The 69,434-nt window shown below is 53.6% G+C and overlaps 2 protein-coding genes across 2 annotated transcripts; both read right to left on the bottom strand.

Moving 5' to 3' along the window:
- Positions 1 to 12,857: 12,857 nt before the first annotated feature.
- On the bottom strand, positions 12,858 to 29,877 carry EDEM1 (ER degradation enhancing alpha-mannosidase like protein 1). The gene is made up of 12 exons (XM_054179935.1): positions 29,416 to 29,877; positions 29,264 to 29,336; positions 25,440 to 25,543; positions 23,769 to 23,940; positions 22,741 to 22,924; positions 21,850 to 22,024; positions 21,252 to 21,372; positions 20,098 to 20,268; positions 18,946 to 19,019; positions 17,578 to 17,674; positions 16,869 to 17,054; positions 12,858 to 13,903 (listed from the first exon to the last, which is right to left on the bottom strand). The coding sequence occupies exons 1-12, from the start codon at positions 29,817 to 29,819 to the stop codon at positions 13,814 to 13,816; spliced, it is 1,851 nt and encodes a 616-aa protein (XP_054035910.1). The 5' UTR covers positions 29,820 to 29,877; the 3' UTR covers positions 12,858 to 13,813.
- A 7,097-nt stretch (positions 29,878 to 36,974) lies between these two features.
- ARL8B (ADP ribosylation factor like GTPase 8B) lies at positions 36,975 to 51,196 on the bottom strand. Its single transcript, XM_054179964.1, has 7 exons — positions 50,962 to 51,196; positions 40,876 to 40,956; positions 40,107 to 40,180; positions 39,025 to 39,118; positions 38,214 to 38,281; positions 37,920 to 37,990; positions 36,975 to 37,117 (listed from the first exon to the last, which is right to left on the bottom strand). Exons 1-7 carry the CDS (start codon positions 51,082 to 51,084, stop codon positions 37,068 to 37,070), a joined length of 561 nt encoding a protein of 186 aa, XP_054035939.1. The 5' UTR covers positions 51,085 to 51,196; the 3' UTR covers positions 36,975 to 37,067.
- Between the last annotated feature and the right edge of the window lie 18,238 nt (positions 51,197 to 69,434).

Here is a 69,434-nt window from a genome sequence, read left to right on the forward strand (position 1 = left end):
TTTCCTGGCCCTTTGTTCGTTCTGGCAAGGAAATTCTTTCAGAGCATCACTGGGGTGGGTTCTGAAGCTGCTGCTGCAGGTGATCCTCACTCCTGACAGGACATAACTGCAACATCTTAGAGGTCTTTCCCCACCAAAGCAGCTCTATGACTCTGAGTTCTCTATTGTGGGGGTGCTGAGACACTGGAAAGGGTTTGCCAGGAAGGTTGTGGATGCCTCCTCCTCCTCCCTGGGGATGTTCAAGGCTGGATGAAGCCCTGAGCAGCCTGGGAGGTGTCCCTGCCCATGGTGGGAAGGTTGGAGTAGATGAGCTCTGAGGTCCCTTCCAACCTGAGCCATTCTGTGATTCATTCTGAGATTCCCAGAGAAGCTGTGGATGCCTCATCCCTGGAAGTGATTAAGAACAGGGCTGGATGAGGCTTTGAGCAGCCTGGGCTGGTGGGAGAAGTCCCTGCCCATGGCAGGGGGTTGGAAGCAGATGATCTTTAAGGTCCCTTCCAACTCAACCCATTCTAAGAGCCTGTGAACACTGACTGGAGCACTGTGAACTGCTGGAGAGAGTCCAAAAGAAGCATAGAAGGCCTGAGGCTGGAAGGGACCTTAGAGATGCTCTTTTACAGTGAGGGTGGGGAGACTCTGGCACAGGCTGCCCAGGGAGGCTGTGGATGCCCTGCCTGGAGGTGTTCAAGGCCAGGCTGGATGTGGCTGGTGGGAGCTGTCCCATGGCAGGGGGCTGGAACTGGATGAGCTTTGAAGTCCCTTCCAGCCCCAACCACTCCATGATTCTCTGACTGTTTCTAACAGCAGCAGCTTTGCTTTTTCCACCTCCTTTCCCTCCCAGATCCAAGACAAACAGGTCTCAGAGGTTGCTGCCTGCTGCCCTTCAGCATCATTGTTGAGGAAAATTATTATTCTAAGGGAGCTGATGATATGATTATTTTGTCCAACTTTCCAGTTCAGCTCAGAGATCAACCTAGGTGAACTAATTTCATCTCCCTCCTGATTAAATGCTTCACATTAATATAACCCTGAGAAGGCAAGATCAAGAAGCCTGGTGGGTTGTGGTTTGGGGGGTGGGGGGAGGGGGGTTTCTTTCCTTCCCTGGAATAATTGGATCTTGAGAACAATTTTGTCTCTCCTTGGCTTCCTCCAGATTTGTTATTTCCTAGAAGAGCTGTCCCAGCCTGCCTGTTACCAGCTGTCCCAGCAGGCAAAACAACCTCCGACTCTGCTGAGCACATCCCCGTCTGCCTCTCCAGAGTAAACAGACCAGAAAAGCAACAAGGAGCTGAGTTTGGAGAGCTGAAGTGATTCCCAGCACCACCACCCAGCAGGCCCAGGGCATGGAGTTGGTTTGCTTGGAACAGACCTCCAAGATCCTCCGGTCCAGCCAGCAACCCAACCCCACCACGGCCACCAAACCATGCCCCCAGGTGCCACGGGCACAGGGTTCTGGAACATCCCCCAGGCATGGGGACTCCACCACCCCCCTGGGCAGCCTCTGCCAGGCCCTGACCACTCTGGCAGCAAAGAAATTATTCCTAATGTCCAGCCTAAACCTCCCCTGGTGCAGCTTGAAGCCTTCTCTTGTGCTGTCATGAGTTACCTGGGAGAAGAGGCCAACACCAGCCCTGCTCCAGCCTCCTTTCAGGACTCCACCACCCCCTGGCAGCCTGTTCCAATCCCTGGCCACTCTTGCAGCAAAGATTGGGTTTTTTCCCCTACCCTCCAGGTCTGGGCTCCTCAGTTCAAAAAGGACAGGGACTTGGTGGGAAGGGTAGAGCAAAGGGCTGCAAAGATCCTGAGGGGGCTGCAGCAGCTCTGTGATGAGGAGAGGCTGAGAGAATTTGTGCTCCTTAGTCTGACTGGGAGGGATCTTACCAATGCTGATCATTACTCTCAGGGTGAGGGGGATGGAAGCAGCCTTCTTTCAGGGGTGCCCAGGGAGAGGACAAGGGGGAACAGGCACAGCTTGAACAGGAGAGCTTCCAGCTGAACATGAGGAGGAACTTCTGTAATTTAAGGGTGGCAGAGCTCTGGAGCAGGCTGCCCAGGCTGATGGTGGAGTCTCCACCTCTGGAGACATCCCAAAGCCACCTGGATGTGTCCCTGTGTGACCTTCTCTAGGTGACCCTGCCTTGGCAGGGGGGTTGGGCTCAGTGCTCTCCAGAGGGCCCTTCCAAGCCCAACCATCCAGCGGTGGCAGCTGCAGCTCGCAGGAGCTCCTCTTGGGAAGCACTCTGAGAAATTCCCACTGTGATTTACAGCTCTGCAGATCTTATCTCCCAGACCTGAAGCTATGGCTGTGTAGAAGGTAATTGCACTGATTCCTATCAGGAAATATCACTGAGGTCCTGGGGGGAACTGCTTTGTTTCACATGCAGGCATCCCACAGAGCAAGCCCAGCTGATGACAAGGAGCCAGCACTGGTCCCTGGCAGCCCAGCAGGCAGCTGGGTGCTGAGCTGCATCCGAAGCAGGGAGAGCAGCAGCACAGGGAGGGGATTCTGCCCCTCTGCTCTGTGAGACTCCACCTGCAGTACTGTGTCCCTGTTGCTTGCTCCTTGACAACTAAACCAGCATGTGTCAGAAATGCATCACCCACACTGAGCTCCAAGCCTGGGACTGCCTCTCCCTGCTCAGCTCCCAACAGCTCTCCTGATTTCATAGCACCATAGGATGGCTCAGGTTGGAAAGGAGCTCAGAGCTCATCTCCTCCAACCTCCCCACCACGGGCAGGGACATGTCTCAGCCAGGCTCAGCTGCTCAGGGCCTCATCCAGCCTGGCCTGCAACACCCCGAGGCAGGAGGCAGCCACAGCCTCCCTGGGCAGCCTGTGCCAGAGTCTATCAACCACCTGCTGAAGAACTTCCTCCTCAGCTCCACTCTAACCCTGCTCTGCCTCAGCTCCAAACCACTCCCCCTTGGCCTGGCTTCAGACACCTGCAGGAAAAGTTCCTCTGCAGCCTTCCTGCAGGATCCCCTCAGCTATTGGAAGGCAGCTCTAAGGTCCCCCTGGGGTCATCTCCTCTCCAGGCTGCACACCCCCAGCTCCCTCTGCCTGTGCTCAGAGCAGAGCTGCTCCTTTGTGGCCTCCTCTGGACTCACTCCAGCAGCTCTGTGTCCTTCTGATCCTGGGAACACCACACCTAGAGGCAGGATTGGAGGTGAGGTCCCAGCAGAGCCAATGATCAGAATCCCCTCTCTGGTGATTTCCAGGTCCATTGCTGAGCCCTGCAGGATCCAGAGCTTTTGGAGGGGGTCCCTCCACTGACCTGCTCATGTTTCCATGGAGCTCACCCCAAAATGCAGCCAACCCAGAGGCAAATGTTGCTCTGTTTCAGTGCAATCTGCCCTGATCTGTTCCTATTTAATTTACCTTTCATTTTTCCCTGTTATTACAAGGCAAAGCAACTTTCATAACCATCCCTTCATTATCATTGGAGCTATCCCTCCAGGAAATTACATTGGAGAAGCTGAGAAGCAAAGATAAATTACACCTTGTAATTAGAGTGGCAAGCTCACAGCTACTACAGCCTGGAAGTTGCAAGAGGGAAGCTTGGAACCAGACATAGCTTAGTGCTGCCTGTAGCCAAGGCAAGGAAGATCAGACCCACAGCAGCTTGCCCAGCAGCACAGTGCCCAGGGGGGGTTGGAAGCTCTCCACACCAGGAGACTCCACAACCTCTCTGGGCAGCCTGCTCCAGGCCTCCAGCACCCTCCCAACAAACAACTTTCTCCTCCTGCTCAGATGGAACCTCCTGGGTGCCAGTCTGTGCCCCTTGCCCCTTGTGCTGTCCCTGGGCACCACTGAGCAGAGCCTGGCCCCAGCCTCTTGCCCCCCACAGCTCCTTCAGCTCTTGCTGAGCATTGCTCAGCTGCCCTCTGGGGCTGCTCTTCTGCAGGCTCTCAGCCCCAGGGCTCTCAGCCTTTGCTGCTCCCAGAGCTGCTCCAGGCCCCTCAGCATCCTTGCAGCCTCCCCAGACTCTCTCCAGCAGTTCCCTGTCCCTCTGGACCTGGGGAGCCCAGAGCTGGCCGCAGTGCTCTGGATGTGGCAGAGCAGAGCAGCTCAGCAGAGTCTTAAACCAGAGCAGGGCAGATTTAGATCTATGAGGGTGGTGAGGCACTGGGATGAGTTGCCCAGAGGTGGTGTGGATGCCTCATCCCTGGAAGGATTTAAGACCACACTGCTACAGCCTAATACCCAGCTGGCACAGCCTGACACCCAACCTGGCACAGCCTGACACCCAACCTGGCACAGCCTAAAATCAAACTGGTCTATCCCTAATATCCAACCAGCACAGCCTGATACCCAACCTGGCACAGCCCTAATATCCAACTGACACAGCCTAACATCCAGCCTGGCACAGCCTAACATCCAAACTGGTCTATCCCTAATATCCAACCTGGCACAGCCTGATACCCAACCTGGCACAGCCTAATACCCACCCTGATACAACCTACTATCCAGCAGGCACAGCCCTAATATCCAGCTGGCACAGCCTGACATCCAAACTGGCACAGCCCAACACCCAACAGGCACAACCTAATATCCAACTGGCACAGCCTAAAATCCAACTGGTCTATCCCTAATATCCAACTGGCACAGCCTAAAATCCAACTGGTCTATCCTAATATCCAACTGGCACAGCCTAAAATCCAACTGGTCTATCCTAATATCCAACTGGCACAGCCTAAAATCCAACTGGTCTATCCTAATATCCAACTGGCACAGCCTAAAATCCAACTGGTCTATCCCTAATATCCAACTGGCACAGCCTAGCATCCAGCCTGGCACAGCCTAACATCCAAACTGGTTTATGCCTAATATCCAACTGGCACAGCCTAACATCCAAACTGGTTTATCCCTAATATCCAACTGGCACAGCCTAACATCCAAACAAGTCTATCCTAATACCCAACTGGCACAGCCTAGCATCCAGCCTGGCACAGCCTAACATCCAAACTGGTCTATGCCTAATATCCAACTGGCACAGCCTAAAATCCAACTGGTTTATCCCTAATATCCAACTGGCACAGCCTAACATCCAAACAAGTCTATCCTAATACCCAGCTGGCACAGCCTGATCCCCAGCCTGGTTTATCCTGACATCCAAGCCAGTTTTGAGTGTCTCAGAGTGGATTCCTTCTCTCTTTTTCCCCCCTCCCCTCTCTTGCAGCACTCCAAAGAGCCTGGAACAAATTGATTCTTGCTGCTCCTGCATTCCTCATGCAGGCAGAGTTGTCCCTAATTAGGTAATATTAGATTTCTTGGCTCAGAACGAAGCCTCTCATTATTGATGGGACAAAAGCAGACAAAGGAACCCAGCAAGGTTTAATAATGCAGGGGGGGGGGCTGGGGGGGGGGAGGAATATCAAAGGCAGCAAAGGTTTTAATTCTTAATCAGGAGCTCCCTGGCTTTCAGCAGGCTGCATTCAACAGTTGGGGTAGATACTTATTTATTGAATACATTTTGTTGTGGTGGTTAGGGTTGCTTTTTATTACCTAATTAATTAAAGCCTGACCAATAAGCTAGATGAGTCTGATGGAATTGCACCCCCTGTATTAACAGCAAGGCTAATTAATCCCCAGCCTGAGACGGCCCTGCCTCGCTTCAAGAGGGATCTTGCTGCTGCTAAAGCTGAAGAGGCAAGGGAAGGGATGGGGCTCAGCACCTTTTTGTGTCCCCCCACCCCCCCAAAATGTGGCTTGGGGGCAAGTTGGGAGGCAAAGGCAAAGCTGCAGCTCTGCCAGGGAGGCTGTGAGAGGGGATGGGACACCCCTGTGGCACCACAGCTCAGCTCTTGGGGAGGGGCTTCCTACAAGGACTTGTTGGAGAGGGGTTTGGGGCAAGGGCTGGGAGTGAGAGGATGAGAGGCAAAGGCTCTGAGCTGGGAGAGGGGAGATTGAGACTGGAGAGGAGGAAGAAATTCATGGAATTGAGGGTGGGGAGACTCTGGCACAGGCTGCCCAGGGAGGCTGTGGCTGTCCTCCCCCCGGAGGTGTTCAGGGCCAGGCTGGATGAGGCCCTGAGCAAGCTGGGCTGGTGGGAGGGGTCCCTGCCTATGGCAAGGGCTTGGAGCTGGATGAGCTTTGAGGTCCCTTCCAACCCAAGCCATCCTGTGACTCTAAGCTCATCCAATCCAACCCTCAACCCAACACCACCATGGCCAATTAAACCATGCCCCAAAGTGCCATGGCCACACCTTCCTTGGACACCTCCAGGGACCATGATCATTGTCATCTCCACTCACTCCACTCACTGCCTGAACTTCACTGCAGCTCAAAGTTAACACAGACCTCCTCCTTTTCTCCTTGTGCTACCTTTCCAGGCAGCACCAGATGCTAGGACTTCAGGATGTTTTAAGGAAAGGCATCTGGGGAGCTGAGGAATCATTAACCCCCCCCAGGAGCTGGGAAGTCATTAACCCACCCCAGGAGCTGGGAAGTCATTAACCTTACCAAAGCACCCCCCATTAGGAGCTGAAGCTGCAGAGCCCCACCACTCACTCTCTGGATATTGGCAATTAAAGAGGATTTGGAAGGGCTCAGACTGCTGCAGTCCTGCTGCAGTGCCTGGGGCCAGTCCTGATGCCTGAGGAGAACTTCAAGGTTCAGCTCTGAGCCCTCCTGCACAGCTGGCACCACTCCCTGCAGCTTTTCTAGTCACCAGCTCAAGCTGGTTGAGGCTGGAGATATCTCAGGGGAGTTGTGGTCCAGCCCTTTGCTCAAGCAGGGTCACCAAGAGCTGGGGGGGAGCCAGGACCATGCCCAGATGGATTCTGAGTGTCCCCATGTGTGGAGACTCCACAACCTGTGGTCACCTGCCCCAGTGCTCAAAGAGGGGGGAAAGGAAAGGGGGAAAGAGGGGAAGGAAGAAAAGGGGGAAAGAGGGGAAGGAAGGAAAAGGGAAAAGGGGGACAGAAAAGGCATTTGGGAAGAGGGAAAGGTGGGAAGGGGGCAGGGGGAGAAAGGTATCAAGGGGGTAAAAAAAGGAAGGGATCCAGGGGGGAAAAAAAGGAAGGGATCCAGGGGCGGGGGGAAAGGAAGGGATCCAGGGGGGGGGAAAAGATGGAAAAGGAAAGGGAGTGAAGGGAAGGGGGAAAGGAAGAGAGGGAAGAGAGGGAAGGGATGGAAGGAGAACAAAAGAGAAAGAAAGAGAGAGAAAGGGAAAACAAGAGGTTAGGCAAAAACCTCCTCCAAATCTTTTGGCTCTAACCCTTCTCTCGCTGAGCTCTGGCTCCGTCACTCTCCCTCTCTCCCCAGAGGAGCAGCAAGCAGCACATGGCACTGACCAGCAGCCTGTTGAGGTCCATAAAGCACAGAGCTGGGCTCTGCAGTGCTCCATCAGTGCTGCTCCCACCAGCTGTAGCTGTGGAGTGAAAGCCGAGGAGGAGGCTTCAGCTGCAAAGCAGAACTCTGCAGCTACCCCAGGATTTGGGGCTCTGGGTTTGTTTGCCCCTTAGGCAGCATCCAGGAGCACGGAGATGTTTGTTCTCTTAAAGAGGCTTCTTTAAAACCTCCTTTTGGAGTTAATTTTTTTTTCCTCCTGAAGGCTGCTTTAAAGAAAAAAAAAATAAGTAAAATCTTCTACCATGAAAGGAAGGGGGAGGGAGGGGAGGGGAGTTGGGTGTTTCAGGTGGAGTTACCAAACCCAGGGCTCCTTGGCAGAGCATGAAAGGCTGGGCCACGATGTGCTGGAGATGATGGAGTTGTGGGACTCCTCCAGAGCTGTTCCTGCTCAGGATTCCTCATTCCACCCAAATGAGCAGGATAAAAAGTTAGCAGCGTGCAGCTTGCCGTTGTTGGGAGAGCCTCTGGGCTTTGCAGGCTGAGGAAATCAAATCACTCACAAATATTAATAAAGGGAAATCTGGTTGCCTTTTATTGCTTCCCTCTTTGGGGCTTCCCCCTCCCTTGTCCTTTGAAATTTCATTTCCAGAGCCACTGTTGCTGCACTTTGTGATCAGCCTCCAGGAACCTGCCACAACCTCACAGAGGCACAGGAGCCACCTGGTAGGAAGAGGCCTCCGAGGTCATCCAGCCCAGCCTTCCACCCATCCATCCAAGGAAGGCATTGGCACCACCTCTGCTCTGCCCAAGGCCATGGGAGGTTACTCCCAGCCACACCAGTTGCTCCTCATGGGCACGGGAACACCATTCTCCTTCCCCCAGCTGACCAACAGGCATGGCCTGGGAATGGTCACAGAATCCTAGAATGGCTCAGGGTGGAAGGGACCTCAGAGCTCATCCCCTCCAACCTCCCCACGTGGGCAGGGACACCTCTCACCTGGACTGAAGGCTTCATCCAGCCTGGCCTTGAACACCCCCAGGGAGGAGGCAGCCACAATCTCCCTGGGCAACCTGTTCCAGAGTCTCACCAGCACTCAGTTCTGGGCTCCTCACTCCAAGGAGGACATTGAGGGGCTGGAGCAGGGCCAGAAAAAGGCAGCAAAGCTGGGGAAGGGTCTGGAGAGAAGCAGCTGAGGGAGCTGGGGATGTTCAGCCTGAAGAAGAGGAGGCTGAGGAGAGATCTCATTGCTCTCTGCAGCTCCCCGAGAGGAGGCTGGGGTAGGGTGGAGGTTGGCATCTTCTCCCTAGTATTGGTGATAGAAGGAGAGGAAATGGGCAGGTTGCACCAGGAAGGGTTTAGGGTGGACATGAGAAACAATTCCTTCCCCAGAAGGGGTGCCAAGCCCTGGCCCAGGCTGCCCAGGGAGTCCCCATCCCTGCAGGGGTTTCAAAGCCCTGGAGATGTGGTGCTGAGGGCCGTGGTTCAGCGGTGCAGTGCTGGGCTCAGGCTTGGACTCGGTGAGCCTTAAAGGTCATTTCTAACCGAAACAGTTCCACGATTCTCCTCCCGAGCACGGAGGCTCCACAGAGCCAGAAGCCCTCCAGCACCTCACCTGCCGAGCACCGCCGCTGCCTCGGCTGCGGTGCCACAGCCAGAGCCCTGCCAACTGCAGCGCAAGAGTGGTCCCTGGTGGAAGCAAAGCAGACTACAGCACCAAGCACGCAGCAACCCGGGCCAAAGATCTCCGGGCACAGCTCCCAGAAGTCACTTTTTAGCCGTAACCCTGGGGTGGCCTGATGGATTGTGCCCCAACATCTCCATTTCTCACACACTTTGGGCTGCAGCTCTTTTAGCACCTAAGGCCTCCTGGGCTCCCCAGTTCCAGAGGGACAGGGAACTGCTGGAGAGAGTCCAGGGGAGGCTGCAGAGATGCTGAGGGGCCTGGAGCAGCTCTGGGAGCAGCAAAGGCTGAGAGCCCTGGGGCTGAGAGCCTGCAGAAGAGCAGCCCCAGAGGGCAGCTGAGCAATGCTCAGCAAGAGCTAAAGGAGCTGTGGGGGGCAAGAGGCTGGGGCCAGGCTCTGCTCATGGTGCCCAGGGACAGCACAAGGAGCAATGGGCAGAGACTGTGCCAGCAGCAGCAAATGTGCAGCCAAGGTGAAAACATCAGCTCTCAAGTTCTTTCCCCCAAAATCAGGATTTCAGCTCACTTCCACCTACTGCAGAGCTGACATTTATGTCTGCAACCAGCAAGAGGAGCAGGAAATGGGCCAAGAAAGAAGTCATCACCTACAAAGTCAGAAGAGCTTTAAAAGCACTGCAAAAATCCACTCCTGAGCAGCAGCCATGCCCTGGGCAGCTGGAGCTGGGGGAAGACAGGCAAGAGAGAAGCACCAGAGGTGGGAGGCTGCTGTGTGGAGTCCCACAGGAGGGGGTGCAGAAGCTGCTGAGGGGGGTGAGTGGAGGCAGCCTGCAGAGCTGAAAGCATCCAACTGGCTTTTAGGTATTGCTGAGGAAAAAAATACAGCCAAGGGGCTGCCTCTGTACTGCCCCAGGGGTGGTGGGAAATGCTCTGGGAGGGTGGCTGCAGCAGGGGCAGGAGAGCAGCTGGCAGGGCAGAGGTAAACTCCTCTGGGCAGCTGCACTGTGCCAAGATGCTGCTGCTGGGGCAGAGAGTCAGTGGTCTGAGTCCATCATGGAGCTGACCATGGACCCAAGAGCCAAGCCACTGAAGAGCATCTAGAGGAGGGCCACGACCTGAGGGCTGGAGAATGCCTTCTCCAAGAGACAGGTCCAAAGAGTTGGGGTTGTTCAGCCTGGAGAAGGCTCTGGGGAGACCCTAGAGCAGCCTTCCAGCATTTGAAGGGGGCTACAGGAGAGCTGGTGCTGGACTTTGCACAAAAGCATGGAGTGACAGGATGAGAGGTGATGGATTCAGACTGGAAGGAGCTTGACTTGGATTAGACACTGGGAAGAAGGGTGGTGAGGCCCTGGAACAGGCTGCCCAGAGACACTGTGGAGGCTCCAAGCTTGGAAGTGCTGAAAGCCAGGTTGGAGGGGGTCTAGCAGTAGGTGTCCCTGCCCATGGCAGGAGGTGGGAACCAGATGATCCTTAAGCACTTGAGGCGTTTTCCTTTACTCACCCCTGCCCCCAGCCCCCAGCTCACAGCATGGTTTGGCTTGGAAGGGACCTTAAAAAGCTCAACCCCATGCCATGGGCAGGGACCCCTTGCACCAGCCCAGGCTGGGAGCTCTACTCACCTGCTGCCTTCCTGCCTGGTGAATGGCACAGATCAGGCACAGCCAGAGTCAGCTTTCCCCCACGCTGGGGAGACCACCTGCAAGCTTCCTGCCAGCTCCCCAGGACCACCCCCCAGAAGAACAGCCAGGAACAAGGATTTATTTCTTTTCCTTTATTTTGAATGCAGATCTGTAAAAACTTTCAGCTCAGCTTGGAAAATGTAGGACACTTCATCAAAGAGCTTTTGGTCCTTGGCAAAGATTTCCCAGCTCCAATTCAATACCTTATGGGGGGGGGGGGAGGGGCAGAACCAAACCAACCAACCAACCCACCCCAACCCCACAAAATACTGAAGCAGAGACTGCATTTTTCATCAGGACAACCAAACCAATCCTGGCTGTTATTGCACATCAGACCAAGAAACACAAAAGGCTTTTGTTTGTTTGCAGCAAAGTCTCCTGTCATTGCAGACTGAAAACACAACTAAATGCATCCAAGCAGGTAGGGAAACAAAGAGGGAGTCAAAAGGGCTCCTGCCAAGATGACCAAACCTCTCAGCACCTAGCCAGCAGCAGCCTCCATGTAGGCAAAACCCCATCCCTGGGGCAGCAGGGACTCTCAGGTCACCCTGGCAACACCAATGGGTTCTAACAAGGAGCTGCCCAGGTGCTGTTTGGGACTGGAACGAAGAGCCCAAGTCACTGAGGGATGAAAGGCTGTGAATGCTGCACCCAGGTGTGGTTTCCCCAGCAGCAGAAGGACACAGAGCTGCTGGAGAGTCCAGAGGAGGCCACAAAGATGCTCCAAGGGCTGGAGCAGCTCTGCTCTGAGCACAGGCTGAGGGAGCTGGGGCTGTGCAGCCTGGAGAAGGGAAGGCTCCAGGAGAACCTCAGAGCTGCCTTCCAATAGCTGAAGGGATCCTGAGGTTGTCTGGAGCCAGGCCAAGGGGGAATGGTTTGAAGCTGAGGCAGAGCAGGGTTAGACTGGAGCTGAGGAAGAAGTTCTTCAGTAGGAGGTTGTGAGGCTCTGGAACAGGCTGCCCAGGAAGGCTGTGGCTGCCTCCTGCCTGGGGATGTTCAAGGCCAGGCTAGGTGAGGCCTTGAGCAGCTGGAGGTTGGAGTAGGTGAGATCTGAGGTCCCTTCCAACCTGAGCCATTCTATGGTTAGTTCCCATCCTACAGCCACCTCTCAACTACTCCTGGGCTACACAAGAGGGAAAAGCAGTGGCAAAAGATTTGTACAACTTCCTCCTAGCTGTGGCATCCTCTGAGGAAGATGCTGAAACAGCTTCCTGTGCATTAACACTCAGCTGGAAGCCTTACCAGGGTGCTTCAGAAGGCACAGAACACTGGGAGGAGGCAGCTGCAAGGGATGCAACAGACAGACAGAAGCTAAACTGCCAGTCAGGGAAGAATCCTTCCCAGGTGTAACCCTAAAGACACCTTGGGATCCACTATGCTGTGGTTTTCATTGGCCAGTGGCCTCCACTCCACCAAGCACTTCTCACTTTGGGTCTCCAAAGAGAAGATGTGGCCCAGCAGCAGCATTTTCCCCTCCTGCTTCTCCCTGTGTGTACAAAGTACAGCACACAGGCAGCATTTACTGCTTGCCTTGAACCTTGACCCTCTCCCAGCACCTCTTTGGGATCCCAACTCCTGTTTGGCTTTCAAAACAGGCAGCTCTAAACCATTCCAGTAAGAGGTTTGCAAAGGCAGGTTTGGAGGGGTTGGCAGTGCCAGGCTGCTTTAAACATCCAGGCAAGGGACTCTGCTGGGAAATCTTCACACCCTTTGCTCTCCCAGAGGTAAGACTAAGAAGACAGGATTGATTGATTTGGGTTTTGCCTCAAAACTAGATCAAACTACCATGGAACAGAAGAGTCTACACTGAAGTCCCTGAGATGCATCAATGCACTTGGAAGAGTCAAACAATAACCTCTTCAAACACTAACTTCATATTTATTAGGAATGGGGGTTTGGGGGGGAGCTGCAATGTTGTGGTTTACCAAAACCCCCAAGGCTGCTAAGAAGGCCAAAACACAGCAGGTCAGGGTTGCCTTTAAGCCTTAATTACCCAAAATAATAATAACACTAATTAGTAATTAACCCAGCAGTCCACTCAGCTACTGCCAAAAGTATGGAAGGAAGAGGGAGCCACTGAAAACAAAAACACTGCTTAGAATAAAACTGGTTTGGCCTCAGTTTGTTTTCAGCCTCCCCCCCCCACCAACCCCTACCCAGAGGATGAATCCAGCCCAGAAAAGTCCTTTGGGATGGGCACAAAAGTTGAGATCCTTCCAATACTTCAACACAAAACAACCCCAAACCAAACAACAAAGCTCATCTCATTTGCAAGCTGCTTTGGGATCCACTGGACTCTGGAGCCAACTGATCAGAAGTACTTCATCCACCTTCCCAAGCAAGCTCAGCTTTTCCTGCTAGTGAAGAGAATTTAAGGCACCACCAGATGAATGCTGTCAGGAATGCAAACCAGTTTGTTCTTCATGCACTGTGAAGAGCAGGTCCTCAGCAGCATCTCTCCTGAATAAGGCACTAGAGACATGGCACACAACACCACTTGGGGAACTTCTGCTCAGCTCAGCTGTAGCAAGACAGCTGCTTGGAGAGCTGAGTGGCTTCCCCCTTCCCTCCCCTTACAACAAAACCACCACAACAAGGCACCTGGTTTGGTTTCTTACTGCTTTCTGTAGCTCCCAGGCTCTGGTGAGCCTGCAGCTGAGGGCTGTCATGACTACACTGAGAGCTTTTGATACCATCAGGAGTTCTCTTTGCAAGAGACTTCCTCTAGAGAAAGAGAGGTTTTGTTTCAGCAAAACCCATTGCCAGTGGGTTCCTACCTGAGTTGTACTTAAGGTTTGTGTATTGCTGGTCAGAACAATTCAATGATTCAGCTTGGTGTAAGAAATTGCACTTTCCCAGTTCCTTCCCAGATCCCAAGACCATTCCCAATTAAATACTAGGTGCCCTTTCCTAAAGGGACCTTTGTAAGACAGCTACAAAGAGGTAGCTCAGTGGCACCTGCCAATTTCCTGCTCTTTGAGCTCTGCTCAGCCTTCACCTTTCGTAGCAAGTCTTGAGGGATCTCCGTTTGGCTGGCAGGTGAGGTCACCACAGCCCAGGAGAGAACTTGATCTTCCTGAAAGCTAACAAGCATGGAGGGTACCCAAGAGACTCAGCCCTTGCAGGTGTGTAGCTGAGGAAGGTCTCCAGCCCCGTGCCAGGCTCCTGCTGGCATGGGAGACAGGTTGCTGTGCAGCCCCCTCAGATCAAGCCCACCATCCGATCGATCTGCCTCATGTAGTTACTCTTCAGGGGCAGCAGGTACCTCCTCTCATCAGGAACCCTGTTGCACTGGGAACAGAGGGAGAGGCTCTGTCAGAGCAGGAACACAAAGCCAGGCAATCCCAGCCCCTCCTAAGGCTCTGTCAGAGCTGGAACACAAAGCCAGGCAATCCCAATCCCTCCTAAGGCTCTGTCAGAGCTGGAACACAAAGCCAGGCAATCCCAACCCCTCCTAAGGCTCTGTCAGAGCTGGAACACAAAGCCAGGCAATCCCAACCCCTCCTAAGGCTCTGTCAGAGCTGGAACACAAAGCCAGGCAATCCCAATCCCTCCTAAGGCTCTGTCAGAGCTGGAACACAAAGCCAGGCAATCCCAATCCCTCCTAAGGCTCTGTCAGAGCTGGAACACAAAGCCAGGCAATCCCAACCCCTCCTAAGGCTCTGTCAGAGCTGGAACACAAAGCCAGGCAATCCCAACCCCTCCTAAGGCTCTGTGAGAGCTGGAACACAAAGCCAGGCAATCCCAACCCCTCCTAAGGCTCTGTCAGAGCTGGAACACAAAGCCAGGCAATCCCAACCCCTTCCTAACCCCACAGCATCCCCCCAGGACAGGGAGCTGTACCCACCACCCACTTCAGTCCCACAAAGGCTTGCAGTAGTAGGGTGAGAGGGAATGGATTGAAGCTGGGAGAGGAGAGATTGAGACTGGAGATGAGGAAGAAATTCTCAAGAGTGAGGGTGGGGAGAGTCTGGCACAGGCTGCCCTGGGAGCAGCAGTGGATGTCCCCTCCCTGGAGGTGTTCAAGGCCAGGCTGGCTGAGGCCTTGAGCAGCCTGGGCTGGTGGGAGGTGTCCCTGCCCATGGCAGGGGGTTGGCACTGGATTCACAGATTGGATGGAGTTGGAAGAGACCCTCAAAGGACATCTTATCCAACCTCCCTGCAGTCAGCAGGGACACCTCCAACCAGAGCAGGCCACCCAGAGCCCTGTCAAACCTGATCCTGAATGTCTCCAGGGATGGGGCCTCAACCTCACCTCTGGGCAACCTGTCCCAGGGTTTCACCACCCTCACTGTGCAGAGCTCCCTCCTGATGTCCAACCTAAATCTGCCCTGCTCCAGTTGCAAACCATGATGCTCTCCAAGGTCCATCCAACCCAAACTGTTCTCTGAATCAATTCTATGAATCCAGTCCCAGCTCTCCCTCCCTCTCTGCAAACTCAGAGCACAAAGCACACAAATGAACAGCAGAAGTGTTTTCCTCAGAGCAGGCTGCAAAGCTTCCAAACACACAGCAGCCTGCTGCAGCTTGTTACTCAACTGAGATTTCCTTCACTATGACAACTGTGAATGGGGAAAATAATGCTCTTGCCTTTTTTTCTTCCTGGAGGACTTGAAGGAGGAGGAAAGGAACTCTGCTAGAAACTATTCAGAGGCTTAAAAGAGAGTTCTGTGCTATAAACTTAACTGGGTTGGGTGGTGATAGGCAGAGGATTGACAGCCTGGGAATCAGGGGGAGGGAATCAGAGGATATCTTTGGTTGAAAGAGAGCTTCAAGATCATCAAGAGAAGCAGAGCCAGCAGGTTGAGGGAGGTGATTCTCCCCTTCTACTCTGCTCTGGTGAGACCCCACCTGGAGCACCGGGTCCAGTTCTGGAGCCTCTGTGCCAGGAAGGATCTGGAGGTGCTGGAAGGTGTCCAGAGAAGGCCACAAGGATGAGCAGAGGGCTGGAGCTGCTCTGCTCTGAGGACAGACTGAAGGAGTTGGGATTGTGCAGGCTGGAGAGGAGAAGGTTCTGAGGAGACCTCATTGTGGCCTTCCAGATCTGCAGGGGGCTCCAGGAAAACTGGGGAGGGACTTTTGAGGGTGTCAGGGAGGGATAGGACTGGGGGAAATGGAGCAGAACTAGAAGTGGGGAGATTGAGATTGGATGTGAGGAAGAAGTTGTTCCCCAGGAGGGTGGTGAGAGCCTGGCACAGGCTGCCCAGGGAGGTGGTGGAAGCCTCATCCTTGGAGGTGTTTGCAGCCAGGCTGGAGGTGGCTGTGAGCAACCTGCTGCAGTGTGAGGTGTCCCTGGCCATGGCAGGGGGTTGGCACTGGCTGAGCCTTGAGCTCCCTTCCAGCCCTGCCAGCTCTGGGATTCTATGATACTCCAACTCCCCCCCAGCACTGCAAGCTCACCACTAAACCATGTCCCCCCCTCAGCTGATGCCCAGCTGCACAGGGTCACCTGCAAATGCCTCACAACCATGCTGAGTCCAAACAGCCTTTAAGTGCCCCTCTGCTTTTTCCTGTCTGTTGGGGCAAGACTGCAACATTTGAAGGGGAAAGGGGAAAAGGAATTTAAAGAAAGAAAGAAACGAAGAAACTGATTGCTGCAAAATGCCTCCAAAAGCAGCCAAGGCTTCACCACCAGCAGCCTCCCATGATCCCAATCCTTCCACAGAATCAACCAGGTTGAAAAAGACCTCAGAGATCATCAGGTCTAACCTATTACCTAATACCTAACACCTCCTGACCTCCTCCAATGGCCAATCTCTCTTGCTGGGAAGAATTTCTTCCTCACCTCCAGCCTAAACCTCCCCTGGCACAGCTTGAGACTGTGTCCTCTTGTTCTGGTGCTGGCTGCCTGGGAGAAGAGACCAACCCCCACCTGGCTACTTGTTTCAAGCAGTTGTAGACAGCAAGAAGGTCTCCCCTGAGCCTCCTCTTCTCCAGGCTAAGCAACCCCAGCTCCCTCATCCTCTCCTCACAGGGCTGTGCTCCAGACCTCTCCCCAGCCTCGTTGCCCTTCTCTGGACACATTCAAGTGCCTCATTCCACTGCTCCAAGTGTTTTCCACAAGCTCCCTTGTGGAAGAGCAAAGCTATTGAGGAACCACCACAGGAGCTACTCAGCTTTGGCCTTCTTGGAGGCAGCTCTGCCGAGCCCCGAAGCAACACTCCCAAAGGGCTCTTTCTGTTTTGTGTTGTCCTGCTGCCTAAGCCAAATTCCACCCAGGTCCCCTCCACCCCAGCAGCCTGGTGCATTCCCTTACATTAGAGCTGAAGTTGAGGGTCTTGAAGTCGCTGGGCCTGGTCTTTGCTGTGCTGTCCTCTGCTGCAGGGAGGATGTCTTGCCAGAGGGAGTGGCGGAAGCGCTCGTCCACGGACACGACGTGCCCCTCGGTGGTGAACACGTACTTGTTGCCAGACTTGTGCAGTGGGTTCTCTTCATCAAACAACTGGACAGAGAGATGGGAGAGATGCTTCTGCTATCTGTGCAAACAGCCCAGCAGCACCAAGTCCCAAGCCATCTGTCCAAGGGATCGGATGGGGTGGATTGGAAGGGCTGCGGTGAGTAGGTGGAGAGAGGTTCTCCTCCCCCTCTGCTCTGCCCTGCTGAGGCCTTAGCTGGAAAATGGTGTCCAGCTCTGGGCCCCTCAGGTCAAGAAGGGCCTCAAGGAAATGTCTGAAGGTGCTCCAGCCCTTGGATCATCTTTGTGGCCTCCTCTGGACTCACTCCAGCAGTTCTGTGTCCTTCTGCTGGGGACAGCAGAACTGGAGGCAGGACTGGAGGTGAGGCCTCAGCAGAGCCGAGCAAAGGAGCAGAATCCTCTCTCTCGCCCTGCTGCCCAGCACACCATCTGCACATCCTCTGATACACTCTGGGACCCAAACCCTTCCCTTGCTCAGAGCAGAGTTCCTGCTGCCAGTGTGCAGTTTGTGCATGCCCAGAGCTCCCTGGCAGGAAGGCCAGGTACCTACCAGGTACAGGTACTTGCAGGTCTCGCTGAGGAAGAAGCTCTCCATCCGATCCTCCTTCGTCTTCTCTACCACGTGGTGCAGCGTGGCATAGCCACACCTGCAAGAGCAGAGAGGAGCTTGGGGTTAGCTCCCACACAGTCTCATCTCAAAGCACTCCCCAGGTACTCCTCAACTTCAGACAGTTCCAGCTCCCCCAGGGGTGAAGTTAAAATGCAACAAGTGGGTTTGGGTTTCTGGTGCTCAGTGGCATTCTGGTGTGCAATCACTGACCCTGTGGTGCACACAACCACCTGGCCTGGCAAAGCCCTTCAAGACCATCAAATCCAACCACTCAGTCTGCCAAGGCTGGGGCCAAACCCTGGCCCACAGCACCACATCTCTGCCTCTCTGAAACACCTCCACCACCTCCTTGGGCAGCCTGTTCCAGGCTTTGAGAACCCTTCCAGTGAAGAAGGTTCTTGTGATATCCAACCTGAGCCTCTCCTGGGGCAACTGGAGGCCATTTCCTCTCATCCTATCACTTGTTCCTTAGAAGAGACCAACCCCCACTTGACTCCAGCCTCCTTTCAGGGAGTTGCAGAGAGCCAGAAGGTCTCCCCTCAGCCTCCTCCAGGCTGAACACCCCCAGCTCCCTCAGCTGCTCCTCCCCAGCCCTGTTCTCCAGACCCTTATCTATTGCATCATGTGAATTTATATCTCAAGGCAGGAGGAAACTCCAGCACAGGTCATTTGCCCACAGTAAGCAGATGAGCAACTCAGGTCTGGGAGCCTGGTGTCATGCAAAGGTTTCCTGCTGAGCTATCTACTCTTCCCTCCATCAACACTAAGGAGATGAGGAATCTCTTTCACTGTGAGGGATGATCTCCCCACTTAACTCTTTCCAGCTCTCCTATGGTTAGTACAAACCCATCTACAAAAGCAGGAAACATCAACAATTGAACCAAAGTTCTCCATCTACCCTCTGCAAGAAGTTCACAGCCTCAGGACTCACTCTGCCTTGAGGTCAAAGCTGCTGTGCAACAGCATCTTAGAGGCCACCCCTCCAGTCTTAAACACTAGAAACCATGAGGTTAGAAACAGCCTTGCAGGATCCAGGGGGTGGGGGAGGAACCCAAACCTTCTAATTTGACCTGGTTGTAGCATTCTGAAAGCTCTCTCTAAACCTCTGAAGGTATGAAGCTGTCACTGGAGCAGAACACTTCAGTTCTAGATGTGAAACAAATAATTGCTCCATAACTAACTCAGCACTGGGGGCTTTCCTGGAGGGTTTGCTGGGTGAGCTACATTTGGGAGCTTGGATCCTAGACAGTGTTTCTATGCCAAATGCAATACAGCACTGAGAGAAGACAAAGAACATCAAAGACTGACTTGGCTTTTGTGTACTTTTCCAGACTCTGCAGAATATCCATCCCCACATGCAAGTAGAATGGGTTCTTTGTGGCCTAAAGAAAGAAAAGAGAGACAAGAGTCAGAGTCAGCAAGTTCTAAAGGACACAACAAACCACAGAATGGTCTGGTTTGGAAGAGACCTCCAAAGCTCATCCAGTCCAACCCCCCTGCACCCAGCAGGGACATCCTCCACCAGAGCAGGTTGCTCAGAGCCTTCTCCAGCCTGACCCTGAAGATCTCCAGAGATGGAGCCTCAAGCACCTCCCTGGGCAGCCTGCTGCAGTGTTCCAGCAGCCTCCTGCTGCAGAGCTTGTTCCTCACATCCAATCTCAATCTGCTCTGCTCTCATTTCAAACCATTGCCCCTGGTCCTGTCCCTGCAGGCCTTTGGGAGCAGTCCCTCTGCAGCCTGCTTGTAGCCCCTTCAGGTCCTGGCAGGCTACTATTAGGTCTCCCTGAAGCCTTCTTTTCTCCAGGCTGAACACCCCCAGCTCCCTCAGCCTGTCCTTGTAGCAGAGCTGCTCCAGCCCCCTGAGCATTTTCATGGCCCTCCTCTGGACTCTCTCCACCAGGTCCAGGTCCTTCCTGTGTGGAGGGCTCCATAGCTGGACACAGCCCTGCAGGTGAGGTCTCAGCAGAGCAGAGGGGCAGGATCCCCTCTCTCCACCTCAGGCCACGCTGCTTTGGATGCAGCCCCAAGGCCTATCAGCACCAGTTCCTTAAAGTTATCTTCATAGGAGCCTGACTTAGATTCCTCCATGCAGGTTCCCACACTGAGTGTAAATCCTAACAAAACCTGGAGTAAATCCCTACTCTTTGACAGCCAGGAAGCTCTTGGAGTTCAGAGGATCTCCTGCCAGCTGGGGGCTGTGCCCAGACAACAGAGCAAGGAAAGCTCTTACATTTCCTTCCAGAGTCACCAACCTCTGCCCTCTAAAACTCTGCCAGCTTATTCTGGGAAGGTTCCTCAGTCTCACTTTGGCCTTTTCAAGCAAACAACATCCCCTAGTGCCTGAGCAGCAGAGGCCTGCAGGGGAGCCCTGGCAGCTCGTGAGGCACATCCCTGGTGGGCCAGGGGTAGAAAAAGGCACCTCCTGAACAAAGCCACTGCAAGCTGAGCCAAGCCAAGTACCTGATAAAGAAGATATGTGGATTCCACCAGCTCTGGCCTCAGGGGGTAGAAGGGAACATCTGGGGCTTGCAGCTGCCAGTTGTACCTCTCAGGGAGAGCTCCGTAGCGCTTCCAGATGGCGTAATAAAAAGCATGGAGACAAATGGCATCTTCCACGTCTCCTATCAACACCTGGGCACAACAACAGCCACCAACAGCCATGCTCAGTCCTGCCAGCCACCAAACTGCTTTCTGCTCTCCACAAGAAAAGGCCCTGTCATAGAACACTCCCCTCACCAGGCAAGACTGAAGAAGAACCAAAGCCCAAAGGTGATGGATTCACAGAATCACAGAACGGGTTGGGATGGAAGGGACCTTCAAGATCACCTACTTGCAGCCCACCTGCCATAGGCAGGGAGACTGCCACTAGAACAGCTTGCTCAAGGCCTCATCCCACCTGGCCTTAAACACCTCCAGGGAAGGGGCATCCACAAGATCATTGGAACAGGTTGCCCAGGGAGGTGGTGGAAGCCTCACCTCTGGAGACACTCATGGTCAGGCAGGATGGGGATCTGAGCAGCCTGATCTAGTTGGAGGTGTCCCTGCTGACTGCAGGGGGGTGGCACTGCATGACCTCTAGAGAGACGACAGAGAACCTCTGTTCCTTCCAACCAAGTGCATTCTATGATACTGTGATCATCAAGTCCAACCACAAACCCAGCACTGCCAGCTTACCACTGAACCATGGCCCTCAGCACCACATCTCCAGGGCTTTGGAACCCCTCCAGGGATGGGGACTCTGCCCTGGGCAGCCTGGGCCACGGCTTGACAACCCTTTTGAGGAAGAAATTGTTCCTTATGTCCAACCTAAACCTCCCATGGTGCAACTTGAGGCTGTTTACTCTCATCCTATCACTTGTTCCTTGGGAAAAGAGACCAACCTCCACCTGACTCCAAAGTCCTTTTAGGGAGTTGTAATGAGGTCTCCCTTCAGCCTCCTCTTCTCCAGGCTGAACACCCCCAGCTCCCTCAGCTGCTCCTCCCCATCCCTGTTCTCCAGACCCTTCCCCAGCTTCTTTGCCCTCCTCTGAACCCACTGCAGGCCCCTGATGTCCTTCCTGGGGCGAGGAGCCTAAGAGTGACCCCAGTACCCAAGGTGTGCTGCAGTTGTGTACCTGGAGTCCAGGGAAAAAGGCTTGCAGGGAGTCAATCCAGGTGTTCATCAGCTGGCCTGTGAACATGTTGACGTTGACATAGAGAGGAGGGTCACCTTCGCCTTCGTTGCAAGCTTCTCGACTGCCAAGGAACAAGAAGGATGTGGTGGTGTCAGTGTTCCCTGGCTCACAACCAGAGGCACCTCTCATCTCACAGCACTGCCACCAGCACAGGCAGGGAGCCACAGGCATCTCAAGCCAGGATCAGAAGAACCAAAACTGGACAGAGATTTGTTGCCAGTGAGGGTGGGGAGACGCTGGAGCAGGTTGTGGCTGCCTCCTCCTGGGAGGTGCTCAAGGCCAGGCTGGATGAGGCCTTGAGCAAGCTGGGCTGGGGGGAGGTGTCCCTGCCCATGAACTGGATGATCTTTAAGGTCCCTTCCAACCCAAACCATTCTGTGAAGCTATGAATGAAATAAGATTTTGTTTGGATTTTAAAGGGAAAGAGAAAAACCTGAACACAACTTCTGCAGGAGAGCACAACACAAAGCACCCTCAGACCTTCTCCTGCTGGAGTGCTCACTGCTTGAGGCACTGCTACTCATCTAAACCAGCTTACCCTCTTCTCAAGTGGCTCTGAATGTTCCTGTAAGCATCATTGAACATCTCCAAGTCCTCCCTTTCTCCAAAGAGGATGTAGGACTTCAGCAGGTACTCGTAGAACGAATCCGACCCCGCTCCCAAGCCACTCTGCTTTCCCACCCAGTGGCCAGTTTGGATATTCACAACATTTCCTTTCAGAACAGACAAAAAAAGCCAAAACAAAACCCCAAAGTTTAGTCAGAAGTCACCAAGCAGCTCAGAGGAAAACAGCCAAGAAGAACAACTCAGACATGTTACACCTTTAAGAAGTCTCAGGGTGGAATGAGCAAAGGTTGCCACCAAAACCCAAGTGTTGGAGTGCAGGCACCCAAGGAGCTGTTTCAGGTCAAGGTTTAGTCATCTGAATTTTGTTAATGGGGATCAAAATGCAAGAACTCCAGTTTCATTACCCAGCTGCATGAAGAATTGGTCTTTGGAACCCTGGACCCCAAGAAGTCTTTTTAATACTTCATTTGCTTTAGGGAATTACCAAGACAAGCACAGGAACTTCATAAAGAAGTTGTCTTTGGAACCCTGGGCCCCAAGAGGTCACTCAGAGACTTCATTTTTGCTAGGGGATGATAAAGACAAATGCAAGAACTTCAGTTTCATTTCCCAGTTTCATGAAGAGTTTGTCTTTGGAACCCTGGGCCCAAAAGAAGCCACTCAGACCTCTCATTCTTGGTAAGAAATGACAAAGTGCCACCTGGCCACCAGACCCCAGGAGCACACACCAGCCACAGGGGAAGCAGGCTGACAAGGTTGATGACACTTGGAAGAAGCCTATGGCACAGTGACATTCTGCTCCAGGAGACTGAGGCAGCTTGAAACCTGGAGCCACTCAGTAGAGCATCCCCTCAGAGAATACCTAGCAGTCCAGTGTTGTTGCTCCTGAGACTCCAGAGTGCTTTGACAGCTCTCCTGGCCACCCATTCAAAGGTGGAATCCCCAAGCAGCCTGCTGAGGATGCCAAACTCCACCAGCAAGGAACCAGCTCCTGCAGTGCACGTCTCATTGTGGCTGTCTGGAGGTACCCCCTTCTTCAGGTTGACCTGTGAAGAAGGCAAGAAGACAGACAGGCTGCAGCTCAGGCAGGTGTGCTCCCAGCTGCACTCCTGTATTTCTCATGAAGTCTTTTAAGTCATTTTAGCAGGTTTTGGGGGTTTGGTTATGGGTTTGTGGGGGTTTTTTTGCAGTGTGGAGTGTGCAATGTGGATGCAGCTAGAAAGCTATGGTTACAAAGCCAGTATTTCACTGCCTGGTCTAAAAGCTGTCCTGAAATTCATCTTCCAACTTTCTAACATGAGATTCAAGGTGGGAAATGCTGATTTTGCTACCCTTCTGCTTGCCAATCCTTCCAAATTCCACTCCACCTTGTCAGCATTTCCACTAAACACTCAGGCTCCTCCAGGGGTGATGCAAGTGCTGCTGCTCCTCACTTAGCACTCTTCAAACCCAGAGTTTCCTCACTCAAATGCTCCTCAGCTTCCCCACACAACAAACTGCTGAAGGAAGTTCCACCACCCTCAGCTGCTCCCCCAGACTGAACAGAAGTTCATGGGTTTGGATGATTTTTCACCAAGGAGAAGGGGTGATGGCTTCAGACTGGGAAGAAACTGGATTTAGATTAGGCCTTGGGAAGAAATTCTTCCCCAGGAGGGTGGTGAGGCACTGGAACAGGCTGTCCAGAGACACTGTGGAGGCTCCAAGTGTTGAAAGCCAGGCTGGATGAGGCCTTGAGCAAGCTGCTCTGGTAGGAGGTGTCCCTGCCCATGGCAGAGGGTTGGAACTGGATGATTTTTAAGGTCCTTTCCAACCCATTCTGTGGTGTGCACATTCTGGCACAGAATTCCAGCTGCAGGAGAGGTGGATCCCTCATCCCCCCTGCTCACTTACCCGAGGATATGGAATGCCAGTCTTGGTGTTCTCAAAGGCTGGCAGCAGTCTCACTGCCAGGTCGTGAGCCATGTGCAAGAGCTCATTGTCATAATCCTTAATGGTCATGTCTCCAAAGGGCTGTCTGCTGTCTGTGATTATGATGTGGGCAGAAAGGAGGCTTCCCAAAACCCTAGGGGAAAAGGGAAAGATCTTCAGTGTCACAGAACAGAATCAGAGGATGGTTTGGACTGAAAGGGACCTTTAAAGCTCATCTGAAGTTCTTCAGTTCCACCACTCTCCTGCTTAACAAAAGCATCACTTTGTCCACCTTACAGGCACTGCAGCTCTGCTTGTAGCCCTACCAGTAATGAAAGCATCCAGGAGTCACACTGCTTGTCCCACTCAGTAATCCCCAAAGCCCCAGTTCTGCATAACTCAGAAACATAGAATTGTTTGGGCTGGAAAAAACCCCAAAGATCATCTCAAAGGGCTCTGAGATCATCTCACAGGGCTCTGAGATCACCTCCCTAGAGGTGTTCAAGGCCAGGCTGGAAGAGGCACTGAACAACCTAGTCTAGTGAAAGGTGTCCCAATGGCAGGGGGGTCAGAACTGGATGATCTTCCAGGTCCTTTCCAACCCAAACCACTCCATGAAACTCTGAACCACCAAGTCCAACCATGTTTACCTAACCCAGTTTCTCCTTACAACTTCCCAGGTCTATTTGTGGGTGAAAACCTCCCTGCCCCTGCAAAAGGGTGTCAAGGGTGGGACATAAACTTCAGTGCTGAGAAAAAACCAAGCCTAGAGAAGCGAAACAGCAACTGAATAAAGACCAAGACCTTCAGAAATGGAACTATTTCAAATCAAACTATCTGCAACTCAGCTGCAGGATGGGCAGGGCTTGTCATCTGAAATGAAAGTGAAAGTATATCCAAAAGGAAAGCAAAAGGGGGGAAAACTTGGCCAGCAGTGTGCAAGCCAAAGGCAGGGACCTCAGACATCATCAAACATGCCTGCCATGGGCAGGGACACCTCTCAACCAGACTCAGCTGCTCAAGGCCTCATCCAGCCTGGCTTTGAACACCCCCAGGGAGAAGGCAGCCACAGCCTCCCTGGGCAGCCTGTGCCAGACTCTCATCACCCTTACACTGAACAACTTCTTCCTCAGCTTCAAACCATTCCCCCTTGGCCTGTCTCCAGACACCCTCAGGAAAAGCCTCTCTGCAGCCTTCCTGCAGGATCCCTTCAGGTACTGGCAGGCAGCTCTGAGGTGCCCCTGGAGTCTTCTCCTCTCCAGGCTGAACACCCCCAGCTCCCTCAGGCTGTCCTCGTATCAGAGCTGCTCCAGCCCTTGGATCACCTCTGTGGCCTCCTCTGGACTCCCTCCAGCAGCTCTGTGTCCTTCTCCTGCTGGGGACCCCAGAACTGGAGCAGTATTTGAGGTGACTTCTTAACAGAGCAGAGTAAATTCTAATTTCCATTAAAACCCCAAAAAGTTAAAACCCAACTTACTCATGGAACAATTCTGGAATGAAGTCTGGCAGGCCAGGACTTCATTTTGGTTCTCCTATTACATACAGACCAAGCCTCTAACCTGCTTTAACAATGGCAGCTTGGACCTAGATGACCCTTAAGGTCCCTCCCAACCCCAAGCATGCTATGAATCCATGGATCCAAGAGTGACCTACCTGATTGTTGCCTCAAAAACTTGGACTGTTGAGTCTTTATCAAAGGAAACTGTGTCAATCACCAGCCTCACTGCCTTCTGGAATTCTGAGGAGTTCCCCATTACCTTGTACAGAAAAACAAAGTTGTTTAGTTCAATTGTTGCTACACAAGAGGGTTGGAGAGGTTCACATCTGCAACCACCACCAACATCTTGGAATCACAGAATTATCAGGGTTGGAAGGGACCTCAAGGCTCAGCCAGTTCCAACCCCCTGCCCTGGGCAGGGACACCTCACACCACAGCAGGCTGCTCACAGCCACCTCCAGCCTGGCTGCAAACACCTCCAGGCAGGAGGCTTCCACCACCTCCCTGGGCAGCCTGTGCCAGGCTCTCACCACCCTCCTGGGGAAAACTTCTGCCTAACAGCCAATCTCAATCTCCCCATTTCTAGTTTTGCTCCATCCCCCCCAGTCCTATCATTCCCTGACAACCTAAAAAACTACAGGCAGAGTACTTTGAGTTCAGGCTAAAAATACACTTTCCAGGAAGTTCTCATCCCACTGGGATGAGAAACTGCATTTTCTAGAGGGCAGCTAAAGAGGACACCCACAAAGAGATCCTTTCAGCTCTTTCACCAACCTGTGCACTCGTGGACACTTCCACCCCCAGGCTCACAGAGTCACAAAATGGGTTGGGTTGGAAGGGACCTCCAAAGCTCATCCAGTCCAACCCCCCTAGCAGGGATATCCTCATCTGGATCAGGTTGCTCAGAGCCTTCTCTTGCAGCCTGGTCTATTCTATTCTATTCTCCAGCCTCACCTTGAGTATCTCCAGGGATGGAGCCTCAAGCACCTCCCTGGGCAGCCTGCTGCAGCGTTCCAGCAGCCTCCTGGTGCAGAACTTGTTCCTCACAGCCAATCTCAGTCTGCTCTGCTCTCCTTTCAAACCATTGTCCCTGGTCCTGTCCCTGCAGGCCTTTGGGAACAGACCCTCTGCAGCCTACTTGTAGCACCCTTCAGGCACTGGAAGGCTGCTCTAGGGTCTCCCTGGAGCCCTCTCTTCTCCAGGCTGAACACCCCCAGCTCCCTCAGCCTGTCCTCATAGCAGAGGTTCTCCAGTCCTCTGATCACCTTTGTGGCCTCCTCTGGACCCTCTCCATCAGGTCCATGTCCTTCCTGTGTTGAGGGCTCCAGAGCTGGACACAGTACTCAGCTGAGGTCTCAGCAGAGCAGAGGGGCAGAATCACCTCTCTTGACCTGCTGGCCACACTGGTTTTGATGGAGAAAAAGAGGCTGAGGGGAGACCTCATTCTCTGCAACTCCCTGAAAGGAGGTTGGAGCCAGGTGGAGGTTGGTGTCTTCTCCCAAGGAAGAGAAGGGGCAGGATGAAAAGGACCAGCCTCAAGGTGTGCAAGGATAGGTTTAGGAACAATTTCTTCCCCAGAAGGGTCGTTAAGCCCTGGCACAGCCTGCCCAGGTTGACTCATCACCCCTGGAGGCATTTCAAAGCCATGGAGGTGTGGTGCTGAGGGACATGGCTTAGCAGTGCATTTGCAGTGTTGGGTTAATGGTTGGACTTGATGACCTCAGAGGTCTTCTCCTGCCTCAAAGATTCCATGAGTCTTCAAGTCTGTGATGAGCAAGGACAGGAAGGCAGCTGCTGAGCCATGCAGCACAGCTCCCCAGCTGCTGTTTCACTTCAAACCAAGATTTTCCTCAGTTCCTGCTTTCAGTTCTGCTGAAGGCTGCCAGGTTCAGCTGGACAGCCAACATCTCCTCACCACAGAGCTGTGATTCCATCACAGCAACCTGAAGCATCTCACAGCACAGCCCTTGATGTCCTCTTGCACGAGAGGAGAGAAATGCACCACAAATCCACCGCATCAACCAGCCCTGACGCTCCAGGAGGCCAAGGGTCTGCCTGGCTGCACAAATGAGACCAAGGAAAGCTGAAGGGGTCTCCAAAAACCAAAAGGAAATGAAGCAAAGGGGATCATGAACACAAAGCACCATAGTGCTGGTGCTACTAACAGAAAACTGAGCTGCTGCTCACATGAGCCTCAAAGGATGCTCTGTTGGATGAGGTGAGCAGCAGCTTGACAGCTCCTTCCCCTCCTTCCTTTCAGCACTCTTCATATAGATCTCTGTGCTGGTCAGGCTCTCTTTGCCAAGCAAAACAACCAGAGCTCTCACAGTCACCCTGAACAAGACAAGCTCTCCTCCTAAGCTATCTGTCAGCAACTCAAGCAGGTCCCAGATCAAATCCACCCTTCCTCAACACCAGAGTGATAGCAGTATCCTGACCCAGATCTCACCTGAGCCCAGAAGAACTTCAGCTCTTTTGGAAATCACAGAATGCTTTGGATTGGAAAGGACCTTTAAGGGTCCTCTAGTCCAGCTTCTGAGCCTCTGATGGTATGTCTTCAAGCTCTCTTAGCCCTTATCAAGTTCTCTAAACCCTGCAGGTTTAACTCATGATCCAGCCCCACCTTCTCCCCAGAAAGGTGCACTAACCTCTCACAAACTGTGAGGCCTTTCCCTTGATACTGTTGATTAGGGTTTTAGCTGCTCCCTCACCACACCACCTCACCTGCTCTTCAGGTGAAGGATCAATCTCTGCTTCTGTCAGCAGCTCTGCATGAAAGCTCAGCACTTTCTGCATTAACAGCTTCCACACACAAGGACTAACCAGCACTGATCCCCTGGAAGGCCCTTGGAAAACACTCTGGAGTAACTTCCCCCAGTTTGAAGCTTTCTGTTGCCATCTCTCAACCTCTCCCCAAGTTTCTGTACCAAGTGGCCCTTTGCTTCAGCTCCACAGGGTTTGAGGTTTCTGTAAACATGAAGCCTGTTCAAGAGATCAGATCTGCTGTGGTGCTAAGGTCAGTCTCAGAGCCAGGGACAGTATCAGCATTGTTCAAAAGAACATGGGAAAAAAAAAACAGCTCCATGCTGCACTACATCTTCCTTTCTCCCTTTAACTCTTTCCTTCCCAGCCTGCTCCAGCACGCTGCCTGCTGCTGAGCTGACAGCTCATGAGCACACTCCACCCTAATCCAACCATCTCCCCACCAAGACCTGCCATTTCACACCCTTCTAACCTGCTGTTCCACAGCACAGCAAGCTTTGACTCCCAGTTTCCAACAGCAGGGCTGGGAATAAACCACCTGGTGAACTGCAGCAGGTGCTGGTTTCACTGCTACAGCTGCACCAGCAGAGTGGAGCAAGAGCAACAGGAAGCAACCTCAGGTAGCAGCAGGGGAAATTTAGGTTGGACATGAGGCACAATTTCTTCCCCAGAAGGGTTCTCAAGCGCTAGCACAGGCTGCCAGGGCACTGGTGGAGTCCCCATCCCTGGAGGGGTTTCAAAGCCACGGAGATGTGGTGCTGAGGGCCATGGCTCAGTGGTGACCTGGCAGTGCTGGGTTATGGAATGGTACTGATGGTCGTCTCCTACCAAAAGGATTCTGTGATGGGACTCACGCACACTCAGGAGCATCTGGAGCTCCTCACCTCTCAAAGCCTCTCATCAGCTGCCTTTCAGGCACTGACACTGCAAAGGTTCTTCCTTCAGGGTTCAATCAGCAGCAGAAGTACCCTGCGGCAGCACACCCCAGCTACGTTCAAGTACCTTAAAGCCAATTTACAAAACTCAGTTTCCTCATGCTGACAGCAGGAGCCTCCTGACCCAACTGAAGGCAGCAGCTCCAGCGCTTCCCCAGGCAGCAATGCCCAGGCCTGCTCCAAGGCTCCTTCGGAGCACGGCCAAGGTGTGGCGAGTTCCTGAGAGCCCAAACAAGCCTTGGAGGCGTCCCCCCAGCCCCGGGACCCCACCGAGGCCTCACCGCCAGCGTGTCCAGGGCGTCGATCAGGGTCAGCGAGTAGTTCCCCAGCACGTCGTTGATGTTGAGGTTGGAGCTGCAAGAGACGAAACCGAGCCTCAGGCCGCGCCGCGCCGCGCCCGGCCCAGCCCTCCCGGCCCGGCCTGCCGACTCACGGGTCGTGGAGGTCGGGCCCCCGCCCGCGGCAGTGGAGCGGATCGAGCTCGTCCCGGGGGAAGGCGTGCTGCATGTAGCTGTCGTAGCCGAAAACGAACATCCCGCGGGCGGCATCGCGCAGCCGGGCCCGCAGCTGCGGCGGGAAGGCTCCGCTGTAGCGCCGCTCGTACTCGTCACCCCCCGCCGCCCCGCCGAGCCCGCCCGCCCGCAGCAGCGAGCCCCAGTGCGAGGAACCGGGGTTGCTGGCGGCGGGCGGGCCGGGAAGGGCGGGCGGCGGAGGGAAGGGGAAAGGGAAGCGGCGGCGCAGGCAGAGGCCGGGCGCCAACGCGGGCAGCAGGGTCAGCAGTGCCTGCAGCCCCAGCCTCAGCAGCAGCAGCCCCAGCACCAGCGACCGCCATTGCATGGTCGCGCCGCGATCATAGTTTAAAGCGGCCGCTCCGCTGCCCCGCCCGCTCGGCAGCTCCGCCGCGCCGCGACCCCTTTAACGGAGGAAGGGAAGCGCCCGCAGAGGCCGGAGCGGCGCCCGCCCCGCCGCGCTCCTATTGGCCGAGGCGACGCGGTGGGGGGGGGAAGCGGCCGACGGTCATTGGGCGAGAAGAGACGTCAGTCAGTGGCCGGGCCATCAGACGGGCGAGGCGGGGCAGGAGGGGGCGGGACAAAAGGCTCCCGGGGCTGGCGTGGCACGACCGGGGAGGAGCCCCCAGGGGAAGTGGCAGCCCCGCCCCGGCCAAGGGGTCAGGCCGCGGCCTCACCCGGGCCAAGGGGCCCGGCCTGGTTCGGGTCGAGCTTTCAGGCCAAGGGCTTAGGCCTAGGCCCGGGCTGTGCCTGCACCTGGCAACCAGGGGCTCACTGGGTATAGCCCTGAGGGGAGGCAGAGAACGCAGCCCTGCTGCTGTTCCGCCAGGGTAAAGTGAAAAACGAGAAACAGGAGGTTCAAACAGACCCACGACAATCAACCCTTCGAGTACCGTTTGTGCTCCATTCCAACTGCGGCGCCGCCTACCCCCCAGACAGCAGCAGGAGGTCCTCGCTGTGACCTGCGGCAGTGAACCAGCTCTGGGGAGCAATCCCCCAGCTGCCGGGGGAGGACTCAGCCTTCCTGCTTGCCTGGGGGAGAGGTGGGCAGGAGGGAGGGCAGTGTCCCAGGGGAAGCCATGCCACACTCCTGGGCCAGGAGAGGCAAAAACGGGAGGCAGTGCTTCCCGTGGCAGAGCAGCAGAAGCGACAACCAAAGCACTCCAGGAGCAGGATGGAAAAGGAGCAGCAGGTGCGAGTGCAGCAGCGCTGAGCTCATTACAACCACCACCTGCTGAAGAGCAAAGGACAAGCTCCAAGGCAGCAGCATAGAGAAGCTGACAGCTGCCACTTGCAAACTGCAGCTACAAAAGCAAGACCAGAGGCAGGCAGTGCTGATGAAAAACAAAACCTCTCGAAGCCAGTTAAAAAGAACAGAAATAGTAAAGGAACTGCAGCTGGGGGGAGAAATGTCTCCAAGTTGCCCCAGAAACCTTAACAGCATCATGAGTAACTGTGGCTGTAAGCATCCCTGCTTCATCACCGAGCTAAGGGCTGGTGTTCACTCCAGAGGGACATGCTTTTAGCACTCAAGTATGATTTCTTACAGAGAAATGTGACAGAAATTAGGAAAATATCTAAGCAGCAGGAGAAATAAAGATTTGTGCAGAGACAGACAAACAGACATCAATTATGTGTCTTCAGGCTGTACTTCACACTTGCAGGAGTCACATCTTGCTGTTTCCCAACCACTGCAACAGCAGAATGAATTAATCTAAGGTCACAACTCAGTGGTCCGTAAAGACCTCTGCATGCTGGCTCCTGTTGAAGCCCTCTGGTCAAACACAAGAGCCTGAGGTTACTCTTTCAATTCCCTTTCTCAGTCTGAGGCATTCATGCATCTTTTTTTTCCTCACACCAAGAAGGGGGTGGATTGACTCTAAAACTTGAGGGAGACTCCTCATTGATAAAAAGACTGAAACCTCTTTCTGCAATCAGCACAGTTAAGCAACTTACCAGTTCAGCTCACTCTGGGATCTTCTGAGAATCAAGTCCAGCTTTAAACCTCACGCATCACAACAGCTTTTGCTTCCTCTCCTCAGGTATTTTCTTTCCTTGGTGACTAATGTGGATTATGAACATCTACTCGATGTCCATAAACACAAATGAGACCAGCAAACGCTTTCAGCATCTAAGCCAAAGCCATAATCAGTAGAAATTCACTGAGTGGCTACTCGAAGTTGCCCCTAGCTGAGCACAAGGCTCGTGGTCACTCTCAGGATGAAGTTGTGTAGCTGAAGCCACTACTGGCTTCCACAGAAACCACTCTGCTAACACTCAGCATGCACTGGCCACACATCAACCAGGCATTCAACAACCCATTTTTAGCAACCAACCCAGGAAATCCAGTAACCAGCCTCAGCCAGGTCCTCAAAAGCACCACTTTATGAGTCTTTAGAGTGTGGTTTCCCTATGAGGCCAAGAAAGGATGATCATTATGGTCCCTTCCAGCCCAAACTATTCTGTGATTCTCTGAACTCCTTTGCTCCTCTCACAGAAGATCCAAGGAATTACCACTGCAGCAGAGATGTGTCTGGTTCAGCTTGAGGATAACATTGTTCCCCACAATTTGGTTGTGAGGTGGTCTTAGATACTTCTACCAGCAAGGGATGCAGTGGTTCTACCACAGAGGAATGAGCAGAAGGATGACTTTCAACACCACTTTTATTGAAGCACTTCAAAATGCTCACAATGATAGATGTTGCCTTTCACAGAACCGACCCTGCAACCTCAGCACTAAAAAGGCACTAATCCTGGCACAAAGGTCTACTTACCCACCTTCACCTTCCACTGTGAGGCAAACCAAACCACCAGGTAGTTGACCCCTCCTTTAAAAGGGGATGTGCACACACTCCCACCAGCTGAGTGCCATTCAGGTGATGTAAAAACCTCCCCCCCACACTGTGTTCCACCAAGGCACACTTTAACACTTGGCTTTAAGTCCTAAAGCCACAGGCTGCTCCTTGAAGGTTCATCACCTGGTGAGAAGAGTCATTCTGTGCTCATCTTGGGGGAACCAGAGCCCTGAAGCGCATCCCAGGTGCTCACACTCGGCCTTTGACACAACTCCTTGCTTTGCTGGTGGTGCCACCCGCTGTGCACCTTGCTCTGAGCACGATCACAGAATATTTAAGGTCACTTCAATAACCTGATTTCCACCACCACCCACCTCCTCCCACATCCAGAGCCCTCTGGAGTCAGGGGGAGTGCAGAAGCAAGCAGCAGGGAGCAGAGTGGGGCATGCAGCAGTGCTTTCAGTCACACACAAAGCAAATCAGGACATGCCACTGGACAGCCACGGGGGACTAGGGAAGGAAATCCTGACTGAAGTGAACAGCTCAGCAATCCTAAGTCATGCTTCAAGTTCTTAGAGATCCCTGCCCAACACTCCTGTATTCATTTCACCAGAGAGACTGGTTTGCTTTGCCCTCCTCCTACCCAAAAAATGAAGGTGATGCAGGTTTAGCTGTCAGCACCCAAAAAAAGAACCCTTCCCCAACCTGTTTCCAGAATGATGCAACGAAAAAACCACAGATCCATAGTAAAAACCTGCCAGAGATCAGCAAACAGCTCCATGGTTGTGCATTTCTCACAATGGCAAGGGGTGGCACAGACCTGCTCTGTGCAACTGCCAAGGCTGAGCTGGGCAGGGTGGTGGTGACCATTATGCTGCCCTGGTAACTGCACTTACAGAAACCACCATCCACACCGAGGCTGGCAGGATATGGACACTCCAAGGAGAGCTTTCCCACAGCCTGCTGCTGCAGGTGCACACACAGAGAGTTCTGCCCAGGCTAGCACAGAGATGTGCTGCACTACCATCACCAAGTGATCCTTTGGGCTTTGGAGAAGCCCAACAAGTGTTTAGAGCTGATAGGTTGGACTTGAGGACCTTGGAGGCCTTAATGATTCTATGGCTATCTCATGTCATGGGCACACCCTGCAATCCCAACACATCATGAGCTGATGAAGGTGTCTGACTTGCACGACCAAGAGTTGTCTCTGGCTCAGTCATTTGCCTTGCCACAAGACAAAATGTTCTTGGCCAAGGCCTACTGCAGATGCAGCAGAAGAGTTTCAGGATCACAGCTATGGATAAACTCAAGTACAGTAGTTTATGTTACTACAACATATCCTCAAAAGCAACTTCTGTTGAGAAGAGGCAATTTTAGCAGTTGTTTTACTGTCCAGGCTCCCAACAGAGCCTGAGCCAAGTAACCACCATCAGAGATTAGAGTGGCCCAACAGACTTCTACAAGCATAGCATAGCTATGGCCTCCAAGCTTAGCAGAGAACACTGCCAATGCCCACCTTGGGCTCTACACCTTTCTTAGGACAGAAAAAGGTTTAACCTTGGACTTAACTGTGCCAGAAGAGTGAGTAGTTTCTCCAGTCCAAGGCTGAAAGGTGGTGAGAGCAACCTCACTTCTCTGCAAAGACTTCCTACACTTCCCTTCTGTTTCAAAAGGTGCTTGGAGAGTTAATGAAGCCCTCAACCAGAACAGGGAACTCCTCTGCACTGGCTTCAAGTATTCACTTCAAAGCATCTGGAAGAACCCTGAAAGAGCTGTGAAAAACAAGGTGGAGTCATTGAGTGGAGTAATACAAAGCTGCTCTTTAAACACACCACAGGGAGTTCCTGGAGCTCCTTGCTGGTGCTGTCTAGAAGTAGAAACTCAAATACCACACTGAGCAAACAGCTGCAGCCAAGCCCAGACCACAGCTGATGCAGGTGACCAGCGTGAGAGCAGCCAAGGTGAGAAACCTGACAATACTGTGCTCAGATTCTGCATCTAGAGGCATCTTGGTTTGGTTGCTCAGCTCAGGTAGCTTGGTTGGCATGCAGGAAACCCCTCAGCTGAGGAGACTCACAGGATCTTTTGCCCCATGGTTCATTAGTCCTTCCCACCAGCTGAGTCACTTCAGATGAACATCACTGCCAAAAGGATGCTACCTGAGCAGCACTCAGGCCTACAAACTGACCTCATCCAGCACCAAGTCTGAAAGCTCACCTGGAGACAACCCCTGAGCAGAAGACATCCAATTTGTGACCATTACTTGGAAGCTGACACAGGCTCCTAAGAGTTAATTAGTGAGCCAGGGCAAATTGATGCAGCAAAGCATCTGGGAAGAGCTATCAGTGTCACCTCAGATTGACATCACTGCCAAGATGTTGTTCAAGGCCTCAGTCAACAACAGCCTCACCTTCCATGGAGGTAAGCCTCTTTGTGCTGTGATGGGCACTGGATGGTCTGGCACTGCTACACCTGACACGTGCTAGAAAGGCAAAGTTTGGGCTTGAGGACAAGAAACAGCTCGTAGAGGCATGCATTTGGCTCCTGAAAACACAGCTCCAGAAGGCTGCCCCTGCCTAAGACCCTCCAGCTGACCACTGCTTTGTCACCCACTTCTGCTCAGCCTGACTGGAGCTGAGAAAGCCCCAGGCCTGCCAGGTGATTTTTATAAGCATCTCCCTTGGACAGCTGAACCACAGAGCACAAAGCAGCTCAGGCACACCCCGAGCCTCCTTCCCCCCACCGGCACCTTCTGGGAGAGCAGCCAGACACCCCACAGCGCATTCCCCCGAGTCAAGCCACACCAAGCCAGTCAGTTAAGTGTCAATACAACCCTCAAAACATAAAGTTTATTGAATAAAGCTTGGAGAGCAGTAAACCAAACAGATGCATCCACCTAAATAAAAAAAGTTCCACATATTTACAAAGTTCAGTCATTGGATAAGTTGTTCACATGCAGAGAGTAATGCACAGGTTAACAATTGGTAGTGTTTGGATGCCATAAACGCTGGAAGCAGTGAAGTATATCAACACCAAACACATCAAGTTCAGCTATAGGCCAGTTAACTAAAACAGTGACCTGGTCCCCCCCACGAAGATTCACACATTCTAGTTTAGTTTCCTTAATTTTAGGCACAAGCAAGTTTGCTAAATAAAAGTAACTGTAGCAGTTCCTGGTGAACTAGGGACTACAGCAGCAGGTTATTATACCCTCTTCCTCTACAGCACCAGAGTATGAATGACTTGAAACCATGCTTCGAGAGAACGGAAAGGGGGCAGCCGCGGGGTAAAGGGCAGGCAGCGCGGTGCGAGAGTTGGTACGGGACAGTAAGGCCGTGGCAGGTCCAACGGAAACTGGCTGCTCAGAACCCATCTGGACTCAAAGGAGTGCTTCCAAGCAAAGACTCTGAGAGTGAGGTGCAGAATCACACACGGTGTGAGGCGAGACAAGCGGGTGTACCACGGGGCTGCAGACACTGGGAAGCTACACTGACACCACCCAGGAACGAACCGCTCCCCACGAGCCTGGCCCTGTGAACAGGCTGAGGGGGAAAGTAAAGCTACCCCAACAAAATATACTACTAATAAAGTAATAAATGACAACCTGGAGGTTCCACACACTTCCCTACGCTGCAGGAGATGGATTCATCGGCTCTCTTGTGCTTTGACACAGCAGCACGTTTCCTCTTGCCCCTCGACAGCCTTTGGCGGGTGGTTACATCGAGAAAGCAGGTCTGGAGCTGTCACCATAGCCTAGGGATTGCCATAGCACCAGGTGAAAACTGTGCCCAGCCACTTCAGGAGCAGGACAGACAGCAGACAAATCACACAGGGGCCTTGTGCTAGAGGTCAAAAGGACTGACTGGATACAAAAGAACAACCCGTCGGTAATTTAAGTGGCATGCAGCTGCTCAGAATGCGTGTTCTGGTTTCTGAGAGAGACCACGAGTATCTGGAGATAGAAAAATGGATTTGACCAAAGTCTGATGGTTCCTAGCAGTCTGTTTGCATGCTGGAATACTCCACATTTGTGTTGGCTCGACAGAACTGTCCATTCCCATCCCCTCCCCGCCCTGTCCCCAGACACAATGTTAAACAGAAGCAACAAAAATGATTCTCCACAGTTGACTCTTTCCCTAATTCATCACAGGAGTTCTTTCAAGTGACAGGAGAAGATCTCAGCTGGACATGAGTGATGCTGATCTAGGCTTTGTGCTGCCCTCCCCCCCCTGCAAACAGCTTCAGTTCCTCTGCTTACACACACCATATGCATCTGTGAGATCAATCAGTATCCCACAGCTCACTCTTCAATGTTTTCTAGCTACTGTATGTGGCATCTTCCAGCATCAAAATGCTGTCAAGCCTCTGCACCTTCAAGCCACTAAACACTAGAAATAAAACACTGGCTGAAAATCATATAAAAACCTGGCCCTGAAACACCAGAACAGAGTGGTACCAGCAGAGTTAACGTGGTAGAGAGATATTTCTTTGTTTTCCTTTAAAAAGCAACCCCCCCATACAACCCTCCCCACCACAGATGGGTGTAAAATAAATACTTGTGCTGACTTCATCATGACAACTCTAGTTGGTTGGTGACAGAATAGGAGTACAAGTCTTCAGCAGTGCACATGAGAAATGAACTGTGAAAAGGCAGATTCTGGATACAGGATTTTTTTTGGGGGGGGAGGGGGAAGAGGGGAGGGGGGAGGCAATATCTCATCATGGAGGGAAATGGACAACTGAGATTATGGCCAACTGGTACTGGAGACTCCAGGAAGACTTCAGCTTCTTCTAGATTTTGAATGCTGAATAAGCCACTGAAGCGTGATATCTAAAGAGAGGAGAGAAGAGAGGAGAGCAAGTCCCACATGCAGCTGTCCACCTGTCTAACTGCCATGGCTTTGGAGGGCCTCCCCCACAAGCAGCCCTTCTCCTAAGGATGGTCCAAGGCAAACCAACACAATAGCTTTTGGGAATGCCTGCTGTCTGTGCTTTGGTCCTGCCCAGTAATGCTTAAAAGTAGTATCTAAACCCAGACATCTTGGCTCCTGTCAACCACACTTCTAGGAGAAGACATTCCTTCAGGTGATGCTGTGGGATGGCTCACAATCAGTTTCAGAGCAATGCTGCTCTGCCTAGCCAGTCTGCCTCTCCTCACCTGATGAGAGCAAAGTTAGTTTGGCCCTTCAAGGCATTAAGCTCCTCAGTGGCTGAAGAAGGGCCTCCAAAGCAGGTGCCATGCACTAGCACCTCACCAGCCCAGTCCTTTCAGCAGCACCTTCCTTACAGCACCAGGGATGCTCAGTTGTGCTGTGACCCTTGGGTGGGACACAGGACAGGAGGGGAGGATCAGCTTCTCCTAGACACCACATGAGTGTTTAAGTGATGGTAAGGTGACCTGGGCTTCTTGGATAAGAGGCCAGGAGAATTCCCCAGGCTGTTCATTTTCCCTGGAAAGAAGTTGAGTCCACTTCTGGTACCCTCAGGCACCCTCACCAGTGCACTTACACATTGCCCTTGGACTGGTCACCAGTTTCCTGCAGCCAGCAAGCTTTGTGTTTAAGCAGCTGCAATCCCCCAGACCATCCTCTGCCAGCTCCTCACAATGCCTGCTGGGTTAGGTCAATAATTACCTATATTATCTTTCTCTTTGCAAGAAATTGAGTAGCAGCAGATTTCTCTGTCCTGAATAGCAGCAAGGTTCCTGTGGAAGAGAGAACATTTCAAACACACTTCACTTCCAACAAAGACTCAGAGAATCTAAACTCTTCCCCTTCATCCTCTCCACATTTAATTGTTTCTATGCACTGTTTCAGCTACCTCCTGTTGCTGGCTTCTCTGAGTAATGCCAGCTTCTTACCCAAGAACCCTACATAGAAGAACTCACTGATTGAGTTAAAGTCTTTCTCAGGAAGGGTTACACTTACATCTTTTCAATTAGCTGTTTCTCATCCAAAGCATTGGGAAGGTCTCTCTTATTTCCAAGTACTAGAACCTGAAATGCAGAGCAGAAGGAAACAGCTGCAGCTTTACTGAAATAAGCAAATCTCAGAAACCCCAAACCCAACCAAGCCACCCCCCAAATTTCAGGGGAGTCTGACAAGCAATCTGCACTTGACTGTTAAATCTAACAGAATGAGACATTCACTCTTAAACCAGATGAAGAAGTAAAAGTGGCCTAGCCACAGGGAAAAAGGGGTCACAGAGAAACTGTTCTGTGCAAAAAGCAAGCCTGAGAACTCATCAGTTGATAAAACTGAGAACCATCCCAGTAGAATCCCAGCTGAGATTCCCCAAACTTCCTCTGAATTATAGAATCACAGAACTGTTGGGGTTGGAAGGGACCTCAAGGCTCAGCCAGTTCCAACCCCCCTGCCATGGGCAGGGACACCTCACACTGCAGCAGGTTGCTCACAGCCACATCCAGCCTGCTGCAAACACCTCCAGGGATGAGGCTTCCACCACCTCCCTGGGCAACCTGTGCCAGGCTCTCACCACCCTCCTGAGGAAGAACTTCTTCCTAACATCCAATCCATTTCTGGTTTTGTTCCATTCCCTCTGGTTTAATCACTGAAGGATAACCATTTCAGGCACTAGGGGCAGGTAGTGCTCGTACCTCAAGTAACTGCTAAGGTTAAGCCTTACAATCACCTTCAGAGCTCAAAGCAGCTGTCAGAGTTGCTGGAGTTATGCACACCCCCTAAGGAAGTTTAACTGTGTCAGGCAAGCCTTACTTACAGGGATTCCTTGTAACTGGGGCTTATCTAGAAGGTTGTGCAGCTCATTTCGAGAGGCTTCTATTTTCTCCCGATCTGCAGCATCTACCATGTAGCTGTAAAGAGAATGGGAGGCGAGGTCAGAGAGGCTCAACTGCTTCACAAGGAGCAGCCTCTACACTGCCACTTCTGAGCACACTCAACAAGGCTTGAAAGCAGGATCTGCTGAGCAAAGACTGTGGCTCTTGATAAAAAAAGATATCTCAAAGATCAGAGGAGATGAAAGATGCTTTGAGGCAGGCAGCACTGTCACCCAGTTCAGACAGGGAGTAGTCAGTACTCCAGCTCAGACACTGCTGAGAACATAACCCAGCTGCAGCCCTCAGCTTAAGGGGAAAGCAAGGTCAGGATGGTTGGAGCAGTTACCAAGTTAAAACAAGTACTCCTGAGTCAGCACAGAATGGGTTGGGTTGGAAAGGACCTTAAAAGATCATCCAGTTCCAACCCCCTGCCATAGGCTGGGACACCTCCTACTAGAGCAGCTCGCTCAAGGCCGCATCCAACTCGGCTGTGAACGCTGCCAGGCTTGGAGCCTCCACAGCTTCTCTGGGCAATCTGTTCCAGGGCCTCAGCACCCTCATGGCAAAGAGTTTCTTCCCAATGTCTAACCTAAATCCAGCTTCTTCCAGTCTGAATCCATCACCCCTCATCCTGTCACTGCATGCCTTTGTCAAAAGTCCCTCTCCAGCTCTCCTATAGCCCCCTTCAGCCTGCTCTGAGGTCTCCCCAGAGCCTTCTGTTTTCCAGGCTCAGCAACCCCAACTCTCTCAGCCTGTCTTCACAGCAGAGGTGCTCCAGCCCTCTGATCATCTTCATGGCCCCCTCTGGCCCTGCTCTAACAGCTCCATATCTTTCTTGTGTTGGGGACTGCAGAGCTAGACCCAGCACTGCAGGTGGGGTCTCAGCAGAGAGGAGCGGAGGGGCAGAATCCCTTCCCTGCCCCTGCTGCCCACGCTGCTGAGGATCAGCCCAGGGCTCAGCTGGCATCCTGGGCAGCAGTGCAGTGAGGAAGGGCACCCACAGGTGGCAGAAGCTGACACTTACACAATGGCATTCACTCCTCTGCAGTATCGTTCCCACATGCTTCGGAACCGCGGCTGCCCTCCTATGTCCCAAATCTCCGAGGCAAAGGGAGAAAGAGTTTGAGAGTTCAGCCAGGCAGTGCTCAAACACACACAGGTAAGACAAGAAATCAAACCACACTTTCCCCCCTCTTAGGCCAGCTGCAGGATGTTTCACAGAGGTCAGAAGCAGTGCCTCACACAGCTGCTCAAAGCTTGCTGCAGCAAGGTGCAAGCCAAAGTTATCTTACACCAGATGCAAGAACAAACCTGGCTGCTAAGTTCACACACTGTGGGATGTCAGAGACTTGACACTGACTCCAGGCTTTGCTTTTGATGAAAGCCTGCCCACAGGCAATATTGATGAGGAGAAGAGGAGGATCCCTGGGCCCTAAGCATGTAAAAATTAACTCAAATTAAAGCTCTCTTACTCCCTGAACCTGGAAATCACACAGAGGGCCTCACTGAGCAAACACTAAATGCACCCTTCAGCTAACTCATTTAGCTGAGCCTCTTCAGCTTCCTGTATTCAAAATCCCCAATAGAAATTCACAGATTGGTTTGGGTTGGAAGAGAACTTGAAAATCATCCAGTTCCAACCCCCCTGCCAAGGGCAGGGATATCTTCCACCAGACCAGGATGCTCAAGGCCTCATCCAGCCTGGCCTTGAACACCTCCAGGGAGGGGGCATCCAGCTTAGAAGCTGAAAACAACCTTCCATGGGATTAAAGGGGCAGTCAGTGGTAACATACCTTTATTGTAACATTACCCTTTGTGACTTTTCTCATGTTGAAGCCCACAGTAGGAATCATATCTTCACTGAATTGACCTGACTGGAAAAAGAACAGAAGGTTGAATTTAGTGACAATCTAATGCAGCTCCTTTACAGTGTAAAACAGCAGCAGCTTTCTCCACCCAGCTGCCTTCCAGCTGAAGCTGTCAGGGCCAAGAAGCTGTAGATGTTGCATAGCTTGTGTGAAATCAGGCATTTCTTACAAGCACTTATCACAGAATGGTAGGGCTGGAAGGGACCTCCAGAGATCAAGCCCAACTGCCCTGCCAAAGTAGGGTCACCCAGGAACAAGTCTCCAGAGGAGACTCCACAACCTCTCTGGGCAGCCTGCTCCAGGCCTCCAGCACCCTCACAGCAAAGAATTATCTCCTCATGTTGAGGTGGAACCTCCTGGGTTCCAGTTTGTATCCATTGCCCCTCATCCCATCACAGAACACCCCTGAAAGGAGCTTGCCCCTTTCTTCTTGCTCCTCACCCTTCAGATATTTATAGACATCAGTAAGATCCCCTCTCAGCCTTCTCTTCTTCAGCCTAAACAGCTCCAGGGCTCTCAGCCTTTCCTCATCAGACAGATGTTCCAGACCCTGCATCATCCTCACAGCCTCTGTTGGACATTCCAGTAGATCCCTGTCCCTCCTGGACTGGGGAGCCCAGAACTCTGCACAATCCTCCAGATGTGGTTGCTCCAGGGCAGAGCAGAGGGGAAGGAGAACCTCCCTTGACCTGCTGGCCACACTCTTCTTAATGCACCCCATGAGGCCATTGGCTCCTTGGCCACAAGGGCACATTGCTGTGCCATGGATAACTCCCTGTCCACCAGGACTCCAAGGTTCTTCTCCATGGATCCCTAATCTGCACTGGGGCACATAAATAAGTTTCCAAGCCTTAAGGCAGTGAGGGGAGCAAAGGTGCTTGGGGAGAAGTGCTCTGCCTTGCTTAGCAGATGGGCAGCTGTAGGAGAAGAGCCAGACACCTCCTTCTGCTACAGCCCATCAGGGCCTCCTGGCTACCTGGCAGCTAGAAACACCCACAAGATGCTCCTCTGATGCAAGCTGCTGTGTGGTCAGCAGTTACAGCAATAAATCACTCCTGGGGAGTAAGCTTCCAACCCACAGCCATGAGTTAACTCCCTGAGGAGCTCCAGGAAGTGGAAGGACCTGACAGGGCTGCTTCCTGCTAGGCTAGAGTGTCCAGCCTGTTCAGCACTCAAAATGCAACTGGAGACTGTGTCAGGCTGCTTCCACCAGAAGCTGAGCATCTCTCTAAGCACTGGCATAACTGCTACAAAAGAGGCTCTCTGCTGGCAGATGTTTTACTGCCTGCCAGGCTTTTATCTGTACCAGCCTGAGAGCCAAGTTCACAGCTGCCTCCTGCAGCTAAGCCAGGAGTCATAACAAGTGATAGCAAGCACAGCTTCCCTGGCTGTTTGGCAGAAGGTGAATCTCAGCCACAGTGGCCATTAAGGATCTCACCACATCCATTATGGGTTTGAGCTCCAGACAGGCAACCAGATTTGGTTGGCTCAGATGCACTCAGTTGTTTAATCAGGGTCTGGTATCACAGCAGCAGAAAGGCTGCTCCCTGATGTGGCACAGAGAAGCTAGCCTGAGCTCAAAGCCTTTTAGGATCTATGAAGTAAACATCACAACACCCCACAGAGTCAGGGCCCAACAGCTCACAAGCTGAGCAGTCCCTGCTGTCCACAGCTTGCAACCAGAAGATGCCCAGCTTGTAGCATCAATGCTTTGCCCATTCACTCCTATGCCTGGAAGCCCACAGCTTGCTCCCCTTACCTCTGCCCCCAGGAAAACTCTTGTGATCTTCCACTAGCAAACTGGAGCTGCAGCCTTCACACAGCACAGCCTCCAGGACAGTGCTGATGGACATTAGAAGGCAGCTGAAAACATCCAGGTGAGAGCAGCCTCATCTGAGCTGATTTGGTCAAGTCCCTCAGCTCACCAGCACATTGTTCCTGCTGCTCACATCCAAGCTCTGTTCAGTTTGGGAAGTCAAGCCAGCAGGTCCCTGAGGAGGTGGTGATTTCTCACATTTAAGATCTGCTCTCCAGATGCAAGGCTAGACAGACTAACAGTGTTTTTAAAGGGGTGGAAAGAGTCTCCAAGTCCTTGAATCCAAGGAATGCAACAGTAAAGAGAGTGATGACCTGCAAACAGACAGCTTAAACCTCATCTGGCAGGGGCTCTGCATTCTCCTGGGGAAGAAGTTTCAGCTAAGCTCCACAGACCAGTCTCATGCAGCACTGCCTCAGAAACTACCCTGACCCTTCTGCTGACTCAGCAAGGTAGGTACACAGCCTTCCAGTGCAGAGTTGCCCACTTCAGCCAGTCTGATGAGGCAGTTGTTTAACCATGGTGCTCTCCATGTCTGAGGCAGCTCAGTGCAGTACATAGAGCAGACACTGCCAATCTTGCCTCTGAAGGGTCAGCTTGCTGTGGCTGCTCCAGACCCACTGCATTCCTGCCTCTGCAGTCACACCCTACACCCACATCTCCTAACCAAACATCTCCCAAGCACTCCCTGAACCTCCACCTCTTGGTGCTACTTCATGTTACCCTAAATGCCACCAGCTGCTCCCAGACTCTTCACCTTCTCTCAGCACTCTTTCAGGACAGGCTCCTTCAGCTGGGAGCAGCACCCCATGTGCCACATGCTCAGTGCACTGTTGAAGGGATTGCTGTGATCCACCACAAAGAAGCTCTCACAGAACCCTCAGAAGAGCACTTTTTACCACTTTCCAAGCGCTCTCTACCCACCCTACACATCCAGTTGGCACAAAAACTTGCCCTGACTTGCTTAGAAACTGTAAGCTGTCTCAGTGTGGGTGCTCCTGTGGTCACTGTACCCCACAAAAGCTACCAGCAGACACCTCACAATGAGAATATGGTTAAAGTGATTTTGCTGGCAGGCAGTGATCTCCTTTGCCAGCTTCTGCTATTGAATCCAACTCTCTTGGCCCAGAAAGGGTTTTCTTAGCCCAGAACTCAGAGGGCTTTTGTTTACTACCTCTACAGGGGGAGGGGAGGAAAGCAGGAACTCAGCTGCATCTTGGGAGCATTGCTATGTAAAAGCCACTCACACCAAACAAGAAGAACATGATTTTAGGAGTAGGCATTTGTGTTTGAATCAGACATCCCTGTCCCCCTTGGAGCAGATGACTCAGCCCTATCACTGTGTGTTCACAATCCCATGCTTTCTCCTCTTAAAGCAGAGACCAGCTTTAAAACAAGCTTGATAAGCACAGAAATGTTTTCAGTCCCTGCTCTGGAAGCTCTTGGCTGTTGTCACACACAGAAGCATTGCTCAAACACTCAAAGACAGGCAGAGTAGCTGCTTACAAACCTAGCAGGAGCATCTGTTTGCAGCACCAGGCAGCTGCTGTGCTTAGAAGGCCAGCCCTGTGTACCAGAAGTGGCTCTGAATGAAGCCACCACACCATGCAGACCATACAGCATGAACACAAACTGGGGGCTGAAGGTCACAAACAAAGCAATCTAGCCCCTGTGTGAAAGGCAAGAGAGAGGGAGACTAAACAGACCCAACTTCAGAGAGCACACAGAGGGAACCTGCAGCATGAGCCTTTAAGCCTCCTGGTGTGAGAGACCTTCCCTCTTCCAATACTCCAAGGTCCTGCAGAACCCAAGCACACAACTTCAGCGCCCCAGGAACCCACTGACCTGCCTGAGCACTTGTTGGATAAGGATCATTCAGAGCAGCAAAACTGCCCCCAGACTGAGCTAGGTCCCTGCACTGCATTCCAGTGCAGGGCCAACACCTCCCCACTTGGATGGCTCTGCTTCAGCTCACCTCACATCTCCTGCTAGCACCAACTCTTGCACAGCCCAGCATCACAGAATCCCAGACTGCTTTGGGTCAGAAGGGACCTTTATAGGGCATCTACTTCAACCCCTGCAGTCAGCAGGGATATCTGCAACCAGAGCAGGTTGCTCAGAGCCCCCTGAGCTGGAATGGTTCCAGGGATGGGACATCTCCCACCTCTCTGGGCAACCAGGGATAGGGGCTCACCACATAACTTCCTCCTCTCCAGTCTAAATCTCCCTCTTTCAGTTTAAAACCATCATCCTTTGTCCTGTCACAACAGGAACAGACTTCTGAGCAGGGTCTATCTTTCTTACAGCCCCCTTCAAGTGCTGAAAGGCCACAAGAAGGTCTCCACAGAGCCTTCTCTTCTCCACACTGAACAATCCCAGCTCTGTCCTTGTAGGAGAGGTGCTCCAGCCCTTGGATCATTTTTATGACCCTCTTCCTGGATCCATCCAACAGGCTAATATCCTTCTTGTGTTGAGGACTGCAGAGCTGGACACAGCACCCCAGATGAGGTCTGAGCAGAGGGGCAGCATCCCCTCCCTGGACCTGCTGGTCTGCAGCATTTATAACTTGCTCTCTCCATCTCCCTGCCAGATCCCAGGCTGGCCCACCAGCTAAGCCCAGCTTTGCTGTGTGCTCTGAAGCACCAGCAGATGTGCCAAAGCATGGCCACAAGCATTCCAGTTTAGTCTTCCTTAGTAGTCATCATTAAAGCAAGCTGCTTAGCAAGCATGCTATCTCCAGTTGTCCCAAGTAAAAGCAAACCCAAGCACACTCTGCCTCCTTCCTCTGCCTCTCCATAGCCACAGACTGCAGACAGGAGACTCCTAACTTGCAGGGAGCTGTGCTTAGCAGGCTGTCAGCACCAAGCCCTGAGCAGCTCCATCAAGTAATTGAGCAGAGGGCTGGAATTCCTGCTTCCTGCATCTTCCTTCAGAATTCATTTCCAGACATTAAAAGAACCATTAAGGGCAGAACTCAAACTGCAGCAGTTCAACTGGTGCTCCTTCTTCCTTCCTTCCTGCTAGGATCACAGAATGGATACACAGTATATACTGTGATACTGTGAATGCATTGGGTTGGAAGGGACCCTTGAAGGTCATCTTGTCCAACCCCCCTGTAGGGAACAGGGACACCTCCAACTAGATCAGGTTGCTCAGGGCCCCATCAAGTTTGACCTTGAATGTCTCCAGGGATGGAGCCTCAACCACATCCCTGGGCACCCTGCCCCAGTATTTCAGTCCCCTCATTGTGAAGAGCTTCCTCTTGATGTCCAAGAACCTCCTTCTAGTGTCCAAAGAGCAGCAGAGTGCTGGCCCTCTCCTGCTGGCACTGGGAAGCACACAGCAGTTTGATGCTGAATTCCATTCACAAGCTCCTCAACCACCAGCTAACAGCTACCAGATTTTGATTCCACAAGGAGAGAAAAGGTCAGGGCAGCCTTCAGCTTGCTTCTCATAAAGCTGATGTGATTCATTACTGTTCCAGGACAGATTTCTTCATACAGGCTTTGTTACCTCACAACAAGGATTTATCATCTTTGCTCATAAAACTCTTCAGCCACCTAGAAGAGATTGCAAACAAGCCTAACCCAGTAGGAGACACCACCACTGGGGTATGGATCCCAGCCAGGACACTCCCCATCCACCTTAAGCTCTGCTGTTCATCCCTCAATGTCTCTCTCTTCACACTACAAAACACATCTCTCAGAATTCTCCTTTTGAAGCTACCACTGCCCTCAGCCTCCTCTGCAGCATCCAGAGTCTCAGCCAAGAAGTGCACCACACATGGACAATTCCTCTCTCTGCTTTCTGTGGTCCTAGCTCCTTCCTGAAAGAGTTCAGTGTTTCAGCTGCTTGTGGTCCCATTCAGAAGCTTCAGCTCTAGTTTAGGAGCTGCAGCCTTTGTGATCCAAGAGGCCCCTTGAAGGCTTCCATAGCAAACCTTCTGCAAATGGTTGCTGTGAAAACCAAAGCAGTTCATTCTGACAAGAAAATGCATGTTCATGAAATGGAATATTCAAGAGGAGATGGACTGCTTATCATGGAACTGCCAGACAGCAGTGAAGTAAGAGCTAAGGAGGCATCTTTGCTGTCTGAAGGTCAGTCATGGAGGGGCTTAGGGCACTTCACACCTCTGCCAGTCATCAAAGCACCTTTCTCCAGGTGTTCTATTGCTTATAGAATCCTGTAGAGGAGCTTAAGACCACAATGGAAGCAGTATATTCTGATTTCAGTCCACCTGGGGTACAGCAAGCCTTCAGCACATGAACTGCTGTATGAGTCACCCCAGATGGGCTCTATTAGCTAATGAAGTGAGGCAATCCATTTCAAGAGGCTTCTGTGATTAAGAAACACTTCACTTAGAACTCTATCAACCTTCTCCCTTAACTACCATGTGTACAAAGTGACAACAGACTCTGTTTATGGCCTACCTGGGTGTTTGAGAAGGCACCAAAGCAGCAGCAAAGCTCTGTGGAGCAACCTTTTGCCACACTTCTGCAGCATGACTTCTCTAAGTCAAAGTTACTGCTAACAGTCATGAGGAAGGAAGTCACAGCTCCCAGCTGGTCAAAGGAATCTTCTGCTGAGAGGCACTTCAAACACTCTTTAGAAAGCAAGGCCTCATTCAAAGCTTTGCCAGATACTCCAGAGGTAAAAAGCAGACCACACAAAGTTGGACTTTGACACAAATCTTCAACAGGGACCTCCTTTATCCCATCAACACAAACAGAACTGGCTGAGCTAGGCCTGCTTAAGTGCATCAGGAAGACTCAGGGAGAGTTAAACCTGACAACTGAAAGAGGAAAAGACTAACAGGGAGAGAGAGTTAAACCTGACAACTGGATGAGGAAAGACTAACAGGGAGAGAGAGTTAAACCTGACAACTGAATGAGCAAAGTCTAACAGGGAGAGAGAGTTAAACCTGACAACTCAATTAGGACAGTCTAACTGGGAGAGAGTTAAACCTGCCAACTCAATCAGGACAGTCTAACTGGGTGAGACTTAAACCTTATCAGGAAAGCCTGGCTCCTCCTCACCCACCCTCGCAGTTCTCCTCTCCTGCCTGCTGAGGATCAGGCTGTCCAACTTCAGCATTCCAGTGCCAAACACCTGGATAAAGGATTGCCCTACTGGCCTTCGAGCAAGACTTGACACTAGGAAGCACAGCTCTTGGGTGAAGCACTTTGCAGAAGCTGAGCAAGTGTCCCCTGGTCCACCACATGTGCTGGGAGCAGTCAGTTTACTTGAGTCACGTTTCAGTTGCATCACAGGGCTGGGGAGCTGGGCTGCCTCTGGTAGCTCCCCACAGCAGCGTGGCTGGGAGTCAGCCTGATGAAAGGAAGGCTGTTAGGAGGCACCAGCTGCAAACAGCAGAAGATACTGCAGGCTCCAGTCACTAAGGGGCATTTCAAGGCCTCAGATAAGAAGCTGTGACAGCAGGATGACAGGCACTTTTTCTGAGTAAGAGCCACAGGCCATCTCCACCATGGAAATGAGAAGCAGGAAGAAATGATATCCTCCCTTGTGAGCAAGTTTACTCACACACAAGGAAAACTTATGCTTAACAGCTAATTAGAGACAGTGACTAATACAGAGCCTCAGCAAAGCAGAAGCTGCAGGAGTTGCAGCCAGCTCTTAACAAGGTTTCACTGCTCAGGCTGGTCTCAAAACCTCTTAGTCAAACTAAGTTTGCCCTGATTACAAACTAAGTGCTTGTTTACACTGGAGGAATAAACAGGACCCAAACCAGCCAGCAACCAAAAAGATCATTCTAGAACTGGACTGTCTGCTTTTCCTGGCCTTTCACTCCAGTGATAGCCTGCTGCTCTACCAAGTCTCCTGTGATACTGGCTTGGGTTTTATCTCTAGTTGCACATGCCTGACTTGATTGGCATTGATTACATTACAGATTCCTATTAGGTTAAACTCAAGAGCCTGGCAGCAGCCCTTTGTTAGGCAGAATGCAGCCTTCTAAGCCATACCAAGCTCCTGGTAGGTAATCCAGCTTTGAGAGCTGTTCTACAGGACTAGCATCTTGCTGTGTCATTCCTTTCATTTTAGCTTTATGGAATCCCAGTGCTCAACAGCTAGCTCCATCCACACCATTAAGTGGCCTGCAGAGAGCAGTTAGTTTTGCAGCACTCCTTCCCAAATGCATGCTCTGAATTCGAGTCAGTCAAGGGAGCAGCTACCAAGCGAGCTCTTGGTGAGAAGCAATCCTGTGCTGGCAGCTGAAGCTCATGCTGCTATCTCTTCCAACCAGTAACAAACCCCTCAGCAAATCTCCTCACTGATTGTTTTGGTTTATGATTTTTTTTTGTTAGAGCCAGCAGATTCCCCAACTAAAAACTTCAGCCATGTGAGTTGTTACCTCCAAACCCAAAGCAGCTAACGAGGCTGTGCCATTAAGCCTAATGATTTCCTCCTTGTTTCACTCAGTTTTGCAAGGCAATTTGAATGACACTCACTCAGATAAATTTCTGGGTGTGCTCCTAAGCTGTGTTTGAAATCTTGCAAGATTCTGCCTCCAGCTTGCTTTGCTGGGGCTTGAAGTCAGCTCCACTTAGGAGAACTTTTAGCAGCTGAGACAACTTAGATGCTGTAAAGGGAGATGCAGCTAATACAACCACCCTGCACTGCTCCACATATCTGCAGCACTGTTCCACAGTAAGCCTCCAAAGGAGATGTGCTTCTGGTACCTCAGTGCTTTGTCAAGTGTCGGCACCACAGAAGACAAGAAAAAGACCTGCAGAGTAACCTCAGTACCCCAAGCTGCAAGAGAGCACTGATCAGCATCAGTTGAGCAGCCACAGACTGAGGCTGTTCAACACTTTCAGAATCCCAGTTTGAGGCACCCAAACCCAGAGGCAGTGGCAGCCACTGCTGTGGGTGACAGAGAAGGCTTCTGGCACTCTCAGCTAGTCCAGCAACTTTCAACTAAACACAACCAGGCAGAGAAGAGCTACCTCTGGTGAGGGAGGACACATTTCACACAGCTATCATGAAGCCCCCTGTGTGTCAACCTGCTCAGCTCCACCAGAGCTTGGCTGTGTTTTGACAGCTAGTCAGTGTGACAAGGATTGTGCATAACTGCAAGAGAGTATGAGTCCTTCTCCTATCCAGCAACACATTCAACTGACAAATAAATACATCCAGAAAAACACTCAGTGACATTAAGGATGCAGCCTCAAGATACCTCAAGCAACCAAAACACTGAAGGTCTGCTCAATGCAAGGTTGAAGCCATCAGCTGTCTCACTCTGGGTACACTGCATTCAAGCCAGGCACACTGCAAAACCAGAAGGTACCCTGGTTTCCCATTTCAGCCTCTCTAAAAGGACTTCCAAATCCCAGCTGGTCTCTCTGGCTGTTTTCTGTCACCTCTGCAGAACAAGACACTGCTGAAGGCTCTTAAGCAAGCCACTCTTTATTTGGTTCAACAATGGAAAAGCTTCATGTAGGAGGATTCCCACACCCTTCCTTCATCTGCTCCAGGCAGATTGTCAGATAAGCAGGCCCAAGCTCAGCAGCCTGCTGCTGTGGGGTTTGGAACTTGTACTTCTGGGTGCATACCTTAGGAGAAAGTAGATGATTTGATACAGGCATCAGCAACCAGGATAAGTGAAAAAAATAAATCTGAGAGAAGAACCAAGAGTGGGAAACATTTAAATCATTTACTGAGGAGCACTGAGAAAAGAGTGAAATGGGAGGAAGTAGCTGAAAACGCTCTTCAAGGAATCACAGAATCGTTGGGGGTGGGAAAGACCTTTCAGGTGATCGAGCCCAACCACCATGCTAACACACGGACAAGCCTGCAGAGCACCCTGCGGAGCTGCGCTCTGCCACAGCCCTCGGCGCCCTCCCGGCTCCCATCAGCACACAAAGGTTCATGGAGCCACAGCAGCCATCGAGGATGGCTCCGCGGCCTCTCCCGGCGCCTCCGCAGCAAGGGCAGCCATGCCTGCTCCCGGGCAGCCCAGCCGAACAGCCTCACCCAGCACTTCAGCTCCACGCACCGAGACACAGCCGAGCGTGCGGGGCAGGCGGGCAGCACCCAGCCGGGGCAGACAGCAGGCCGCTCCCGGGCGCTGCCCCGGCATCGGCCCCCTCCCGCCGGGCCCGCACAGGCCGCGGCGCCCCCCAAGGCCCCACCAGGCCCCGGCGCGGCCTATCCCCGGCCCGGCGCGGCCCGCTCACCGCGATGACGTTGACGAAGGTGGTCTTGCCCGAGTACTGCAGCCCCACCAGGGTGAGCTCCATCTCCTCCTTCCAGAAGAGCGAGCGGAACCAGTCCAGCAGCCGGGAGAGTAGCGCCAGCATGGTGGCGGCGGGGAGCGGACGAGCCGGGGGCGCTGGCGAGGCTGGGCCCGGGGACTGGCTCCGACGGCGGCTGGCGGACACCGGCGCGCTCCCACACGGCCCCGCTCGCCCCCGCGCCGCGGTCATATGACGCCTCTCCACCGCGCGGCAAGAGCGGCCGCGCCTGCTGCCGTTCCGCGTTGTGCCGCCCCCTGCCGGCAGTCGTCAGAACAGCGCCCGGGGAGGACCGGCGGCGGCGGGAGGGCGGGGAGAAGGCGAGGCCACGCTGCGAGGGGCGGGGGCGTCTGCTCCAAGCCTCAGCAGCGCCACCTAGGGCCGGGAGCCTGCGGGGTGCCTGCTCGCGGCCGCCAGCAGCAGAGTGTCACGGAGTAACAGAAGCAACCAAGGTGGAAAAGACCTTCGAGATCACCAAGTCCAAGCTATCACCCAGCATCATCTGATCAACTCAGCCATGGCACCAAGTGCCTCATCCAGTCTTATGTTAAACACTTCCAGGGACGGTGACTCCACCACCTCCCTGGGCAGCACATCCCAAAGGCCAATCTCTCTATCTGGGAAGAACTTCTTCCTAACATCCAGCCTGAACCTCCCCTGGCACAGCTTGAGACTGTGTCCTCTTGTTCTGCTGCTGCTTGCCTGGGAGAAGAGACCAACCCCCACCTGGCTACAACCTCCCTTCAGGTAGTTGTAGACAGCAATAAGGTCTCCCCTGAGCCTCCTCTCCTCCAGGCTAAAATCGTACACTCACAGAATCGTTTTGCCTGGAGAAGCCCTCTGAGACCATCCTCTAACTCTGCCCAGGCTGCACACAGCCCCCTCAGCCCCACCACCTCGGGCAGGTGCTGTAGGAGGGTATCCCAGCTCTTCATGCCTGCCCAGGCACCATGCCATGGCCACATCTGATGCCCTAACTCCATATCCCGCTGCTCTCACTGGTGTTCCGCTCCTAGCCCATGGTCTTTGACCCATCCTCAGCCCCAGCCACCTGCTGAGTGCCCCCCAGAGCCACCCTGGCCACTCTGCCCCCCAGCAGAGTGGGAAGCAGGACCCCACCAAGCCTGCACAGAGGGCTGAAGCTCCAATTGGAAAGAGCATCGACTGTGGAGGCTTTTCTTGGTGCATCCTTTGGTTTGTCAGCCTCTCAGGCTGGCCACATCAGAGTTTCTGTTTCATCCCCTGAACTACAGAGCTGCATCCAAACCCTGGGCTTGCAGAGGACTAGAGAGTAAGAAGTATGACCCATAATATTCTCATGTGACAGATGCAGAGTGTTCTTGAAGCAAGTGAACTCTCTCATAAGACCTTGTGCATGCTCTTAGAGCTCCCAAAAGCTAAGGGTCATCCCCCATCCCCCCCCTCCTTGTTCTCAGTTACTCTTGCACAACTTGCCAGTCTCCAGAAGCTTCTGCCAGGGATCCATGTGTTTTCCATGGATCTTTCCCCCAGGTAATTTCACAGAATCACGGTTTGGGCTGGAAGGGAGCTCCAATAGCTCACCCAGTCCAACCCCTCTGCAGTCAGCAGGGACTTCCTCCACTAGATCAGCTTGCTCAGAGCCCTGATGAGCTTCACCTTGACTGTCTCCAGGGATGAAGCTTCAACCACCTCCCTGAGCAACCTGCTGCAGTGTTCCAGCAGCTTCATGGTGCAGAGCTTGTTCCTCACAGCCAATCTCAATCTGCTCTGCTCTGGTTTGAAGCCCTTGCTCCTTGTCCTATCACTGCAGGCCTTTGCATATAGTTTCTCCCCATGCTTCTTGTAGCCCAGGTGCTGGAAGGTCACCATTAGGTCTCCTTGGTCTCTTCTCCAGGCTGAACAACTCCAGCTCCCTCAGCCTGGCCTCGTAGCAGAGGTGCTGCTGTGAGCCTTGCTGCTGGTCAAGGTAACTGCTGCTGCTCATCTACATTCCCAGCCCAGTTCTGCACAGCAAAGCCAGCAGCAGCAGGTGGAGGTTAAAAATCTGCCAGCTTCAACCAAGAGCAGAATGAGAAAGCAAAGCACACATCTGTGTGGCTTTTAAAAGGCAAGGTGATCAGAGTGATCCAGAATTACCAGCTCTGGACATCTTCATTTACATAACAGATTCCACACCTCCTCTACAGAGCTGTCCCCCGAGAGGCACCGCTGAGGAGCTCAGCGTTTGGGTCCTCCACAAACTGTGTGGCTCCAGCTCTCCAGGTGGCTAAGTGGTGACCTTTGCAGCGTGAGGCCAAGGCAGGAGGGACCTGAGCTGAGCAAATGAAGAGGTAGCTGAAGAAGATATCATGAGGAGTCTACAGAAGAAGAGTGGAAGCAGCCCAGGCTCTCCGCCACGCTTCGTTGGCTCGCTGTGCTCCGTTAATTCAGCAGCAGCTCTCGGGGCACAGGGATCAGGCTGAGGAGGACTTCTCTCCATGAAGTTGAAGTGCAAAGGTGGAAACCTTCTGCCTCCAGACGCTGGCACACTCCACAGACATTGGGGACCCACAGCTCCAGCCACACAGCCTCTCTAAGCCCACAAGTCTCACCCAACACAGGCAAGAGGCTGATTCTCCCCAGCACTGCAATGGGAGAGGAAGGACCAGCACGAGCTGGGCTCCGTTCCCCCCTTCCCCCTGCTTATGGACATCCCAGCTCTAAGGGCAGCAGAAGAAGCAGGTTCAGTAGTTTTGTGGAGGCTGACTAGTGAAAAGAAGGAGGACAAGCAGCTCAGATGGTGCAGAGGAGCACCCAAGGAAGCAGTAAGATTGGTACCTGGAAATGCTGATGCTGTTGGGCACTGCTCATGTTTGCAGAGCAGCAAATACAGTCCCAGGCCTAAGGCAGTGCCAGCAGAAGCTAACTGGCCTTTTCCTTTCCTTTGCTTCAGAGGAGTGCTACAGCTTAGCTAGTCTGGTCCCTGCCTAACAAAGCAACACCTAGGAACTGCCTTGGAGCACCATGATGCCATCAGAGAGTCACCACATCCTTCAGGCTGGGAAAGACCTTTAACATCATCCAGTCCAAACAGTAACCCAACACTACCAAGTGTGCTGCTAAACCCTGAGCTCAGCACCACAGCTACACAGCTCTCAGACCCCTCTGGGGATGATGATTCAACCACTGCCCTGGGCACCCTGTTCCAGGCCTTGACAACCCTTTTGGGGAAGAAATTGCTCCTCCTGTCCAACCTAAACCTCCTCTGGTGCAACTTGAGACCATTTCCTCTTGTCCCATCACTTGTTATTTGCAAGAACAAACCAACACCTCCACCCCTCAGCCTTCACTTCTCCAGGCTGAACAGCCCCAGTTCCCTCAGCCCTTGTGCTCCAGACCCTTCCCCAGCTTCACTGTCCTTCTCTGGACCTGCTCCAGCCCCTCAGTGCCCTTCTTGGAGCGAGGGGCCCAAAACTGAACCCAGGATTCCAAGTGCAGCCTCCCCAGTGCCCAGCAGAGGGGCAGGATCCCAGCCCTGGTCCTGCTGGCCACCCCATGGCTGGTGTTTCTGAGTGTCTAACTCAAGGACAGAACTCATCACATCAAGTTCATATGCTCTTGGCATCCCCCTCAAATGAATGGGACTCTGCAAAACGCTTTGCACTGTGATCAGGAATGCAGCACCAAGCACTCATCTGGGTGCATAACATCTTGACTGCTCCATGCAGAGCTGTCTGCAGAAGCTCCCTGGGGATCTCTGCACTCATTAGTGCTTCAGTGCAGAGCACTCACAGCAAAGCCATTACTGAGGCTGTGGCTTGAGAGATATTTCTGGCATCCAAGACCTGCAGAAGGCCATATCAGAAGGAGAGAGCACATAAAGCCAGGGACACTTTCTGTGTCTAGATGTTTCCTGGAAACATGAAGGTGATCCAAGGGCTGGAGCACCTCCCCTACGGGGACAGGCTGGGAGAGTTGGGGCTGTTCAGCCTGGAGAAGAGAAGGCTCCAGGGAGACCTCAGAGCAGCCTTCCAGGACCTGAAAGGGCTCCAGGAGAGTTGGGGAGGGACTTTTGGCAAGGTCTGGGAGTGACAGGATGAGGAACAATGGCTTGGAGCTGGGAGAGGAGAGACTGAGACTAGGGATGAGGAAGAAATTCTTTAGAGTGAGGGTGAGGAGACACTGGCACAGGCTGCCCAGGGAGGCTGTGGCTGTGACCCTTCTCTGGAGGTGTTCAAGGCCAGGCTGGATGAGACCTTGAGCAACCTGGGCTGTTGGGAGGGGTCCCTGCCCGTGGCAGGGGGGTTGGAGCTGGATGAGCTTTCAGGTCCCTTCCAACCCAAACCTTTCTGTGATTCAATGATTCTATGAAGAGGAGAACCACTGGATTCACCCAGGGCTGTACCCTCAGATGAGGTGTTTGGATAATGACAGAAGCAGCACTCTTACTGCTCCCAAAGACAGCAGCCCCAGATTCTTTCTGTGCCCTTTCAGGAAAACACTGACATCACAAATGGCAGTAGAGGCTTTCTAAGCAGTGCCATTTGGTGACCAACCACTGCTGACTGGTAAAAGGTTGTCAAGGGTCAGGGCTGGGCACCAGCTGAGTGCCAGAGGTTCTCCAGGAACCTCTCTGCCTTCCCAAAGGGAAGAAGGGAGAGAGAGTGATGGGGTGGGAAAGAAACTCAAGCAGCTGGGATGGGAAGAAGAACAATGCCATGGGATAGAGATAGAGACACAAACCAAGAGCCAAGCCAAGCCCTGATGGCACCACTGGCACCACTCCTCTGGAGAAAAGGAGCCTTAGGGGAGACCTCACTCAGTGCAACTCCCTGCCAGGAGGCTTGAATGAGGTTGGGGTTGGTCTCTTCTCCTAGGTAGCAAGTGACAGAAAACAGCCTCAAGTTGCCCCAGGGGAGGTTTAGGTTAGGCATGAGAAGAAACTTCTTCACTGAAAGGGTTCTCAAAGACTGGCACAGGCTGCCCAGGGAGGTGGTTGAATCCCCATCCCCAGAGGTGTTTCCAGGCTGCAGAGATGTGGTGCTGAGGGCCATGGCTTAGCACCAGCCTTGGTAGAGCTAGAGACTGGGTGGACTCTCTGACCTTAAAAGTCTTCCAACCTAAACTCTTTTCAGACTCTGTGGGTAAGAAAAAGGGGAGGACACAAATCTGCTCTTCAGACCAGCATCAAACAGATGGCAAAAGCAACTAGACTGAGGCTGGTGTAAAGCCAGAGGGATCATGCACCAGGGCATGACAGCCTGACACCAGGAGGATCCCCTGCACCCTGCCTGCCCCTTCATCCCCTGACACCAGGAGGATCCCCTGCACCCTGCCTGCCCCTTCATCCCCTGACACCAGGAGGATCCCCTGCACCCTGCCTGCCCCTTCATCCCCTGACACCAGGAGGATCCCCTGCACCCTGCCTGCCCCTTCATCCCCTGACACCAGGAGGATCCCCTGCACCCTGCCTGCCCCTTCATCCCCTGACACCAGGAGGATCCCCTGCACCCTGCCTGCCCCTTCATCCCCTGACACCAGGAGGATCCCCTGCACCCTGCCTGCCCCTTCATCCCCTGACACCAGGAGGATCCCCTGCACCCTGCCTGCCCCTTCATCCCCTGACACCAGGAGGATCCCCTGCACCCTGCCTGCCCCTTCATCCCCTGACACCAGGAGGATCCCCTCCACCCTGCCTGCCCCTTCATCCCCTGACACCAGGAGGATCCCCTCCACCCTGCCTGCCCCTTCATCCCCTGACACCAGGAGGATCCCCTCCACCCTGCCTGCCCCTTCATCCCCTGACATAGTACCAGTCAGGGTTGGAAGGGACCACAAGGATCATCTAGTTCCAACCCCCCTGCCATGGGCAGGGACACCCCACACTAGATCAGGCTGGCCAGAGCCTCATCCAGCCTGGGCTTAAACACCTCCAGGGATGGGGCCTCAACCACCTCCCTGGACAACCCATTCCAGGGCTTCACCACTCTCATGGTGAAGAACTTTCTCTTCATGTCCAGCCTGAATCTCCCCACCTCCAGTTCATTCCATTCCCCCTAGTTCTATCACTACCTGACATCCTGAGAAGTCCCTCCCCAGCCTTCTTGTAGCCCCCTTCAGATACTGGAAGGCCACAATTAGGTCACCTTGGAGCCTTCTCTTCTCCAGACTGAACATCAGGAGGATCCCCTGCACCCTGCCTGCCCCTTCATCCCCTGACACCAGGAGGATCCCCTGCACCCTGCCTGCCCCTTCATCCCCTGACACCAGGAGGATCCCCTGCACCCTGCCTGCCCCTTCATCCCCTGACACCAGGAGGATCCCCTGCACCCTGCCTGCCCCTTCATCCCCTGACACCAGGAGGATCCCCTGCACCCTGCCTGCCCCTTCATCCCCTGACACCAGGAGGATCCCCTGCACCCTGCCTGCCCCTTCATCTCCTTGGCAGCTTCCCTGACCTTGCTGGCAGAGCTGCACTAATTGGTTCCCTGCACAGGAGGAGTGGCAAATGCTGCCTGCAGAGAACAAAGGCTCATTCCCCTCCTTCTCAGCACGCTGTGGAGCATTTATGGAAGGTACCTTGCCATCAGATGCCGCAGATCAGAAGTGCCCCAGCTGGCCAGCAGCAGGGAAGGAGGCCAGGAGAGTGCTTCTCCCCCCCAGCACACAGCTCTGCTTTTGTGTCCAGGGAAAGGCAGCTCATAAACTCCTGCCAATTAGGCTGGGATAGGAGCTGCACTTGGAGAGTTCTTCATCCATTTGATGGTTCATTACCTGGGAAAATTTCACAGCCAGGATTAGGCCTATCGGAGTGGATGGGATGCTGGCACTAATTAGTCCTCCTAACGAGCCCAATTGTGCACAGCTTTCCAAGTCTCTCATTAGGAGGAGAAAATAGGACACCTCCCCTCAAAGCAGTGTCCTGCTGGACTCCTCTTGCATTTGTCTGCAGCTAAAGGCTGCTCCCACGGGCCAATGAAGACACAAACTAATTGATCTGAGGAGTTAGTGGCACTTCCCTCTGCTACTGGGCAGGGGCCCGTGGTCAGATGCCAGCACCAGTGTTGCTCTGAGGTTTTGCATGGTGTCATAGGATTGTTTTGGTTGGAAAAGACCTCTAAGATCATGGAGTCCATCAGCCCAACGCCACCATGGCCATTAAAGCACATCCCCAAGTGCCATGGCCACAGGTCTCTTGCACACCTCCAGGCATGGGGACTCCACCACCTCCCTGGGCAGCCTCTGCCAGTCCCTGACCACTCCTGCAGCAAAGGAATTTTTCCCTCATCTCCAAACTAAACCTCCCCTGGCAATGAAGCTGGGGAAGGCTCTGGAGAACAGGGCTGGTGAGGAGCAGCTGAGGGACCTGGGGGTGTTTAGTGTGGAGAAGAGGAGGCTGAAGAGAGACCTCATTGCTCTCTGCAGCTCCCTGAGAGGAGGCTGGAGCCAGGTGGATGTGGGTCTCTTCTCCCAAATAGCAAGAGATGAAATGGCCTCAAGCTGCATCAGGGGAGGTTTAGGCTGGAGATTAGAAGGTTGTGCTGTGGCCTCTGATCATCTTCATGGCCTCCTCTGGACCCTCTCCGGCAGTTCCTTGTCCCTGTGCTAGGGGCACCAGAACTGGAGGCGGTGCTGCAGGTTGGACCTCACCAGAGCAGGGAATGCCCTCCCCGTGCTGCTGCTCACACTGCTTTGGATGCAGCTCCTCGGCTGCAAGCACATTGCCAGCTCACCTTGAGGGAGGCAGACGTGCCTTGAGAGCTGACCTTCAGCTCCTCTCTCCTGACAGAGTCAGCCCTGCCTCTTTTCTGCAGCTCGGGACGGGACAGTGTCTTGAGGGCGCTTGGGAGGAGAGCCAGGCAAGGCAGAGGGAGGTGCCAGGGAGGGAAGCGGAGCCCGGCATCCCCGGGGACCCTGGGGCTGCAGGCGGCAGCGTGACTCCGACGCGAGCAGAGGGATCTCATTTCCCAGGCTCCTGCAGGCTGGGGGATGCGGCACAGGGGCGCAGGCTTGGCCCCCAGCTCCCCCGAACCGCCGCCTCCAGGGGAGCCCAGGTGAAGCCCCGCGGGCTGGCCGTGCCCCTGAGGGTCCCTGGTGCGGGCTTTGCCGGGTGGCATCACCTTGCCTTACCCTCCTCTGCCTTCCAGCGCTGTAGCAGCAGGCTGGAAACGTGGCGGCAGCGCCCGGGCTGGCAGGATGTGAGACTTTGGGGTCCGGGGTTGTTTTTCCATCGGTGGCAGTGAAAACATAAACGGAGTCCTTGGAGCACTTTGATCCGGCAAAGGCTTTGGAGCCTGAGCTGCTGCTGCCTGCAAAGTGATGACCTTCAGGAATGCTGGCGAGTCCCCGGAGCCAAGCAGCAGGAGCATGAATCAGCAGGAGGGAGCAGGGGGGGGCTGGAAAACGAGGTGGGGGGAGGGGGAAAAAAAGAGCCTGCTGTTACCAGCAAACACCCAAAACTTTCCTCCTGGCCCTCCAGTCAGATTTATTAGCAGAGACCTTGGCACTCGCACAGGGCCCTGCGCAGAAAGCCAGGTCCAGGCTCCCAGAGTCCTTGCCCAGCCAGGGCTCAGTCACCACATTTCACCCTTGCTGCCATTTCCACTTCTAAACCCCAAAAAGGAAGCAAACAAACCATTCAGCGAGCTCTGAGCACAAGCAGGCTCCATGGGAGCCCCTGAAAGCAGGACCTAGAGCCTGGGGCTCTGTGCAGACAAGACACATCTGCTACTGAGCCTGGAGGCAGCCAGCACCCAGGGGGAGCCCAGAGCAGCAGCTTCTGAGAGGTCCTCAGCTAGGTTGAGCCATCAGCCACCCACCCAAGCACTGTATATGGGGCCGAGGTGGAGAGTCCCTGCTGCTGCCACAGCCTTGCTTGAGGCTACCACAAGCCCTGTCTCAGCCCACCTGGGCTGGCAGCAAGGAACTTGATGATTCATAGACTCATAAACTGCTTTGGGTTGGAAGGGACCTTCAAGATCATCCTAGCTCCAGCCCCCCTGCCATGGGCAGGGACAGCTCCCACCAGCCCAGGCTGCCTAAGGACTCATCCAGCCTGGCTTTGAACACCCCCAGGGAGGGGGCAGCCACAGCCTCCCTGGGCAACCTGTGCCAGTGTCTCCCCACCCTCCCTGTCAATAATTTCTTGCTCCTCTCCAGTCTAAGTCTCCCCTCCTCAAGCTTCCATCCATGGTCTTGGAGGTCTCTTCCACCTGTAATGACTCTATGAAAAACGAGCTCCAGCAGCAGTCCTCAGGGTAGGTAGGGACCTGCCTGCCCTTGCAGCCCATGGGGTGAAGGTGCCAGGCCCAGAGAAGCTCCTCTTGAACCAAAGTGCCGACAAATTAAACCCCCTCCTTGCTCTCTGCCTTGCTCTCTGCCCTTGCTTGGCACATGTCTTGTTGCCAGCTGTTTCCCCAGAGCTGCCTTCACCAACAACATGCTGCTCTGTGCCCAACAGCCACCAGCAGCTGCATTCCTGGCATGGAAGACAAGAGGTGATCCACAGAGGCATTTTCTCCAGCCTCCAGTTTGAAGCAGGGCTGCCCACCAGCTGCTTGGCATGGCACAGACAACTCTGCAGCACCCTTCCAGGCAAGGTCAGGTGCCTCCAGTTCAGCTCTCCTTACCTATATAAGTCCCACCAAGGTGTTTTGCACTTCACTTCCCGTCAGCCATGGCCCCTCAGCACCACCTGGCCTACAAAGCAGCCTAGAATCCAGCATCAAAACACTGACCTTGTCCATGTGACTCTGCTTAATTAAGCTCTTGATTTTCTGGCTGCTCCCAGAGCCTGCCACACAGTCAGGACCTGCCTGACCCACGGTGTCACCCAGCACAGTGTCCCAAATCCTTGAGAAGATCGATTTTATGGGGACAGCCTGTGCCCAGCTCCTCCCCATCCATCTCCCCCTTGCTGACCAGCAGCTGTGTGTAATTTCCAGCAGCCCTGCCCCACTTGCCCGTGATGAGGAGCAGGATCACACCTGGCACGGGGGAGACCTGCTCCCCATTTCCACAGAGGGCTTGGTTGTCCCTGTCAGGAGTCCTCTCACCACAGCCAGCAGTGGCCAAACCCGCAGCTACAAATGAGGCTGGCTGCTCGCCATGTCCCCTGCGGACCTCGGGGAACCAGAGCTCTTGTTTTATCTCCTTTGTTTTCTTGGCACACTTAATTCCTCCTCTCCGCATCCCAATTCTCGCCCTGCTGGCTGGGCGCTCCCCTGCCTTTGCTTGCCTTGTCCAGCAGAGGGCGCCACAACCCCACCAAAGCTGTCCTCTCCCAGCGCCTTCCAGCATCCCTTCAACCCTCACCCTGCATGGCAGAGCCCCCCTGGCTCCCACGCCCCAGGGCGCCGTGGGGTCCACCGAATCTCCCTTCCCATCGCAAGTAAGAAACCAAAGGGATTCGCCCTGTGGGGAGCTGCTAATGAGAGATGAACAAACGCAGACAGCAGCGGCAGCACCGGGCTGTGAGCGTCTTGGGGCTTCTCTCCTGGGTGTTATCATGGAAAAGAGGGGAGATAATCCTGGGGACTGGATGTCACTTTGACAGGAGGGATTCCTGGCCACAGTGGATGTCTAAGGTACCTCAAGTCAGAAGGACAATTCCATCTCATTTACTGCTGTTTAATCAGTGACATTGGAAGTCCTTCGTGAAGCAGCACAGGGAAGCTGAGGCAGGGGCAGGAGGAGCGATGTGCCCAAAGGGAGCTGGCAGCCACTCCGGCACAGGTCCAGGTGCTGTAGTTCCCCTTGCAGGCTGCAGAGCAGAGGCTGTGGAGGAATGCACAAGGGAGTGGGAGGGTTTGGTCAGGTGTCACTCTCTGCTGAGGTCCTACACTCTTGCCTTGTGGTGAGGCAGTGTCCAGCTTCTTCATGGTGGAGAAAGAAACAGCACATCCACAGGGACAAACACCCTCAGCTGAACCAAGGCAGCTGAGCTGCTCTGCTTTACACCAGCCAAAAACTCAACTCACAGCCTCATCGCCTTGTAGGGGTCCAAAACCGACCAGCAGGAACTCGCTGGATGGCAGTGCTGAAACCATTTCTTGATCGGGAGCAGAGGACAGCACTCAGCCTGCTCTTCTGCACTGGGTTCCACACATTCAGGTGGTGTTTATTGTCCTTTCTCCTCTCCTCTGGGAGTTCCATTCCCTGGTGGCACTCCACAGGGCACGGTGGTCTCGGGAAGCACCTCGCACATCCTCATGGCAGAGAGCTGTACTCCAAGGGTAGCTCCCATCCAAGGCTCCTTCTCCAGCCAGCCAGTTACTTTCTCCTTGGCTAAACCACCTGAAAGCAGAGCTAGTCTTCAGCCACTCTGGTTCCTCCTGCTCCATATGCATGAGCAGGAGAGGGAATTTAGGATTTCACTGTGAAGCCACACACAAAAACCTGCTGGAGAGCATCACTGATCAGCTCCTATTCTACAACTGAGGGAACCCAAAGAGAATGAAAATAAAGGAGGGCTCAGCATGTGGCTCCTGTGCCTGCCTGCTTCAAGGCTCCTCAGAGAGCCTGCCTGGCTGCTCATGGCCCTCATCAACCAATAACTGGTTGGGTTTTATCCTCCTCTGACAATGAGGAAAAGAGGAGCAGAGCAACATGATGCTGTCCTCATAGCACAGCACAAAGCCTGGCCTGCATTTGGCCATAAACCAACCTGGTGCCTAACCTCGAGGCTTCCCTTGCCTCCATCATTGCTACTGCATGCAGGTGAGCATCTCCAGCATGCAACCCAGGGCAGGACAGAGCCCTGACAGCTTCAGAAGTGCAAGCAATGCCTCCTGTCTTGTGGAAGGCTGAGACGGAGATCTTTGGTTTAGGGCTGGGAATTAATATAGCAAAAAAGGGAGGGAAAGAAAAAAAGAAGATAAATAGCTGACACCCAAGCAGCTGACACCCTCTTGGGCAGGATTCAGGACTGGAAAAAAGCTGCTGGGATGTGGATTTTGCAGGTAGCTCTGCTGGGTGATGGACTGGACCAAACTCCTCGTTATGAATTCCCTGAACTTTGAGGGTTTGGTGCAGAACCAGATTTAAAATCTCCAGAGGGGCCTTTCTCACCAAAAAAAACCCCAAACAGAAGCAGAAGGACTTAGCTTCCCCACAGAGGCTGCACCAGACATCATCATGGAATGGATTGGGTTGGAAGGGGCTTTAAAGATCATCCAGTTCCAACCCCCTGCCATGGGCAGGGACACCTTCCACTAGACCAGGTTGCTCAAGGCCCTGTCTAAATTGGCCTTGAACACTTCCAGGGCATCAAAGAATCACAGAACAGTTGATGTTGAGAGAGACCAAGTCCAACCACTCACCTAGAGCTCCCAATCCACCACTGCTGCCAAGCCACTGCCACTAAATCACATCCTTCAGCACCACATCCAGGCAGTTTTTAAACCTCTCTGGGCATGGTGACTCCACCACCTCCCTGGGCAGCCTGCTCCAGTGCCTGAGAACCCCTTCTGGGAAGAAATTGTTCCTAATATCCAGCCTGAACCTCCCTTGGCACAACTTGAGCATCCATTTGCTCCTTTCTCCCTCTGTCTTGCCCATCCCCTGCTTTACCCTGCTCTACCCTTCTCCAGGCCACGTGAGCCTTGCCATAAGGCACCTACAAACCAGCCTTGGTGCTCCCTCCGCACCCCAGCTGCTGAGAAACCAGGCTGCAGCATTTATGGATCTTTTTTCCCCCCCAACAGATTAACCCCAAACAAATCTCATCCCAAGCTGTGGGCGCTCAGCAGTCATGTTTTCAACCACAAGAACATAAGAGAGGCAGGATCTGAGCCATGCATCCCTTCTTCCCACCCTGCTAGGCCAGCACCGAGTCATGGGACTCACACGGATTAAATCCCACTGCTGCACTTTCCCACCAGACAAATCCTGCTTTATGGAACTGAGGTGCAAGGGAATTAGCAACACCCACCCCCCCCCCCTATCTCCTTCATGCTGGGCTACAGACAAGCAACCTAATCCATACTCCAAAGCTCCCACAGCTCTGGAAAACCGGCCCCCCCCAGCTGGGAATTCCCATCAGCTGCTCACAGTCTCCCTCCTGTCAGCTCCCAATTACCTTTCCCTCCTGGAGCATGGGATGGAGAAAACCACTTGGACACCTGCCAAAATGCATGGAATCACAGAACCATTTTGGCTGGAAGAGCCCTTTAAGATCATCCACTCCAACCATTCCCTGACTCTACCAAGGCTGGGGCTAAGCCATGGCCCTCGGCACCACATCTCTGCCTCTCTGAAACACCTCCAGGGATGGGGACTCCACCACCTCCCTGGGCAGCCTGTTCCAATCCCTGACCATTCTTGCACCAAAGAAATTTTCCCTCATCCCCAACCCTCCCCTCCCCTGGCACAATTTCAGGCTATTTCCTCTCCTTCTGTCACCCGATCCTAGGTAGAAGAGGCCAAGCCCCACCTGGCTCCAGCCTCCTTTCAGGGAGCTGCAGAAAGCAATGAGGTCTCCCTCAGCCTCCTCTTCTCCCCACTAAACAACCCTCAGCTGCTCCTCCCCAGCCCTGCCCTCCAGACCCTTCCCCAGCGCCGCTGCCCTTCTCTGCTGATCTGACCAAATCTTTCGTTTGCCCCAGCGCTGCTGGGTCTGCTCAGCGCCCTGGGAGGAGGGGGCTCGGGCTGATCGGAACAGGAGGGATCCCCAGTGCCGCTGCCTGACCTGCCCTTCACCCCTGCCTGGCAGGGTCAGCCCAAAGCTCTGATGAAAGAGAAAGGAAGTGCGAGTCAGTGCGAAGGAGTCGGCGTTTCATTTACATGAGATAAGCGCCTTCGTGTAGCAACTCGAAAGGAAGGGCAAGTGGTGCGCTGGGGAGATGGGTGTCTTTTGTTACACCAGGGAGTAATAGGCCTCCTTCTCCTCCTCCTCCTCCTTGGAGGCAGCAGAAACCAGCGCTCCCGTGAGCAAATCCTGCAGCCTGGAGTAGCTGGAGACGTCTTGCATCCTATTGCTCAGGAGGGAGGGAGGAAGGAAGGAAGGAAGGACACGTGAGAAGAAAAATAGCAGTAAATGATCCTGCTGCTGCTTTTTCGGTGGTTGTTCCTGTAACCCTCCTGGCCTTACAAACAGGAACTTAGTTTCAAACTAAAAATAAAGGCTGCTGCCTGTCGCCGCAGCTGCAGCTGGGCGCTTCCAGCGGCGCTGCCGGGCTGCAGCCCCTCTCCGCATGCAGCCCGAGCCCAGGCACGCCAGCGAAGTGCCTGGCCTTGCATTTGCTATATTTACATCGCAGCAGCTAGCGGGAGAACAGGATGTCCCAGGGGATCTGAAATAGGATCCCCCACGCTCTTCAGCTCCCGGTCACTCCAGGCACGGGCCGGGTACTTATGACCGACACTCGGCGGTGGTCTGCCCTTGGCTCCGGGACCGAGGCGCTGCCCGGGTGGGTGTTCTCCCAGCTGGCACGCAGGCACAGCTCCGCTGGCATTCCCAGCCTTCCTCCAGGCCCGGTCTGACACGTGTGGCTGAGGCAGAGGAGGGCTCGGGGCCGGGGGGAGGGAGTGGAAATCTCCCATTTCTCATTCTGCCACACCTTTCCTTGCAAGGGCAGAGGAGATTTATTCTGCCCTCAACAGAATCAGGTCTGCGCTCTCCTCCGCACTTTGTTCTTCACCCTAAATCCCCAGCAGTCATCAGGAGCGTTTCAATACGAGGTGATGGAGCTCAAGCAAGGCATTTCCCAGGCATTCCAGCCCCTGCAAGGCAATGAGCTGTCTCCCTGGGAAGCTGGTTGGATGCCCTGCCTACCTTACCACCTCGGATTTAAATGCCTTTCTCACACGTTGGGCGTAGCTGCCAAGTATTGTGCCTTCAGTACATCACTCCACCTTGATTTCAAACCACTTCAGCTTGTGTTTGGGAGTGGTTTCCAAGCATTCAGCTCGCCCATATCTTATCCATACTGGTTTCCTTTATGAGCTGCACCCACTACAGGTCCAGGGCTTTAAATGCAAACCCAAACAAATCTGTGGTAGTGCTTCCCATTCCCACCGGGCTGGCCTGGAGTGGGAGTGGAGTGAGTCAGGAGTACCCATAAAGGAAAGTGAAATAGATCCACCCTGAGCAGATGATAGGATCAGGGCAGATTAGTAGCCTTGGATCAGATTCAAGGGTCAGCATAAATCTTTAATCTTTGCAAAGTCCTAGAGACTCCCTGCCCGCCGCCCGGGCTCACATGCACACACACCAGGCATGACTAAACAGCTCTCTGCGGGGATGGCAGACGCTTCAGAAACTCCCGGCTGGTTTTGGTTTGCAAAATAAAACAATCAAGCTTGCTCTCTGAACGTGAGAACTTCCCTCGCTCAGGCACGACAGCACCACCGACGCAAGCCCCGCGCCGGAGATGCTGCACCGGGCACAGGGCGCTGCAGCCACCGCTCCCTGCCAGCAGCTGGCAGCTCTTGGCCGCTGGGTCCCCCTCGCTTTGCTCTGATCCCTCCAGTTTGCTCCGATCCTTCCAGTCGGCTCTGATCTCAGGCTGCAAAACGCTGGGCTGCAGTTGGGTAAGAGCTAAGTACAGCCCCCAGCACGGCTAGGTCCTGGCAAGGCAAAGAGCCAGGACACCATCGCTCATTATGTGAGACGGGGATCGGCTGGAGAGAGCCCAACGGAGAGCTGTGAGGGTGATGGAGGCACCGGAACAGCTCTCCTGCGGAGACAGACTGAGAGAAATGGGGCTGTTCAGGCTGGAGGAGGCTGAGAGGGGACCTTGTTAGTAAATTAATAGACATCTGAGGGGTGGGTGTCAGGATGAAGGCGCCAGTCTCTTTTTGGTGGTGTCCAGTGAGAGGACAAGAAACAACAGGTACAAGCTGGAACCCAGGCAGTTCCACCTCGAGGTGAAGAGACACTTCTTTACTGGGAGGCTGCTGGAGGCTGCCCAGAGAGGTGGTGGAAGTCTTCTCTGGAGACTTGCAACACCTGCCTGGATGTGTTCCTGTGGGACCTGCCCCAGGTGACCCTGCTTTGGCAGGGGGGTTGGTCTCGATCTTCAGAGGTCCCTTCCAAGCCCTGCCATTCTATGACTCTGTGACTATTCCTCCTTTCTGTTTGCTCCCCACTGATGCTGTGCTCAGCTCCCAGAGTCCGTGAGGTGCTTGCAAGCGGTTTGCTTGGAGTCATCAAGGTGGGGGAAGCATCCAGCTGCCCTTGGAGGGGGTCTATCCCACGGAGATGCTGCATGCTGGAGGGGAGGCTTGTGCCAGCTTTGCACCCAGCTGATGCACCAAGGGAAAAGACAGAGGGAAAAAAAAAAAAAGAATAAGACATAGAAAGACCAAAAAAAAAAAAGCCCTGGCCTAGTTTTTGTTCCACTGTGCTGGGCTCAGGCTCGAAGGATGTGGTTTGGTGGTCAGCACGTAAGCAAACGAAAGAGAAGAAAAAAAATTCCTTTGGTTGAATCCAGCTGGGGGCTGTGCTGCTCCTCCTGCGGCCAGCAGGAAATCGCACCAGGGAAAACCCTGCCCACACCGCCTGCGGCTGGCCGCTGGGCTCCCGGGCCGGCCCCCTCCTCCTAGGTGGGACCATGCGTCCCACTGAGAGAGGTCCCAGCCGGCAGGACCTCACCAGAGCTTGCTGATGAGGAGCTCAGTCAGCCAGCACGGAGCGCTGCCAGCACGGCCCCGGCCCTGTCCTGGGCTGAGCCCCAGCAGTGTGGGCAGCAGGGGCAGGGAGGGGGTTCTGCCCCTCTGCCGAGACACTCCCCGCACTGCTGGGGCCAGCTCTGGAGTCCTCGGCGCAAGAAGGGCCTGGAACTGTCAGAACATGTCCAGAAGAGCCCCCAGAGGTGATCAGAGGGCTGGAGCACCTCTGCTGTAAGGCCAGGTTGAAAGAGTTGGGGCTGTTCAGCCTGGAGAAGAGAAGGCTCCGGGGAGACCTTAGAGCAGCCTTCCAGTACCTGAAGGGAGCTACAAGGGAGCTGGAGAGGTACTTTTAACAACAGGATGGAGTGACAGGATGAGGGGTGATGGCTTCAGCCTGGAAGAAGCCAGATTTAGATCAGACATTGGGAAGAAATTCTCCCCCATGAGGGTGCTGAGGCACTGGAACAGGTTGCTCAGAGAAGCTGTGGAGGCTCCAAGCCTGGCAGTGTTCAAATCCAGGTTGGATGAGGCCTTGAGCAAGCTGCTCTGGTAGGAGGTGTCCCTGCCCATGGCAGGGAGGTTGGAACTGAACGATCTTTAAGGTCTCTTCCAACCCAACCCATTCTATGGCATCCCTCTCCTCACCAGGCAGCAAGCTGCCTCCCAGGCTCCCTTGATGGGTGTATAACGATTCAAGTCACTCCCAGCAGCACTCTGCACACCGAGGGCCAGGCAGGGGCTGCAGCAGTGAATGTTTATTTCTCCCCCATCATCAGTTTTAATGGGAAGTTGCCTAATCTGCCTCATTAACCAGCAAGCACGAGCAGCTGGGCAGGGGAGCCTGGCAGCGCTGCCGAGGGTGGATGCAGCACCTTGCAGCTGTAATGGGATCAGGAATCCTTTGACTCATCCCTGAGTGGCTCCAGGCTCTGCACAGAGATCTTGGTCTCACCAACACAGGAGGTTCCACCTCACCGTGAGGAGGAACTCCTTCACTGTGAGGGTCACAGAGCACTGGAACAGGCTCCTCAGAGAGACTGTGGAGTCTCCTTCTCCGGAGACTTTCAAGACCCACCTGGATGTGTTCCTGTGTGAGCTGTGCTGGATTCTGTGGTCCTGCTCTGGCAGGGGGGTTGGACTCGATGATCTCTTTGGGTCCCTTCCAACCCCTAACATCCTGTGAGCCCGTGTGATCCTCCTGACAAACCACCCTTGCCTCGCTCCCGGGCTTCAGCACAGCTCTCACCGCAAATGCCTCCTGACCTCAAGTGCCCAGGTGCTCACCAGCGCTCAGCTGCAGCTGGAAACCCCCTCCGTGGTCACTGCCTCCCCGGCAGCCAGGGCTCGTGCTTGTCACGCACCTGGCACTGCCTGGCTTTGCCCAGCTGGCTGTTGGCATGGTCCTCACTCCAGCACACCCCACGAGCCCCTGTGTGCTGCGGGCACCAGGGACAAGCCCCTGCCACCAGCCCTGGCTGAGCTCCTCCCAGGTCCTGCCTGGCTGTGCCACCCCTCGGCTGGCAGCTCTTGTTTGCTTTTCCAGGGCTTGCAGAGACACAGCAAAGGCTTGAGAAAAGCTGCCCTCAGGCTTGTGTGCCCCACCAAGGAGCTGAGGTCCAGCATGAGCCTCACATGTCCTCAGCTGCCTCCTGGGGACCGGAGAAGTCACAGAGTGCTGCAGTGCCAGGCTGCTCTGTTACTATGGGGACAAACACCACAGGCACCAGCGCAGAGCACTCCCTGCAGCTTTGCTCTGAGGGCAGCGGCAGGCATCCATCGCTGGGGTGCCAGAACCTGCCCTCCTTCCCTCCCCACCCTCTGCCTGGCTCCATGGCCACCCACCC

Source organism: Dryobates pubescens, chromosome 1 (assembly GCF_014839835.1).
Source record: "Dryobates pubescens isolate bDryPub1 chromosome 1, bDryPub1.pri, whole genome shotgun sequence".
Lineage (NCBI taxonomy): Eukaryota > Metazoa > Chordata > Aves > Piciformes > Picidae > Dryobates > Dryobates pubescens.

Excerpts from the sequence above, each read along its gene's own strand:
- EDEM1 (XM_054179935.1), bottom strand. The coding sequence starts at position 29,819 with ATGCAATGGCGGTCGCTGGTGCTGGGGCTGCTGCTGCTGAGGCTGGGG. Across the intron at positions 22,025-22,740 it reads CAACAACACTGGACTGCTAG|GAAATGTTGTGAATATCCAA; the intron begins GTATTCTCTGAG and ends CTGTTCTGAAAG. Across the intron at positions 19,020-20,097 it reads CCACATATCTTCTTTATCAG|GCCACAAAGAACCCATTCTA; the intron begins GTACTTGGCTTG and ends TTCTTTCTTTAG.
- ARL8B (XM_054179964.1), bottom strand. The coding sequence starts at position 51,084 with ATGCTGGCGCTACTCTCCCGGCTGCTGGACTGGTTCCGCTCGCTCTTC. Across the intron at positions 39,119-40,106 it reads AGAGGAGTGAATGCCATTGT|CTACATGGTAGATGCTGCAG; the intron begins GTAAGTGTCAGC and ends TTCTCTTTACAG. Across the intron at positions 37,991-38,213 it reads AAACAGCTAATTGAAAAGAT|GAACCTTGCTGCTATTCAGG; the intron begins GTAAGTGTAACC and ends TCTCTTCCACAG.